The 58141-nt window shown below is 34.8% G+C and overlaps 4 protein-coding genes across 7 annotated transcripts; 3 read left to right on the forward strand and 1 right to left on the reverse strand.

Annotated features, from left to right (window-relative positions):
• The first annotated feature begins 6773 nt into the window (after positions 1-6773).
• LOC128180175 (uncharacterized) lies at positions 6774-27227 on the forward strand. 3 transcript variants are annotated; one of them, XR_008243200.1, is made up of 7 exons: positions 6774-6918; positions 12015-12204; positions 20125-20281; positions 20705-21919; positions 22338-22516; positions 23490-24907; positions 24987-27227. XR_008243200.1 is itself a non-coding variant. In XM_052848067.1 (6 exons), the coding sequence occupies exons 2-6, from the start codon at positions 12064-12066 to the stop codon at positions 23865-23867; spliced, it is 2070 nt and encodes a 689-aa protein (XP_052704027.1). In that variant the 5' UTR covers positions 6774-6918; positions 12015-12063; the 3' UTR covers positions 23868-27227. The 3 variants fall into 3 exon arrangements, 2 of the variants coding, with proteins under 2 accessions (XP_052704027.1, XP_052704039.1); XM_052848067.1 differs by having other exon boundaries at positions 23490-27227; XM_052848079.1 differs by lacking the exons at positions 6774-6918; positions 12015-12204 and adding an exon at positions 17987-18048 and having other exon boundaries at positions 23490-27227.
• A 5757-nt stretch (positions 27228-32984) lies between these two features.
• Positions 32985-38713, forward strand: LOC128174260 (uncharacterized). 2 transcript variants are annotated; one of them, XM_052839855.1, is made up of 10 exons: positions 32985-33119; positions 33676-34320; positions 34479-34559; positions 34926-35093; positions 35230-35311; positions 35681-35886; positions 35993-36160; positions 36376-36512; positions 36607-36946; positions 38007-38713. In XM_052839855.1, exons 1-10 carry the CDS (start codon positions 33077-33079, stop codon positions 38102-38104), a joined length of 1968 nt encoding a protein of 655 aa, XP_052695815.1. In that variant the 5' UTR covers positions 32985-33076; the 3' UTR covers positions 38105-38713. The 2 variants fall into 2 exon arrangements, with proteins under 2 accessions (XP_052695815.1, XP_052695820.1); XM_052839860.1 differs by having other exon boundaries at positions 34491-34559.
• A 2384-nt stretch (positions 38714-41097) lies between these two features.
• On the forward strand, positions 41098-43067 carry LOC128174472 (transmembrane protein 18-like). Its single transcript, XM_052840024.1, has 5 exons — positions 41098-41262; positions 41598-41715; positions 42114-42168; positions 42318-42411; positions 42755-43067. The coding sequence occupies exons 1-5, from the start codon at positions 41191-41193 to the stop codon at positions 42857-42859; spliced, it is 444 nt and encodes a 147-aa protein (XP_052695984.1). The 5' UTR covers positions 41098-41190; the 3' UTR covers positions 42860-43067.
• A 775-nt stretch (positions 43068-43842) lies between these two features.
• LOC128174494 (gamma-tubulin complex component 6-like) lies at positions 43843-56826 on the reverse strand. The gene is made up of 30 exons (XM_052840041.1): positions 56276-56826; positions 55610-55740; positions 55140-55276; positions 54740-54831; positions 54528-54576; positions 54148-54269; positions 53791-53970; positions 53203-53407; positions 52350-52636; positions 52185-52251; positions 51982-52091; positions 51749-51840; positions 51351-51487; positions 50894-51036; positions 50601-50692; positions 50210-50298; positions 49763-49878; positions 49340-49502; positions 48776-48945; positions 47879-48657; positions 47510-47602; positions 47011-47170; positions 46724-46865; positions 46113-46269; positions 45938-45975; positions 45555-45687; positions 45310-45364; positions 44943-45104; positions 44365-44564; positions 43843-44173 (listed from the first exon to the last, which is right to left on the reverse strand). Exons 1-30 carry the CDS (start codon positions 56476-56478, stop codon positions 44082-44084), a joined length of 4596 nt encoding a protein of 1531 aa, XP_052696001.1. The 5' UTR covers positions 56479-56826; the 3' UTR covers positions 43843-44081.
• Positions 56827-58141: the final 1315 nt, after the last annotated feature.

Consider the following 58141-nt stretch of genomic DNA (forward strand, 5'->3'; position numbering starts at 1 on the left):
TCCATGCATTTAAAATCTACCTTGAATCAGAGCTGTGTGTATGTGTACCATTACGTAAGTTCTCCCTCGCCCGCGGCCGAGAAAATCGGTCACCATGCTCGCGGCTGGACTACCTAGCGGTCAGCGGTTATCTAATACACGAGAGCTGTGTCTCTCATATACATGTATGAGTTTATTTAGCTGCAAACTCAAGAATTGGTTTCGTTTTGATTACACATAATTTTTTATGGATTAAACGATTGGGTGTCAATTAAGAAATCGTTCAGTTAATTAATAAAGGCAATGTCATTCTCAATTTAAAGCAATAATAGACACAGATCAATTGTGGGTTTTAAGTTTAAAATAAATAACTTCTATTTGATAGAGTATGGTCATTATACTGCAAACTTTTCAAATCTTCCTGGGTTCTGAGCTGTGCCTGTCTGTGCGTTGTACATGTACCTTTACGTAATATATCCTTCGCCCACGGCCGATGAGATCAGCCACGGCTGCACTACCTAGCGGTAATTAAGCGGTTATTTAATAGACAAGATTCTCACATCGCGACGCACACTTACATGCATATGTACGTGTTTGAGTTAATATAGCCGTAAAAACGGGAGCTCCATCTTGTATTTATTCAATTGAACATTTGAGTGTAAATGAATATTAATGGGCGATATTACTCCAAATCGTACACATCGTAAGACATAAATTAATGGTTAGTTAAATTTGTTTATGTAAAATATTTTAAAAACTGTACATATAATGTTTTAAATCACCCCCCCCCCCCCCCCCACACACACACACACAAATAGTAAAGCTTTAAATGGTGATCATCCCTCGCACATGGCTGAGGAGAACCGGCGCGAGTGGACAAGTAATCCGCGGTCGGTTTGTGTTCTTCTACATGTACCTTATCACGCGTTCATGTTTCATGTTTCATATTTTGCACGGACACAACTATATTTTATTATGTTTTCAACTAGTATATTCGTTTAAGATGAAAAGATAAATTCATTAAACTTGTACAGTTGATTAAGCATTGATTTATAGATAGCGTACAAGGTAGTTTAAAAATCAAATTATAATCAAAGTTCCATGTAACATGTTTGCGGTATGTGCTAGCACGATAAAAAAATGTCCTGAATTGAGGCATTCGATGATTTTTTTATAAAAATTTTCACATGAATTTTAAACAACTTTAGATTAGATTCTATCGGTCACATATTAATCACTTCTGTAGTTTTTCTACATGGTCGTTCGTTTCTTTGTAGAAGCGAACTCATTGCTGCCCCCCCCCCCCCTCCCGTCCCGCTGACAGGAGCTCGCGCTGGATTTTTTTAATTGTCAAGAATTATCGAAAATCATTTTTGGTGGCTTCTTTTCATGTGTAACATTTTGTTTCACTTTCCCAACCGTTTGTTTTTTCGGTCAGTCTGTGTAAATTCAATCGCCACGTGCGACCGAGAATCTTGTGTCGCTTCAGCGCACACAGCTCTGAACATATATAGCCCCAGGTCATCAATCGTTATATAATTGAGTAACAGTTGAAATTGTGCTTTTACATAAAATAATAAATAATAAAATCATCCAGAAAAAAAGTTACCGTAACTCAATAGTCAATACCAAAAATAAAATCCGTATGATTGCAAACTGAAATCGGTTTTTCAGTATTGGGCGGGATTTGATTTTTCTGCTAACATTAGTATTTTTATTGGTTTCAGAGATTACGATGTAAAAACACAAACAGTAAATACACCTGATATTATTTACATTGATAATGTTGAAAAATATCTAAAATTAAATTAGTCACATTCGTAAGATAAAATGTTCTACGAACAACCGATTATTGTTTTCCTATGTCGTATCATTCGTAAATAAGTATTTTCTGTACATATATATACATGTACCTCAGAAAAAAAATCAAATGATTACACGAAAAGGAAAGTTGTAATTAGTATTTCGGATTTTTTTCTGAAAGTAATTTCACATTGTATTGAAAAGAACAAGAAAAATAAAAATGATTTAATTTTTTGACTCAATATTCGTATATATTACCGGCGCTTCGTACATGTGTAACGGCGTACAGTGTATAGATTATTATAATCTGTTCGAATTAAATACCATGCGTATAGATTCCCATAATAATTACCAGTAATTGCATGACTGTGTACATTGTAGGCAAATCCCTGTGTGTTAATTACTTCTAAGACTCTTTGTTTTCCGTTAACAGTGGTTTAAATAATTTTCAGATAATTAATAAAAAATTTGTAATTTAAATTGTATGCTTCATCAAATACTTCTTCCAATTACATTGAAGTCATTAATTTTCCATTGACTATTGACAAAAAAAAAGACGCTTGACCATCCAATGAAAACAAATACACAGGTTCAGCCAGGTGCAGGAGACACCCGATGTCCGAGGTTATGTGTGCTGCTTGTACAAAGTCGAATGGTCTCAGTAAGAGTTATCGATGTAAATAAATAAAAAAATATATATGCTTATCAAAACATGATCGTTTAAGTTACAGCGAAGTACATTGAAGCGTTTATAGGGGTTTACTCCAGAATGTTTTGACTGACCTTTGTTCAATCAGATCGTAGCTGGGCGGAGTTAAGACATTGCCGCTCGTGACTTGAATGAGAGAAAGAAAAGAGAGAGAGTGAATTGAGTAAATTATAAGTGGTGCCGATAAAGGAATAATCATTAGTTAGAAACTTGCAAACAAATTAATTAATTCTGTATATAAAAATTACATGAATATCCTATATTGTATAACTTTAGAGCGTTTTAAAGAACGATTGTGAAAATTCCTTCGGCCGCGCGACGTCGACAACATGATCATGGATAAGAATGACGTAGCTTATATCCAACTAAATTTCCTAGCATGGAGTCCGAGAATACGGACATTAAATATTTTAAAATGCGAACGAATGATCACTTATGAACATGATGAATTTAGATGTAGTGTAAAGGAAAGGCAACGAAAGCGGATGCTTAGTGGAAAAGTAAAACGTCTAAGGTAAAGAATGTTTCACACTGAGTAACCATGAAGAAAGTTTTTATACAAAGTAAATTTACAACCTATGTTTAATTCCAGAAAGATTCGTCAAACTTTGATTTGATTATTAACGGTTACACTTGTAATAAAAACAGTTTTTTAAATATTCGTACCGTCTTCGATGTTTGACATTACCTTATCCTATTACTGATCTATATATAGACATCGTTGTTCCTTGGTTAAAGAATTTCAAAACACTCCAAAGTTTCATAAATTTATAAGATATACTATACTATGTCCCGAGTTTTTTCTTTCACCACTTTTTGTTTGATATTTCAATAATAGTAAATACCTTAGTGCTCAAACTACGTTCATCCACTTACATGTATATGAAAAATGTCCAGATTATGTGTTGAAACGCCCCCCTCTACCGCTTCAGGTTTCAATACACATCCCAATATTGAAAGTCTACGGGGATTTTGCATTGCATCAGCCATTAATAAGCCCAGCCGGATGATAACGTTAAAAAATTGCGCGAGGTATCCCGATTACTTCCGAATGAAGAAAAGATGTAAACATTTCCCATTATAAATATCCGTAAGAAAATTGTTTTCGTTCCTGTGAAATTTTATGAGTGAAAATTGTTCAATAAAGATATCTTGGATATATTCCCTTTCATCAATTTCAGTTGTGTTTCTTTTACAGGTATGTGTATTTTTATTAAAAATCATCAAAAATTGATGGAAGCAATAACTTGGGACATACTATAGACCGTGATTTGTCAATTTATACGATAACTATTGTTGATAGATAGTTCACTCATCTGCGTCATCTATAATTTACTCCATTAACCAGTTAACCTTCTCTCTCTCTCTCTCTCTCTCTCTCTCTCTCTCTCTCTCTCTCTCTCTCTCTAATTAAGTCACGACCAGTATTGTCTCAACTCCGCCTTCTACAATCTGATTGGACAAAAGTCAGTCAAAACACTACATAACAACTTTTCTGGAGGAAATGCCTATTAAAAGCTTCATCATTTCTTGTAGATTTTTTTTCATGAAAATACCACATGTATACAAAAGAGTTTTGCCAATCACAAACAGTTTAAAGTAATGTAAAACACGGGCGCCATTTTGAAACAATTAAATTGTCAGAGAGTTCCGAATGAAATCTGATGAATGTTTCACGCGGTTCTCGCACACTTTGCCCGAAACAGTAAACGGTTTACACGAAACGCTTCACAATCACACGAAACGCTAAACGGTCTACACGAAACGTTTCTCGCACGTAAGTCGCACGTTTTTGGTGTAGTAGTACGTTTCAGGGTCTGTAAATTTTGTCATCACGCAACAATTCTAAACTTGCACATAGTTTTAAAAAATTTAGAAATATTTTTAAATAAAGAAGTTATCTTAAAGAAAAGGTTACGTGTTTTGTAGGCGGGTTCGGTTTTTAAATCAAATTGCTGATGTACTGACGGGAGTTGATTTTATCGAATATTATTTATTTTAAAATCAACGATATGCTAGTTTGCTTAGCAAGTAGTTTATAATCTGCATTTGAATTATGCACATTTTTATAATATGATTTCTCTGACTTTTCCGATAAGAATTTCGAGAAAGCCTCTAATGAATCATGTTGTGTTATATTTTGAAATAGAATTGATTTCATCAAACTGTGTTTTGGTATTCCAAATATTTCAAAAATTTAATGGATCCAACCAATAATGAACTCTAGTCTCGTTCAACTAGATGCTCTAAATATAGACTGACTCTCTACTTGCCGGAGATGTAAGGAGACAGCCGATAGTTGAACGAAACTATATATTGAACTCTGGCGTAGGAATACACACGACTACAAAAAACTTCTAATTGTTCTTACCATAAAAAATCTGACTATTTCCAAGGTATTTATAAATAAGTTTCCTTTAAAAAATGCTTCAGCGTATATAACATCGAATTTATCGATTATTTTCAAGAACGAAGTCTTGTCAGCGGCGATGATTTGTGCTTAGGTGCAAACACAGTTTCAGTTTCGGTTTGCTAGAGTAACTGCATAGGAGAGATGATTAAAATCAACTCCCCAAAAACACAATTCCTGACATGAATCATGAGTACATGTAACAATGCTTGCTACCCTCTGAAAATTTAACTCGCCATTAAACATCTCATTTTTTTTAAAAATGTTTGAAACGATTGCATAAACTGTGTTCGACAGATAGTTTTCCTAAAAAAAATTCTTTCTTTTTCAAAACACGTTTTATATACAGGCTTTCAATCACAACACATTTTTATAACAAAAGCAGAACTGAAAGTTTAGTCATTATAATTTATTGACACCATATCACATACATTTTCAACTCGCAGCAACAACGGAAGACCTACTCGTGGCTTTGCCACGAGCTCTGCTCTAGTTTAATTCATATTTACTAGTTCAGTACTAGTTATTTCGATTTATAGAGAGGTAGGGAATATTTTCGTTGTATATATAGTAGTTGTAACTAGTAGCGGAGATATTTATTCGTATTTAATTATCGAGAGCCTTAAAGTTTTATTTTGGTCGGGGGATTTTACGTATAGGATATATATACTGGATATAAGTACCAGTTAATTTTGTGTCGGTGGTTGTACCTATTTTGCCATCGTCCCAAGAGTTGAGACTTGTCCCATTTTCTTTTTGATTGGCATTGTTATTCGTGTCATGTTATTTATGGTTGAATAAATTATAAAAGTTTACTTCGTTTTGTTCAGGCTCAACACAAGGCAAGCGTTCCGAGCGTTACACTTAGAAATATATTAATAGAATCATTCATTATTACGAGTGTGGGATAGTGAAATTCCACCGAGGGGACAAGATTCACTGTCTAGGGCGAGGCTTTGCCGAGTCCTAGACCGTGAATCTTGGCCCCGAGGTGGAATTTCACTATCCCACACGAGTATATAATGAATGATTATTTTTCTCGCATTATATTAGCTTAAAAAATGATGTTTGACAACTTTCTGTTATGACGTTCGAAAGATTAGTTTCGGTTTATCCCTCCGCATGCTTCAAATAGTGCAAGTTAAATGAAAGTATACGACAGTTTTTTTTAATTAAAATATGAAAAATTATAAATAATTATGAAACACAATTACTTAATGGATAATCTCAATGCACTTTTTTGCATTTCCCTACAGCAGACAACGTTTGTTTACATTTTAAAACAGCGTAGTAATACACAGTGTAAGACAGAAAAATCTCACACTGCTGTCTCACACCGGTGATAATGCGAGAAAATAATATCTCTCTCTCTCTCTCTCTCTCTCTCTCTCTCTCTCTCTCAAAAATTCTTTGACGTTCGTTGATAACTATAAATAACAATAAGTTGACAATAATGCAAGGTACGTGTAATTTTGCTGCTCACGCCCGGGACATAGCACCGTAAAAATATTAGCTTATTTCATAACCCCGTCGTTATTTTTACCGTTTACTAAATTCACATGATATGAGATCATGAAAGATATCTGACTGTATTTTCACCTTCTTGTCGTTCGTGTAGGAAACAAAATAATAAACTTCCCTGTTAGTTTAAACGTGTTGTTAGCAGATGTGGCTAGAGACCTTGCACTTTAACTTAATTAGTTATGATATTAATTTACAGATCGGGCTCTCATCTGTATAAAAAGAAAGAATTTAATTTCATAATATTTTAAACATGATTTCTGGGTTATTTTTATACTAGTAGGCAGAGGCAGTGTAAGCTGTATTATTTGACATATTTCTAAATATCATCGGGATCGGCGTGTTACTATGTAATTGTACACCCTTGCGCACCATACTTCAAGAAAATGGCTGCTTTGCGAAATAAAAAAACAACTGGGTTACTGTTATGTGATGCTTTTGCGAGATAGAAACAACAAACGACAATGTTAGGATGTGGTTATACTTCAAATAATATGTACGTATACAACTTTTTTTGGATGAGTAAATAAAAACTAATTAAATTTTAGAGAAACATTGGTGAATATTTATAAATATTTATGATTATATCAACACTGGTCATTAAAGCATACGAACTGGATCTAATGACATTAGCATCATGATGTCATACCACTTTAAATTGAATGTTTGTCCCAATTGCTCTACAGAAGAACTGATATATTATTATAGACATACATGTATGTTTTTATTTAGGGAAGTATGTCATGAAATTTTCACTACTACAACTGCTATATATTGCATTTATAGAAGCTTCTGTGCTAACTTTTGGACATTATATGATGCGAATAGTCCCCTTCTTTGTTTCAGTATTACTGAATCAAATTGAGACAAGAAGCTTAAAGACCGAGGAAATAAGCACCACCTTCAAATTTACCTGGTCAGTGTACCCAACAGTCCCATGTCAATCAACTAAATTTAGGTCCCAGAATGGATGTTAGAAAATGATTGACATTCATCTACTCATCCTATGTGTACCCTGTCTAGCGCTCGCAACAATTGTGCAATTAACTTTTAATTGTCATTTGATGCATATCGTAATAAAACACAGTGTCTATTAGCACTATAATCAGAAGAAACAACTGCCGACAAATATTAGATTTTCTACTCCTGAAAATTGAAAGATACAAATTGAATATACAAAATGCGCTGATCACCTAGTTATCAAATTCACATGAAAACATCTTTTTATTAATAAAAATGTTTATTAGTAAATAATTGAGAGTAATTAAATAACATCAAATCTTGTGTCAACGATTTTAAGGTATCACATTCCTTTTTGAGAAGTTACTTCATGAGCCGATACTGGAAGAGAAACAAGCAGAGACAACTCTGGTACATGTATATGTGCAGTAGGGAGAATTGTTGTGCACATTAGCAGGTGATTGGGGAAGTTATACAAAAGTTTATTTCATAAATTTGCATTTATTTAGTTATTGCATAATACATCGTAATAAATACTTTGTCAATCCCTTCTGATACTTGTTTAGATAAAAGATCTATTTTGCCCACGTCATACCCGCGGTTATTTGACATGCTTTTAAAATAAATCAGTTCAATGATCAACAAATTGCGTTTTCCTTGTAGATACGTCATTAAAGATCATAAAAAATAGTTAATTAAAACAAAAGTCTTTAATTGCTGAAAAACTAGCTTAGGCAGCCAATCAGTGATTCGCAGATTCGACCAAATGAAAAGTTTGTTGTCAGGAGACGGGTTCACATGTACCAGGTTTTGTTTTTGTTTGCCACAGTTGCAAAGTTGAATGTGACTCAATTGAAAAAGACACATCTAACCGAATCGATATTAAGTACCAGCCCTACACATTTTCATGGCATGGAGAAGAACCCAAATCATAATGTTGAAAAATTGTTAGAGGGGTCCTAAAATTTATTAATTGAAAATTAAAAAATGATGTCAGATTTCCCCATTATATTGTATATCTTTTTTGTTCATGTCAATTTCTCTCATTAGGTTGAAAGGGCATGGTCATGATTTTGGACAAATTTCATTTTTCTATTTTTAGTGTTTGTAATGCTTTAGAAATGCATTTCTAATGATCAACCAAAATTTGATGGTCAGTCGTAGATTTATAAGATACAGAACTTTCACTGGTGTATTGAACCAATGTAAACAAAAATAGGACATGAGCCTCCTGTGTGTTCTAATTTGTTTTAAGCATAAATACCGTAAATAGCTCCTAGCATTCATCACTTTTAATTTAAGTCTAAAACTGTAATTTCTCTTCATCATTCAAAACATAAAAGAAAACATACCGGTAATGTGAAGCTTTGTTTTCTTGACAAAGAATTGAAAGTTCTGTATCTCGCTTATAACAAGACGACTGGCACTCAAAATTTTGTTGACAATTACAAATGCTTTACTGAAGCATTTTAAACATTAAGAACAGAATCAAAGTACTGTCGGGAGTTGATTTTATTGATTATTATCAATTTTAAAACCAACAATATGTTATGCAAATTTTTATAATTTGAATTCTCGAACTTTTCCGACAAGAATTTCGAGAAAACCCCATATGAATCATGTTGTGTAATATTTAAAGATAAAATTAATTCCATCGAAGTAAACATGAGGAAAAGCTCCAGGCGGATTCGAACTCATGATCTGCGGTTCAGAAGCCCATTACTTTAGCCACTGAGCTACTATGCTATACAACCCAATCGAACGATATAAACAGTTTAACAAAACATTTAAATCGCCATCTTGTGACATAGTGCCTTAATAAGTACAAGTCTAGGTGTAGTGAGGTACCTTAATCTTGTGGATTATCAGGGCTGCTCAGTCAAACATATGTAATTTTGGCAAGACACAGTCAAACACCTGACTTTATCGCAGGTAAGTTCAGGTGGGGGTGGAACCTTATAACCCCCAAGGGAAACACACTCACTTGAGTATACATATCTATAAAAACGGGATGTTAAAATGCTCTCAACATGCTTTCCCAGTGTTCTTGAAATTATTGTCTTTAAAAGATATAAATGAGGTTGGTAGATCTAATGTATATGTAAAAGGGAACCAAGGAAATAAGATGGCTTGTGAAAGAAGGGGAGACCACATGGTCAAATTTTTTATATGCTGATGGTGACAAAAGATTCAAAATACTTTTTACATGCAGATATGTTCAAAGAAAACAGTAAGATGTACCATAATGTTCAATTGTTGTTCAGTCAGTACTTTTGTTTATAGATAACTCCACCCCTGCCAAACAATTGGCGAATCGTTAATTCAATTGTGATGAGGAGGCAGTCCTGTTTATATTTGGTGCAGCTGTCAAATTGAACATGAAGCAATCAGCAAGTCTCACAAAAAATGGATTTGATGATATCCCCCCCCCCCCCCCCCCCCCCCCCCCCCCCCCCGGATTAGGATTTCCATGATTTTGGGAATTACTTTTTTCTCAATATTTCTGAGGATTAGTCTAGCCCCCCCACTTTCAATTTGCTTCCGACGCCAGTGTCCAGTTTCTGTGGTGCTAATTAAGTGATTAATCATTGACTGTGACAATGTAGTTAAAGTATGTGTCTTGTCTAAGGAACACATCACAAGACATCAAGTGTCCACATCAATGATTGAACCAGCATCCTTTGGGTTATTGGCCTACACCAATGACCACTGAGCGTTGTGGTACACTGGGTACTAACTACTCACATTATATTGGACTGTTTAGATCCTTGCAAACTCTAAGGTTGAGGGGGTTTTTACTTGTTGAGAATTTATTACAAAATACTGCCAATTGCCTGTATTTGATCTAAACTGTAATGTCAAGTTTTTAAAGAAATATGTTTTATGATACGGTAATATAAAGTATAGTGTACAGTTCATTTGTGCAGTAATTTTATTATCATATTTTTCTTGTTCAGTGGCAATTCTTAAGACCTACAACCATCTTTGTTTCCATTAAAATCTTGTGAATCAATTTATTCCAGCAGACATATATATATGTCACTCATTCGGGAATTGTTACTGATTTCTATAGGATCGTCTCAAAATTAAATTTCACTCAGTATTTACTATTAACATCGTACCATACGTTTTTCTACAAGAAAATAAGTCTAAGATCACATCCATCATTCCGCAAATACTTTTGGCACCACTGTAGGAATTAATTTTTTTTAAAATAAAAAATCTGTTCTCAAGAAACAGTGTGTCACGCTGTGTGTCTTTAACAGGATCCATTGTTGAATTTACTGTACATAGATTTGAATGAATTAATGAATGCAAGATATAAGGTGGTGAAGTATTTCTTTTCTATTGATTTTATTTGCTAGTACGTATTATGTATATTTTCTAGAGTGACTTGATAATAAATGCAAATTTTATGGATATTTAATTTTTAAAGATAAATATATCAACACATAGGGATATACAGGTGTATAAATATTTTTACCACATTTTTTCTGAATGTCTTGTGTTTACTTACAATAACCAAGACTCCTAATGGACCCCTTCATGATAACTGCGGTACTGCTCTCTTGCAGGACAAATTGATATACTTGGCTAAAGTTTTAGTAGGTAGACCATTGAATGACGTAACTGAAACAATTGCTGTTACGTCATATTTCACGAAACTATGTCATTTTGCCATGCAAAAGAGCAGTACCACAGTTACTGTGAAGGGTTTAATGTGGTGTGAATATAACTGGTTTGTGTTTCTGAATTTGCTATGATTTTTAGTTTACTTCAAAATTCTGTGAGTCCTCTTCACTTTCTTTGAATTTCATAGGATCAAATTCTGGAAGGTTAGAAATATGTCGAACATCTTTAAATTCAAAACTTACTGCGTAAACAAGTCAAAGATCACAAGGAGGCAATGACCTAGATAAAAACGATATTTTTATAGTAACTGTCTGTGCCATTAGCTGACATGGTTTTTAAAACAAAAGCAAATGACTGATGTACAAACAAATAGCTGTAGTTCACTCTTTTTCTGTGTTGGTCGATGCTGGGGTTTAATAAGCTTATCATATTAAAATAGATGACTTGCTAACAGGATTTTGCATTTGTAACTGTTAATGGATATATTATATATATATAGTAGTGTCATGTATTTCAAGTTACTTTTCTTCAGTGTGTGATAAAATGTTTCTCACTTAGGAGCTTTGTAGTTTTAAGTAGAATTACTGGATCTTTGTGTTGTTTTTTTGTACGTTGCCTCAATCCGTGGCCAAAGTTGATGCCATCATTTTTTATGAAATTTTCTTTGGACTGGTATGAGCATTTTTGAAATTATTTACCCTCAAGGGCAGTTGAAAGATTGCTATGTTATATCCGATATCTTGGAAGGGGATTTTCTTTGAGATTTAAAATTTAATCAAAAAAAGTTTTATATTCATAATTACTGCTGTTTGAATTTAGGATATTTTTAATTTTTTAAGCCTTTATATTTTGTTAAAATTTTATACCAACATGTCATTTTACTTTTAGAAAGTTAAAAAAAATATTTTTTAATTTTTTTTAAGTGATTAAAAATAAAAGGAAAAAACTTTTCTTAATGGCAACAATTTTTGAATTCATAAAACACGACCTGTTTTTCAGCACGCTGATGGATTATTGGAGTTATTGAGTCTTTAAAGAGCAAGAAAAGATGAAGGAGATTCCATTCCGTTTTGTGGGGTACAAAGTATGGACAGAATTGGCAAACAAGTTGGATCCAGACACTGGACTCATTGGGAATAACTGGAGAATGCTGGCAGAGAAACTAGGGTATTCCACGGAAGTTATACTGGTAAGTCAAATATAAGTCAAAGAGGAACTAGGGTATTCCACTGAAGGTATACTGGTAAGTCAAATATAAGTCAAAGAGGAACTAGGGTATTCCACTGAAGGTATACTGGTAAGTCAAAGAGAAACTAGAGTACTCGATAGAAGTTTTACTGGTAAGTCAAAGAGAAACTAGGATACTCGATAGAAGTTATACTGGTAAGTCAAAGAGAAACTAGGGTATTCAATAGAAGTTATACTCATTACTGGTAAGTCAAAGAGGAACTAGGGTATTCCATGGAAGTCTTACTGGTAAGTGAAAGAGGAACTAAGGTATTCCACGGAAGTAATACTGGTAAGTCAAAGAGGAATTAGGGTAATTGATATAAGTTATACTGGTAAGTCAGGTCATTATAAAAGGTGTAGTTTATATAGGTGATTTCAAGTGATATTAGTAAAAATTTTGTTTGTAAGTGTTATCTAGTGGACATTAATACCATAAAGTCTCAAGTATAATGTGCACCCATGTTTGATATGCACCCCCTCAAGTTGGGTGTAAAATGCTGAAAAAATCGGTGTTTCAATGATAATGCGCATCCAAAAAATGAAGATATTTTCAATCAATATTATAGTAAAATGTCTTTGATATGCATGTGTTAATAATGTATTCAAACTGCTTTAAAACAATAATGTTTGCAGATCTAAACTTAAACAACATAAAAAAAATCTGATTGATTAATTATAGTCCAATTCTTTTATTGTTGTCAAATAAACATTGTGAAGAAACATCTTTATTTTGATAATCATCATTATCAAGTCATACAAATGATCGATCTATTTTTCACAGTGTCTGTGTAAAGCAATGACGTTTAAACTGCATAACTGGATGTAAAGTAAACAAATGCAAGTTAATTAAAATCATAATAATTGCAAGTGCTCGTGCATTTGAGAACCCACAGTGAATTCTGACATGAGACAGGTGCACGCTTCTTGTTAAACATACATTGACCACACGCCGAATCAACAGGTGGCCAGCCAAAATTTGATCAAAAGTTGGGGGTGGGTGTATTGCATTGGAACAAAATTTCACCCCATTTTTTCAGGCCGTGATTCTGGATACCACAGGATTATGACTGCCGATATTGTGTGTTATACAAATTGTATGAGACAGTGTAAACTAAAGTTACTTTGTCATACCTTATTCTTCATTTTTAACCAGGTTTTCCGAAGGAAAAATCCGGTTATTAAAATGGTGAAAATGGCGGGCGGGCGGGTGGGCGGCTGCCAAAAGGGTACCCTCATTGTACAGATAACTCCTCCTACAGTTTTCAAGATAGGAAGTTGTTCTTTTGCAGATCAATTGTACATATATCAGAGGTGTGCATATTGCTAGGATTTTGATGTCCAATAATTTATGAAAAAAATACCAGCTTTTGAACTTAGTCATTTTCTGGCAAAATATTGCATATAGGGTACCCTCATTGTACGGATAACTCCTCCTACAGTTTTCAAGATAGGAAGTTGTTCTTTTGCAGATCAACTGTACATATATCAGAGGTGTGCATATTGCTAGGATTTTGATTTCTGATAATTAATGAAAAAAATACCAGCTTTTGAACTTAGTCATTTTTGGCAAAATATTGCATATAGGGTACCCTCATTGTACGGATAACTCCTCCTACAGTTTTCAAGATAGGAAGTTGTTCTTTTGCAGATCAATTGTACATATATCAGAGGTGTGCACATTGATAGGATTTTGATTTCCGGTAATTTATGAAAAAATACCAGCTTTTGAACTTAGTCATTTTTTGGCAAAATATTGCATATAGGGTACACCATTTCACTGGATATGGGTTTACTTGGATTATGGATACTGTTCACATAAAAGAAAACCCGGTTTGCTGTCACATTGACAGCTTTTCACTTGTCTGTCCATGTATTGAAATATTTATCCCCTCTAACACTATTCCTTGCATCAAACGGGTTATCGCCATGGTATCCATCATTATGTAAGTGCAATGAAGTGGGCATTTTAGAAAGGTTTTGTTGGTAAATGCTATCAAGTGCTGTCAAGTAGGCATGGGAGAAAGTTTTTGTTGTTAAGTGCTGTGAAGTAAGCATTAGAAAATGTTTAGTTTATAATTGCCATGAAGAGCTTTCAGCTGGGCATCAGAGAAAGGTTATGATGGTAAATGCTGTTAAGTGGGCATAAGAAAAATGTTTTGTTTGGAATGCTGTTAAGTGTCATCAAGTGGTCGTTAGAGAAAGGTTTTGTAAGTAAGGGCTATGAAGTGGACATTAGAGAAAGGCTTAGTTGGTAAGTGCCATGAAGTGGGCATTAGTAAAAGGCTTAGTTGGTAAGTGCTATCAAGTGGGCATTAGAAAAAGGTATTGTTTGAAAGTGCTATGAAGTAAAGAGTTTTGTTGGTTAGTGCTATCAAGTGGGCGTTAGTTAAAGGTTTTGTTAGTAAGTGTTATGAAGTGGGCATTAGAGGGATGTTTTGTTTTTAAGCGCTATATAGTGGACATTAGTAAAACGTTTTGTTGGTAAGTGCTTATTAAAGAAAGGTATTGTTAGTAAGTGCTATGAATTAAAAAGTTTTCTTGGTTAGTGCTATCAAGCAGGAAAGGGGTAGTTGTAATCAGTAATTGTAATCTGCTATAATCAATTACAGGTTGCTGAGTAATCATGAGTAAACAGTCATCATCCATTTTTCTGATTACGAGTAATCGTAATTAAATCAATTGTTCTTTTAAAAAAGCATGTAATCATGATTAATTTTTTACATTTTTCTTATGTTTACAAAAAAATGAGAATGCATAAAATCATAATTCATTGGAGTTATTAACTGAATAAGCATTATTCTTAAATATGGTTTTAGTAAGAAATGGGTATCATCATGATCGATGTAATGTTTGTTTTAGCAGCTAACATAATACAGGTGTGTTTTAAGTTGGCTTTTGTTATAGCATTGAATGATTTATTTTTGACATCGTGGTGTCAATAACTGCCGTCAGGTGAGCAGATAAATTGAATAACGCGCATGAGCGCGTTATGATAATTTGTCTGCTCGTCTAACGGCAGTTATTGACACCACGACGTCAAAAATAAATCATTTAATGCTTATATTTACATTCCCTTACCAATGATATCAATTATTTACTTAAATAAATCGATATAAATTGCAGATCAACATTCATAAAAAATATTTTTTTTCACCGATAACAAAGAAATCATTGTTTGAGAACTACTTATGTAAATGACATGTAAATTCTTACGCAGTGATTAGGTGTTGCATTTAGAGGCATTTAAAGATCACATATTTTAAAGGAAAAACACAGTAGAATGTAAATATACTGTTATAGCAACAGTAAAGCATGCCTGGTTAACCATTTTGTTAACTGTAGTAAAAACATACACCAATTTGTTGTCCAATTTTCAACACATGTCTTCACAGTCAATTATGTTTTAACAGTTTTCTACTTAATCTATTTTATAAAAAATTTTACTTATTTGATGAATACATTAAAATCCTTGCTTCTTAGAACAAATACAGTGATAATTGTGGAACTCAAAGAGATGGCTAGATGAAAAAATCTCAAATAGCAATGGACACACTCGCACAAACATCATCAAAATGTTAATGATGATGAAATGTAATGAAAAAGCTTGCAAAAGTTGATCCTTTGATATCAATTTGATAATCCTGTCAAAAATGCATTGTTTCTTTCATTAAATTATTTAATTAACAAAACAAGAGAAAAACTCCAACCAACATGTAATCTAAAGTAATCAGAGGAAATGTGATTACAAAAATGAAAAGGAATCTAATGTAATCCATTATTCTAAAATTGGATGTAATCAGTTTGTAATCCATTACTTTTGAAAGTAATAAACCCATCCCTGCTATCAAGTGGGCATTAATAAAAAGTTGTGTTAGTATTAAGTGCTCTGAAGTAAAAAGTTTGTTGGTTAGTGCTATGAAGTGGGCATTAGTAAAAGGTTTTGTGGGTAAATTCTATGAAATGGGCATTAAAGCGAGGATTTATTGGTAAGTGCTATGAAGTGGGCATTAGTAAAAGGTTTTGTTAGTAAGTGCTATGAAGTGGGTATTAGAGAAAGGTTTAGTTGGTAAATGCTATGAAGTGGGCATTAGAGACAAGTTTTGTTGGTAAATGCTCTGAAGTGGGCATTAGAGAAAGGATTTGCTTGTATATGATATGAAGTAGGTACTAGGGAAAAGTTCTGTGATGTAAAAAGGTTTTGTTTGTAAGTGCCATGAAGTGAAATCAAGTGGGCATTAAAGTAAAATTAAATTGTTGGAAAGTGCTATCAAGTGGGTATTAGAGGGAAGTAAATGTCAATGTAGGTAAAAACTGAAAATGTATTTTTGGCTTTAATGATTTCTCTGATTTATAATAAAAAATGTTTAGCTCACCTGTGTTGCGGTTTTATAACTGCGGTATCTTTTCACACACTTTACATGCAAACAATATTCGGAATGTAAATATATATTATTATACTTTCATGTTAAATACTGAAATCTGATTGGTTTAGACGCAGTTGATAATCCGTTCTATTACCCTCAGCGTAAGCAACACACCTAGCAATGGGTAGCACAACAAATTGTTACATGTGCGTAAATTATGCGCGTACGGTTCACCGTTGAATTCACGTCATTTCTATATAAAAGCAGTAAAAAATTCTCTAAAAATAAGACATTCAGTATAATAAAATAAATAGTGCCTGTTTGGAAGGATAACAGTTAACATTGACACCCCTCGAAAACCATTGTCAACCTCCTCTTCGCGTCGGTTCACAATGGTTTCCTTAGGGTGTCAATTTCAACTGTTACCCTCTCAAACAGGCACTATTTATATAATGGTAGAGTCATTAAAATGAAATGAGCCAAGTATTAGCAGTATATGTGACACATTATGCAACATAATTTGGATTAACATTTTACTGGGTTGGATTTAAAATTTGAAGTGAATTAATCAAAAACATGTTGATTGAAGTTAATTTATCCAAATCATGTTGATTTTCATCTTTTAAGAGAAATTTTGCTGAGACTGCCATGTACTTATTTACCGCTATGGAATCAGTACATCATGTTAGGGCCACACAGAAATTTTTTTTTACTGGTCGTTTGAGCTGTCAATTAGAGATTAGTTTTCTGGTCAATTGAAAATATAAATTCTAAAAGTCGTACTGAACCAATCTGTCCTGGGTATAAGTAGGAAAAGATTTAGAAACAACTTGATTACCATATACTTAAAGAGCAGGTGCTATTGACAATGCTCTTGATAAAGCACTAATTCAGATCCCTGACTTTAGGTCCCAGATCATTCGACTTTCAATAATTTCCATCAGTATATTGTAATTCTGAGAATTGTTGAAGGCACTAGGAGAAGAAGTTACAAATCATAAACCCTATATTTCAGTGTTATAAAAGATGTAGAAAATACCAAATAAAAGAAATATGATGCATTAATATCATGGTTTGATAAGTGATCTGATAACCTGCTGGGGGGATATCTAATCTGACTTGAGTGAATGTGATGGTTTGGAGAGATATGTTGACAATAAGTTTGTGTGTGAATGCCTACAAGGAAGTTACAAGGCAAGGTGAGAGGCAGTCTCTGATTGGCCGTCTATTTCTTGTTGGTCCAGTGATGGCTCGCGTTGTTTTGTTCGGGGACTCTAAGTGAGGTGTGGACACCAGCGTATTACAGACTGTGGACCATTTTTACACTTTGAACAAATTTGTAATGAGTGCATTCCATCAAATTTATAAAATTACTACAAATGGGGAAATTGTTACTCTGGTCAATCAGGCATGGAATTTTAGCATGGGGAGTTTGACAGGTATGAATTTTTATTTTGTGTTCTGTATGACTTTATTTGTTATTTATTTATTTTTTTTAGATGAGATTGGGGATATTTTTTATTTTTCCAGGAAGCAATGTAGTTGCATATCAATACTGTTAGTAAACATCTGCTGGGGTTTATTGTTCGTTTATAAAAATACGACTCTGCTTATCTAAGGATTATACAAAAAATTTTTGTTTTTTCTTCTGATTTAAACTTACAAATTCCGGTTGTCATTTTTGAAGAAAAACATTGTGTTTATTTAATACCAGGATATCAGATGTTTTTGTGAAACTTTGCAGGTACATGTTTATCAAAGTGTTCATGTTAAAAGCCTTAGTTTTCCAAGAATTGAGGTATATAGCCACTTAAGTAGAAACAGCAACTATTGAAAAAATATTTAAAACCAACCTCATAGTTGATTCTGGGAACTTTTTCATCACAGATAAATCTAAGATACTAGGGTTTTTCTTTATAATTCAAATATATTACTTGAAAAACATTAAAGAAATACATTTAAATGAATTATTTACCCAAAATATATTTAAAATACAAGATATTTAATTCAAACCAATTGTTAATAAACTTTAGGTGCTATAGAGAATGACATCATTACAAAGAATAACATTATACCCTATGATGCATTGTTTCCGTCTGTTTAACTTACCACAAAGGTAATCTACAACTAAATACAGTGACTTTGTGACAATGCACAATCTGTTGGTTTCTCCCTATCCAGCTAATTACATATAGAAGAGTAGAATGAACTGCTTAATTATTCCCACAGTAATTTAACTGAATAATTTGATCATTGTTTACCTTTCCTCGGAAACATTGTTTTGCAATAAACTTTGTTAAAACATAAAGGGTTACATAAGTTCATTATAATGTAAAACTTAATTCAAGAAATGCAGGTTTCTGCAATGCCTGGGGCATGCATACGATGGATGCATTGATGTTTTGTGTTTTATGATGGCTTAAGGATGCACAAGAGGCGTGAATCAAGCAATGGTTCTAAGCCCTCGGGACCCAAGTTCTTAGTGATCTTGTATGGCCCCGTTGAGTGTACCGGTTTTGGTGTGAAAGAAGACATCCTTGGTGTTACTTATGTGTGTTTGTTGTGATACAAATTTAATTAAAGGTTTACATCATTGTCAATAGGTAAGGTACTGTATAATTGTATTTGAATCTTATTTCTGTGGCCATTACAGTTCTTCGGCAATATGATTGTAATGTAATGGTTAAGAAAAACTGGGAGAATGATACAGTGTACTCGCCTTTTTCCGGCTTTTTGCTGGTTATTTGTTACAATCTGTCACCAATGTGGCTTTGCATATATCTTGAAATTTATTTAATGCATGTTATGTCACAAATGATGTGTCAACCAGCGATTTAGCATAGTCGTAGTACAAAGGTGAGGGCAGTATATTGGATTTTGTTTTATGATTTAGTAATATCTCTAGGTATATTATCACAGTGTAGAAAAATGTACAGAGCATTTACATGATTGTAGATATTCAATTCTTACAGAAATTTCAGTTGGTAAAACAATCTGGGTGATTTAGATAGAATCGCTATTGTTACTGTATATATGATATAATTGTAAATATTCATTTGACCTCTGTACGTGTATTGATGATGGATGTATGATACTAGCTCCTTGTTTGCCTGTCTACCACAGATTTATAGCAGTATAGATATATACATGTTCTGGTACTGAGGTTTATCAGTTTCATCATAAAGACCATAGGACAGTTGTTATAATTGTATATATGAAGTGAAAGAATTTGTACAACATCCAGTTGACCTTTTGGTCTCCGCTTTGCAAACTTTGCAACTAAAAAAAATAGGTTTCTTAAAGAATCATCATCTGAATACTGAGAATTGTATTGGGAATCTGTGTCTTGCTTAATTATCATCGCTGATATTGGGTTTTATGAACAAGACTTGTTTGAACCATTGTTGTTATGTTCATTGCTGGTACATATATTTTAATTTTATTTAGAACAATTGTCCATATTGTGATTGTTGTGCTCTGTTGTCTATATGATGATTTTTACGTTCTGTTTTCAGTGCCTGGAGTCTAAGAAGACCTCCCATGGCCGTAACACACTGACTCTGTTTGAGGAGTATATCAAGAGTCGAGACTCCTCCGTGAACGCCGTGATGAAAGCGCTGGAGAGCATGGAACGCAAGGACGCACTGGAGGTTCTACAGAACTCCATTCCTGGTAAAGAGTGATAGGTCTTAATACTTAGCTTCCTTCTTCCTCTTTCTACCTGTGTATAATGTTCTGTGAATTGAAATATATAAGGAAGTATTGAAATTAAAAATGGCTTTAGTGAAAGAAAGGTCATTTTAAAGGTCTTTTGAATTCTGGGTAGGAAAATCTACTGGACAGAATCTTTGTGTTTTAAATGACAGTCTTTGTGTTTCAATAAATGAGTCTTAGTATTTAACTGTATCTGATGAATAGCTGCAAATGCTCTATTCCTTACAGATTTAGATTGGATAATGCTCAACTTTTTCACTTAGAAAAATCCAACTTTTACACTACGTGTTGTAAAACATTCACTTTTCCTTTTGTAAAGTTTCCAAAGAAAACCATTCATCTCTTCCTCTAATGTTGAGTTTGCTTTGTCTGTTATTTCAGAGATTCAGAGGCGGTACGATGCTGAGATGAAGTTGAGCCTAAAGATGGAGCCCCAGGAGCACTCGGAGTGCCCGCCTTGTTATTCTTCCTATACCAGGGATTCCATACCACATTCTCACCACTCCAGCTTTGGCCATTTTGGTGTACCTTATCCCCACATGAACCCCCATATGAATATTGTAGGACCTTCTCATTCCAATGCTTACAGCAATCTGGAGCATGACATGCCCAAGAAAATTAATACCTCAACAGCTTTCTCAAAGCGTGTCACTAAAGGGGTTTTACGCATGAGGGATTACAATCATTCAGCAAATCACACACATATGTCCACCAATGTTCGTGGAGGAAGCATGGCTGTTCAAGTGGACAGACGCGATAATTACACCAGCGACGAGATCGAGATGGGTGAGTTATCGAGCCATCTCCGAGATGACCCGGCACCAATGGCTGCCGTTCTTCTCCGGAAACAATACATGAACCCCCTGAATCATGTTCAAAGGAACATGATGAATTCACAAGACATGTCCGTTGCCAGTGAGGAAGTAGTGGGGACCAGTCCTGGCTTTCAAGAGCCTATGGCTCCAAAGCATGGCTCCCTGAAAAGACAGAACTCTGTGGAGTCCAATGCAAGGCAGCCAATGAATGAAATGCAGGCTAAGAAATTGGATTCAAACAAAAAGCTTGCACTGAACATCCCTATCTCATACAACAGAACTGCCATGCAGTCAATGAAACCCCAAGATGCCTTCATTAGCCCAAGTCCCAGTCAGACCCCAACCTCTTCCTCTTCCCAGAATCCATTAGAAAAGCTCCAGCAGATCACTGGCTCCAACTCTTACATGCCGGACGAGAAGTACCAAAGCATGATAGAAGAGAAGAACCGCGAGGAGATGCTGTACAATGGGAACAGATTTGGATCGGAGGAGTTGTTTAAGAAAAGCCCAATGTCCTCTTGTCAATACGAGGCTGAGATGAAGAAAGGGGTCATGGGACAGCCAGGTGGAGAGTGGTTTAACTTTAAACCAGGCGTTAGGGGGCACCACCAGGTGGCCAACCATCTAAGGCTGATGAAGGACCAGGGCCCAAGAACCTTCCCCCTGAGGTCCAAGTCCCTAACCATGTGTGAAGGGGGCGAGAGTGATTCTCAGGACCACACCAATCTGTCCAAGTCACAATCCATGCCTCATGACATGAAACCAGCCGAGTACAGGAAAGGTGAGTCAGTGAGGGTGCTGATTCAGTAGGGTCTGGTCACTCAATGAACTGGTCACTCAGTTCACTGATTAAGTGAAGGATTGGATGAAAGATTGAATGAGAGTTAAGTTTAGAATGGTTATGAGCCGTATGAGTTATGTAAATGGCAAATCAGCTTTTAGTTTTGTTTTAGATAGAAATAATAAATAGAGTATTAAAATTATCAAAATGATTGTTAGTCGACACATAAACATAGTAATTTGTTGGGGGAGGGGGGGGCAATAACAGAGTTTGCTGTTTAAAAATGAGCCCATATGCCACATTTTTGATGTTCAATTAACTCTGTGTTTAAAGAGTTATCTCTCTTTTTATTTTACAAAGAACATGTCATAAACTTTCTTTAAATCATTTGCTGAAAACAAGTGTTTTTTCTTTCCAGCATTTCGGCACATTAAGGTTTTTGTGACGTACTCTGCAGAATCAAAGCGTCACATACAGAAGGTGCTGAATCTCTGCCGCTGTATTGAGAAGAATGGGTTTACTTGTTGTATGGACATGTATGACCGCCGAATGCCAACAGAAGACAAGTTAGGCTGGGTCAAGGAGAGGTTTGATGAGGTGAGAATTCACAAAGGAGAAAGTCAGTTTTTTTATGTCAGAATAAGTTGTATTCTTTTTGCTCAATTCTTTGCATATGCATGAGTGTTAGTTCTAAATGAAAGTGCTCTTTTGTGTCAATTTTTGGGAGTTGATTTTTAATCAACTCTCCTATGCAGTCACGCGGACAAACCGAAAGTGAAACAGTGTTTGGACCTCAGCACAAATCATTGCTCCTGAAAAGACTTAGTTCTTGAAAATAATTGATGAATTCGATGTAATGTATGGTAAAGCATTGTTTTTCAAGGAAACGTATTTACAAATACCTTTAAAATAGTCAGATTTTAAATGGTACGAACAATTTAAATATTTTTTGTAATCGTATGTATTCCTACGCCAGAGTTCAATATAGTCTCGTTCAACTCGACGCTCGGCTGTCTCCGTAAACCCTTGTCGGAGATTTACGGTGTCAGCCGAGCGTTTGGTTGAACGAGACTAGAGTTCAATATTGCTTGGATCCATACAATTTTCGAGAAATATTTCTACCACTGATACATAGTTTGATTGAATTAATTTTATCTTTAAATATTATTTAACATGATTCATATGGAGGTTTCTCGACATTCTAGTCACAAAAATTTAAAAATTCATATTATAAAAATATGCGTAATTCAAATTAGAAACAACGTATATATGTACTTGTCATGCAAAATGACATATCATTGATTTTAAAATAAATAAACATTGACAAAATCAACTCCCGCCAGTTCTTCAGTACTTTGATTGAGAACATGATGTGGGATGTACTGGACTACTAAAATAATTTATGTTTATTTATTAAGTTTTATTTGTTTAACAAGAAATATACAGTGCAATTTTTTAGCATATTAATTTTAAAAAACTGGATGAAAAATGAAAGATTTTATCTAATAGAATCATTTTTTTATCTGATTGACAAGCCAGTATATGGGTCCGAAATTTCCCTTTTTTGCAGGCTGACTTTATTCTGATCTGTGTGTCAGAGACGTACATAAATGAGACAGAGAGAGGTCAATCAGAGGTCACTGAGTCGACCAGCGACAAACAGCTACACACCGACTACATCTACCAGCTGATGGTGATGGAGTATAATCAGATCGGACGGAACCGCCGCTTTATCCCCGTCATGCTGGACGGCACCACAGAGGAACATATCCCTTCCTGGTTACAGAACACTCTTGTCTACAAGTGGCCCCTACATTTCCGTGACCTTCTGTGGTTCCTGACCAAACCGGAGACAAGGATCAAAGCAAAGACTCTGACAGAGCAGAAGTCCTCGGAGGAGGAAGAGGAAATGGTGCCCGATTCACCCCCAGCTGCTGCAGCAACATAAAGAGGATTTTATGTGTGCTGCTACAGCAACCTTGGATAATTTTCATTGCTGGCTGCTAGCTGCTAGTTTCATCGTGGGCTGTTGCAGCAACACTAGAAAAGTGTCACCGCTATCTGCCTCAACAACAAATCAGTGCTGGCTGCAGCGACAATGTGAAAACAAATACATATACATGTTGCCTCTCAAGACTTGCTGAATGCCAGCTATTACAGCAACATAGAGAAAAGCAAGGCTTCTTAAACTGGCTTATATTGATGATAAAAAAGATTACGGGATGAAAGAAAGCTTGTGAAATTTCAAATGGAAAAAGAAACACTATAATATTTTATAAGGTTGCTATAAGGTTATATTTATGTACAAAAGAAAATGAAATAGCTCTCCTTACTTTGGATTTCAGCTCAAAAAATGAGTAATCTGACATCGGGCCCCTGATTGTTATGGCGGCTGATACACAGCCATATTTGTTTCTGATGTCTCGTAGGTCAAGGTCACCTGTCTGTTGTTTGTTGTGTCCCTTTACTGTGTATCTTGGTAAATGATCTCGGATCTCTATCAGGTTGACTAAGACTAGAAGTGAGCGACTGTTATTGTGCCATAGAATCTTACTAAACAATCAAAATCATGCACTTAGTGCTTTGTACATAGGTTTGGCTTCACTGGTTCAGGTAGCAAGCAATTCATCTCCTATTCTTCTTCTAGAGATTTTGCAACATTTAAATGAAACGAGATATTGTAGTAATTTGCTATTATAACAGAACTGTAAAGTTTTTAATTGCCATTTTTAACTTGCAATAGAGTTACAGAACCGATATGTTTTTGATATTAAAGTTTGGTAATGAAATAAGCTTTGATAATAGGTGCTTTGAGACATATTTAATTGAATCATTGTCAGCCTGTCTGCATTCTCTCCCACTGCAATCGTTTTGATTCGTTTATTAGATAAGTATATTATATAGAGAACATATTAGAATATTATCACCATATTTTGGTTTTACAGGGTTAATTAAGAAATGAACTCAATGTCTACCCTAGTTATACGAGTATAACCTGGGTTAGGACAATTAACGCTTTATAATCCGCTAAGCGGATTATAAATAAGTGTAAATTGCTCCAATTCAGGTATAACTTGGGTAGATATTGAGTTCATTCCTTGTAATTTAATTTTCTGTACAAATTAATTCCGTTTCACTTTTAAAAATGATATTAATCTGTTAAAAATTCAAATGTAACGTCAAGCGGATTAGTACGTTTTTGACGTTGGTACATTGTGATGTGTAAACCAGGTTATACAAATTTAACTAAATTTTTCTATCCAATCAAATGCCACGTTACAACCAGAATTAAATTATTGATTGGTATTCTAGAGATTCCTTTGTACTGGGATGTTTGAAAAATCAAAAGCTAATTAATGAGGATTTAAACTATGAGTTAATTATGTTACGGTCACAAATAACTCAACAAAATACATCTGAGTATATGCTTAAGATATTGTATTGATCGAAGAAATCTTGGGAGAATGATATGAAATAGTGTTTTTTATCTTTAATTGTTAAATAGCACATGTAGTAAGATAAGACTGGATAAAGCATATTATTGTGATATCGGTTATGTAGGTGTAAGCATGTATGGTGCGTTAAGATTATTTACGTGTTAAACATTGTGTTTTTATGTATTTATGAAGATTTATGTTAATAGTGTAATGAGCCATCATACAAGGGAGAAGTGCTTCATACTAATATATATTGCAAAGACATCATGGTGGATTTCTTTGAAGAGAACAAAGTTTATATTTAAGTTATGGCGTGTATTTCATACAGATGTTACTGGCATGTTACGTGATTTTTATAAGCGATGGCGTAAAACTATTAATGTGTTTATGTTAGATAGATTTATGTATCTATCAAGTCATTTATATATGTACTTGGAATCATTCTTGTTATTTTATCTTTTTATTTTGAGAGGGGGTGGGTGGGGATGATCGGATCTTTTATTATTGGAAGAAAACCAAGGAGTGTCACTGATCTGCATTAAAATCTGTTTTGATATCACAATGTTTATAAAATATTGTTATCCAAAGAATGGTCTGACTTTAAGAAATGTTGCTGTGTACTTAAGTACATCAACAAAATATTGTAAAAAAATCATTTTAATGCAGTATAATCATCTTTTTCTTCTGTTTCAACTGTTTTCATGTTAATGACACATTTTAAGCATGTTTATCAGTATTTGTTTGATTTCATTCCAGTTTGCTGCATATTATATACTTTTTAAACATATTATGTATATGATTAAACGTGCATTCCATTTTTATTATTCTAGATTCCAGATTATGGCATCATTTATCATTTTTAAGTATAAAAAAATTTTTACTCGGCATTCCACCGAAAGCGGCGGGCATTCCCTTGTTTTTGTGTTTGATCATTTTTCATGCATTCCAATTTTTAAAATCAATTGTTTTATTAGAAATTCATGTTATTGATTCATTCAAAATATTTTTTTTCTGTTTTAATTTTTGTCTTTTTTATGTAATTGTAACATTTCACATCACAGAACTTGTTTAAGTTCCTGAATTTGGCCATGCTTGAAGTGGATGTTGCCTTGTCCTTTGGTTTGATGGGCTTGTGCAATATAAGGAAGATATTCGGGAAAAAGAAATATGGTGATAAAATAAACATGGATGGATGGAGGACTAGGAGAATATAAAATTTATAAGATTTATAGTAGCTTTGTGAATGGATTGAGCTATATTTTATTGTACAACAATCCAAATCCAAAGACCTAGGCTTTACATTATCATTTCTATTAAGTCTGTGATTTCTAATGACTTTCAGATGTTTGTCTCCATATTGTAAATCTTAAATGATAGTGATGTCACAGAGGGAGGATGTACACTTGTATTGCCATGCCTTTACATCCTTGCTGAAATTGATATCACTGAGCAGGAAGGATTATTGCCCTGCCTTGTACATCCTTGATAACATTGACATTACTTCTGGTAGAATATATTGCCCTGCATAGTATATTCTTGCTGACAGTGATATCACTGTGAGGGTATTTGCCCTGTCTTGTACACCCTTGCTAACAGTGACATTACTTCAGGTAGAATGTATTGCCCTGCTTTGTACATCCTTACAAACAGTAATATCACTGGAAGGATATTGCATTGTCAGGGTTTGATGGAGTTTGTCTTTATGTCGTTTTACCCTGGAGTTGATACATCTGTTACATTATTTTTCTCATGTTGGTCATAATGTGTAGAATTCAAGCATTCATTACATGGGTATTTTTGGCTCCTTCTTTGATTTTATTCATTGTTATATATAAAATATATGTAATAAAATTGTATTTTAATTCTAAAAACTTGTGTGCTTTATTATTAAGTACAGTTTGTTTTCAAAGAAATTCTCAGAAGATGCACTGGAAGAAAGCAGTTAAACTGTTCTTGATTTTTCTAATATTGACATTGGATTGCCTATTTCCCATTTTGCAGTTTACTCAGAATATTAAACTTCATACAATATAAGGATGGTAACAAACTAAGTCATCTTTTAACTTTTAACCATAGCCTTTCTTGTGGCTATGACTTCATTATTCCCTATGTTGTGTTTACTTCAGTTTCATAGATATTGTTCAAGATATCTTTACCAAACACTATATACTGACACAAATTGGTAAGGAAAGTTTTTAGAAAATTGATTCTGTCAATCATTATAAATATAAATACTGTCAACTCGGATCATGTGAAAGACGAATTTTTGTTTTCAGTTTGCAGTCAAAATCCACCAAAAGGCGGAACATTATTCCTTAGGTTATATTGTTGGTGAACAGGTCACAAAGATTTATTTCCGCATTTACCATTTGTATAAAAATTAAAGTAGAATAACACATCATAATAAAATTGCTGACCTCTGATCGAAACGACATTTCGTTTCATTAACCGGGTTTTCAATAGGAAAAACCATGTTATTGAAATGATGTAAATGGTGGGCGGGTAAGGGTACCCTTGTTGTACGGATTACTCCTCCTACAGTTTTCAAGATTAGAAATTGTTGTTTTGTGGATCAATTGTACTTATATCAGGTGAGCATATTGCTAGGATTTTGATTCCTGATTATTTATGAAAAAAATACCAGATGTTGAACTTAGGAATTTTTTCGCAGAATATTGCCCCTATTGTACGGATAACTCCTCCTACACTTTTCAAGATAGGAAGTTGTTGTTTTGTGGATCAGTTGTACATATATCAGATGTGTGCATATTTCTTGGATTTTGATTTCTGAAAATTTATTTTTAAAATACCAGCTGTTGAATTTAGTCATTTTCTCGCAGACTTTCTTGCAAATTTTACAGGCTTTTAAAAAAAGGTAAAACATGAGAAAATTGCTTTGATTGACAAAAACACATTAAACAAACAATGAAGTTTATTATACTTTCATGTTAAATACTGAAACTGATTGGTTAAGACGCAGTTGGTAATCCGTTCTATTACCCTCAGCGTTAGCAACACACTTGGCAACGGGTAACACAACGAATTGTTACATGCGCGTAAATTATGCACGTGCGGTTCGCCGTAAAATTCACTTCATTTCTATATAAAACTAAAATTTTCTTAAAAATTAAGACATTAAATATAATAAAATTAATAGTGCCTGTTTGGGAGGGTAACTGTTGAAATTGACACCCCAAGACAACCATTGTCAACCGACGCGAAGCGAAGGTTGACAATGGTTTTCGAGGGTGTCAATTTCAACAGTTACCCTCCCAAACAGGCACTATCTATATATTATTATACTTTCATGTTAAATACTGAAATCTGATTGGTTTAGACACAGTTGATAGTATATAAATAGTGCCTGTTTGGGAGGGTAACAGTTGAAATTGACACCCCGAGAAAACCATTGTCAACCGACGCGAAGCGGAGGTTGACAATGGTTTTCGAGGGGGTGTCAATTTCAACTGTTATCCTCCCAAACAGGCACTATTTATTTTGTTATACTGAATGTCTTTTTAAAATTTTTAAGAAAATTTTACTGCTTTTATATAGGAATAATTTAATTATGGTTGTAACGCGGCATTTGATTGGATAGAAAAATTTAGTTAAATTTGTATAACCTGGTTTGCACGTCACAAGACACGTCACAATGCACCAACGTACCAATTCACTTGACGTTACGTTTGAATTTTGAACAGATTTATATCATTTTTAAAAGTAAAACGGACTCAATTTGTACAGCAAATTCCAGAAAATTAAATTATAAGAAATGAACTCAATGTATACCCAAGTTATACTCGTATAACCTGGGTTGGAGCAATTTACGCTTTTTTATAATCCGCTTCGCGGATTATAAAGCGTAAATTGCCCCAACCCAGGTTATACGAGTATAACTTGGGTAGACATTGAGTTCATTTCTTAAATAACGTGAATTCTACAGCGAACCGTACGCGCATAATTTTCGCGCATGTAACATTTTTTAATGTTACCCGTTGCCAAGTGCGTTGCTAACGCTGAGGGTAATAGTTAATATTATTAACTGCGTCTTAACCAATCAGATTTCAGTATTTAACATGAAAGTATAACAATCCGTTCTATTACCCTCAGCGTTAGCAACACACTTAGCAACGGGTAACACAATAAATTGTTACATGCGCGTAAATTATGCGCGTACGGTTCGCCGTGAAATTCAATTCATTTCTATATAAAAACATTAAAAAACATCTCTAAAATTAAGACATTCAGTATAATAAAATAAATAGTGCCTGTTGGGGAGAACGCTTCGCGTCGGTTGACAATGGTTTCCTCGGGGTGTCAATTTCAACTGTTACCCTCCCCAACAGGCACTATTTATATAATAACATCTTAAAATTTGCAAACATTGGAATCTACCATTTGGTTGATAATAAGACTAAAATTAAATGAAATGTGAAAATTTTGTCGGTCATACAATATAGGAAAAAATAAAGTAATTCTTTTAAAATGATGGACATAAAGTTTGTTCTTCATTTAAAGTAAACAGAATTAGAGAACAGAAAATATTTGACACATTTACATAGTAACCAACATAACATAACACAACATGTTACTCAACAAAATTTTATTTTGAGCCTTAAAAAGAAAACAGCTGGATTTTTCTTTTAATGGAACATAAAAAAGACATGACTATAAATGCACCGGTGTTTTCGAATATACATGTATTATTGTCATTTAATTCATTTGGAGAAAAATGTACGTGTTACACCACTGATTATTATATTTTACCACTGACATAAAATTAATAAATAAGAGATAAGTGTGTTAAATTTTGTAAAAAAAAAAAAAAAAAAAAAAAAAAGAAAAAAAAAAAAAAAAAAAAAGAAAAAGAAAAAAAAGTAATTTCTATTTTGGATTGCATTTAAAACATGATAAATTTGCCCTTGGATAAAAGTTTTCGAGCCTCATTCTTTCATAATATAAAGATAGACACACTGTTACACCACTTATAGTCAGTTACTCCACCGACAGAAAAAATGGCATGTAGACGTTTGTCACATAAATTCACTCATTCTTTGATGTCATATTTTTTTTTACTATCGGCAGCCACACACTTTCGTCCACCTTGTACCGATTTCCAACTTTCGTTAGCTCATCAGTCTCTCAAACATCATCAATACTTTACCAGCCCATATTAATCATACATTTTGGACAATAGAATTTCTTCAATTTTCTCCCAAATCAACGCATACAACGGTCGTACCCTTCCTCTTCGTCTGTAATATTTTTTTTGTTGAAGCTCAGCTAGCATTTGTTACCTTTAAACATTTGAAAGATTTTATTATAACATAAAAGAGAATGTGAAATGTCAGTGGAATAGCATATCTTATAGGACAATATAAGTCGTTATTAAAAAATTGATTTTTTTTATAAAAAGTAAAATGTAGATAATCTCATTTCTTTATTCAAATAAATTTATTTTTTATGACTTTATAACTGCAGCATACAAGATGTCAATGGTGTAACAAATAATGTCAATGGTGTAATACTTCTCATTTTCTAGATTTGCAATCAAATAGCCAAGCTTTCTTTATTATGGAAGTGTCTAACTTGTAAAATTGATAAATAACAATTTCTCAAAATGCTTAAAATATAAGTGAAATGGAAGAAAAAGTATAATGATTAAATAATGTCATGTGGTGTAACAATTTTGTCGGTGGTGTAACTACAATTTTTGGTTACACCACTGACCGTTGTACCACCGATGTATCTAGAGTATGACCCAAGAGATCAGAAACTACACAAAGCCACATAGCCTATGTTATAAGGTGATAAACATTGATTATTTGTGTGAAAAACTTTTTTGTTCTTTCATAATAGAAAACCTTAAATAGCACGTTAACCCACTGACACAGTTTGCATTGTATTTTTCTAAGCATATATACTAACATTTTCTGTCATATTTTCACTCACAATGTTGTCATCACTGATACATTTATCTTTTTAGCAGCAGTGAATGGTATCACTATGATATGGGGAATTCCAACTATGGTACATTATCATTTATATAACTTCATGTATTTTAAGAAATTTTTAGATAATTTTCCTTGGTTTAGTTTAAACAATATTTTTTTTTCAAAATGAAATAGGCTCGGACAGTATGTATTGCCTATTTGGTCCTCGCCTTACAAACAAGGTCACAATAACATTGTGTAATTAGATTAATAATACAAGTATGGTGCATGAAAATAAATGATGTTCAAACAGAAGAAGCATAGACAACAAAAATTAAAAAACACAAAAAAGAGAAAATTATGAAAAAAAAAAACCTTAAAGAAGTAATAAAATAAATAAAAAGACAGATAAATTGCCTTGTCACACCAATGTCAATATTCGAACATATATCTGATCAAATTCATTGTTTTAAAAAGAGACTTGTTAAGTAGCATAGCAGAAATTAAAATACAATGTTGTTTTGAATATTAACGGTGATTTTTGGAGTAAAACATCAATATTATTGAAGATATTGTAGATTAAACACGTTGGCAAAATTTGCTGACAACATAAATTCACTGATATCTCATAACAAATATTTTTTTAGTAAAATTGTCAGTTTATTTGTTCAACAATAAAGTTTCAGGTTTCTAAAATTCAATGGTACTGTAATTTTCCCCCTAAACATTTTTTTTTCCAACTTAAATTGACACTGACGCAAAGATTGCATATTATGATAATGACTCATATATACGAATCGATGGTACTCCATTTCTCTGGATTGGTAGTGTAATATCAGTTCGGGGTTGACATTGCATGATTATGGATACTGTTCTAACAAAAGAAAGCCCGGTTTGCTGACGGATTGACAGCTTTTCGCTTGTTTAAAGGCTTTTATTGACGACAACAGATAACTTACGTGTACACAAATAGCCGAGTGGATAATGTGTCGGGCTTGTGTTCCGTACACCCCGAGTTCGAATCCCGCATGGGCTTTTTCTTGTTATTGAATTTTTTATAGATATTTATTTTTATCTCCAAACTGCGGGGTTTTTTCCCGCTTATTTGACATATGTACAGTTTATTTATCATTATATCTTTCAAAATCAAATAATTACTGTTAATTTGAGTGACTTTTTCCAGGTGTGTTATTCCACCTTAAAAGTCAGAGGTTTATTCTGAGCACTGTGTGCATTGAGGTCGCGTCATGATTCATTGGGTGTGAATCTCATTAGTTTGATTCAGGTCGTTGTATCTCCCTATATCATCAGTGACCCTGCTAATGCAATTGTTTACTTCGCCTGCTGATTTACTGAGTCATCTAATGAATGGTAAATCACTGCCATCATGGCTCGCAAGAAAAACTTTTTAGTTAAAATTGAAAATGGAAAGATTGGAAATTCATTCGATTTTTAAAAGTTCTGAGAATAAAATATGTTCAAAGCAAAATATTTTTTCTAAGCTAAAAATTAATATCTTTAAGTTCAATTATTCCGGCAACTCGGGGCGGAGGTAGGGGTTGAATCTCAGCTAGCCGGTATGGTTTAAGAAACACCCCCCCCCCCCACCCCCATACACACACTCCTGTTAAGCTTTTTTGCAGTTTGCATAATTTGTCGAGACGCGGATGACTGCTATTATTTATTTCGATCCATTAAATGTAGCGGAAATCATTGATTACAGCGATATCAAATAGTTGTTTTGTTTAAATTCCTGACATTATGAGTAGAGTGCACTTGGAAATAAAATGCTAATTATTCTACTGATATTTTCTGCGATCCAATTAACAGGTAGGCAATCGTTATTATTTTTTTTTTTTATGCTAAAAATTAGCAGATTTGAATCTTAAGTTCATGGCGAATATTGTAAAATTTGCTCTTTTTTACAGATGATAAAGAGTTAATGTTTAAATAGAGAAACATATTATCTATACCTTTTTTTGTGAATTTCGTACCAACATTTGTAAAAATGGATCAATGCCATCTAAAAAGAGAAAGAAGTTCGCGAATTGAGTCCACAATATTCGATGACTTTTTTAAATGATATGAAGCAATTTTCAAATGATATGGATGTAGGTGAAATATTTTAATTACAATTTTGTCTGTACGAATTTTTGAAATTACAAGATTATATTTACATTTTCCAGTGTCTTTGCCTGTGATAACACTACGTATCGATTTTGTACTATATAATACATAATACAAATGACACCAGATGACTTTGTAAATGGTATGAAACAATCAAATGATATGGATATTGGTCACATATTTTATTTACAATCTTGTCTGTACGAATCTTTGAAATTACAAGATTTTAGAGAGTTTTCTGACATTGTACACTTGGTAGATTCCTGGTGTCGGCCTACCGAGAGAGCGGACGTCGTGTTTATATTTGAGGAGTCCTACAGTATGGGCGAGATGGTATTCCCCAGTGAGTGGGACTATCAAAAAAGCTTCCTGGCCAAAATAGTGGACCAGATGTACATAGACCCGAACAATGGCATCCGTGTAGGGGGCGTGACCTACAATAACGAGTCAACCGTCCGGTTTTACCTAGATACCCACACTACGAAATCCGACATCATTGATGCCATTCTAAATATTGGCACAACCCGGAGAGAGAGTGTCTATGAGAACGACACCGATCTCGTGTACAAGGGGCTGGAGACGGCCTATGACTCCGTGTTCTTGTCCAGCAGGGGGGACAGGGCGGACGCCCCCAACTATTACATATACACTACGGATTATATATTCCCTGATGATGACCCCTACACCACGGGGCTCAACATCCGGTTCTCAGGGGACAGCTACATCTGGGCTCTGGGGGTGAAGTCTGCCGTTACCCAGTCCGCTCTGGTCCAGTCGGTGGGTTCGGACGGGAGGTACTACACAGGCTCCAGCTTCCGAACCCTCAACACCGTAGACCACGCCAAGGAATTCTGGGAATTATTCCGAGGGTGCCCCTTGATAGACCCTTCCACTGGAATATACTGTGAGTTTCTAAAAGACTACTAGTATAAATTAAAGAAGTTTGATTAACCGAGAAACGTACAGTTACTGTTTTATTTGCATTTGTAATATTTTCACCTTGGTACAGTGAGTTTTCCTGGCAAGATTACTCTGCAGATCCAACACGTTGGTCTGTTTCAGATTGTTTTTCAGTTCCTCTTCTTTACTTTGAGGACCCAGCTCTAGCAACATCTAGCACCGAGACTTGCGAACAGGATGAAGGTATGTCTCTCCTTAAAGTCACAACAACGTTGTAAACCCCCCCCCCCCACACACACACACACTCCCACACACACGAGCAGAAAGTTCCTCTTTGTTTTCTTATTGATATTAATCAATTAAGAAATGTTCTGTCCTTTATATTGTTTCATTCCTCAACATCATCAGTAAAGAAAATATTTGTGGTCGATCTTGTTAAAATATATCAGTTATTAGATTTACCCTACCCCCCCCCCCCCAATGCTTTCCAAATCACTTATTGTTTTGTGGCTATTTAAAATATTTTTGATAAATCCAAAGTTCAACCACCAGTTCAAAAGCATCTCTATAAAGTTTCCTGACAGTAGATGTTTGTATTTCTTTTACTAGAAATGATGTTCTTGCTGCAGGATTCTATGTTTGAGATCGACTGTTGTGGGATCATCACGGCCTGGGAGTTCTATCCCTGTGCCCCGGGGGTGGTCCAGTTCATGGTCTGGTCCCTCGTATCTGGGTCAACGTATGTGCTGAAGGCTATACAGGAAGTGCATGTGACAGGTAGGTGACTAAACAAGGGAGGATAGGGGACGATGCCAAGTCTTAATTGCTGAATTACTCACCCTGTGATACTTATGTAACAACTTTTTATTTTCAACTGTAACCGAATGCTGAGTTAACTTGTGTTTTGTTTCAGTTGCAGACCTTGGAACCTCTGTAAACTACACGATTCCGGAGGAAAATCGCATTGCTATCGTAGCGGGGGACAGAATTGGATGGTATGTGGGTCGGTGTAGAATATTTCTGAGAAATATCAGCCCTTTTTAAATGAAATTTCGTGTAATAAAGACTTCATATATTAATTGTTCAGTGAAAGACTGGATTGAGGGTTATGGCTAACGAGTTCCACTAATGTTCATGACAGAAAAAATAAGTAATGCGGTATCTTGCTTGCATGGTGTTTGATGCAATAATGGTTCTTTTCGCCACCTCTCCTACAAGTCAAAGATCTTAAGTTCTGACATTTTTTCTACAGGATCGCCAATCCTTGCAATTGACTTGAAAATGATGGTTGGCTGTAAAGTACGATTGCCATTTTTGTTAGAGCAATGCACGTACGGTACCTAGTTAATTTTTTTTTTTTACAGGAGAACCAAAACAAAGAACATAATATCTTATCAATCATGTGACTACCAGAAAGATAGGTACTGTCCCCAAAACACTTACCGCGCCAAGTTCACGGACGAACCATCCGAATACATGCAGTTTGATTGGTCGGAACATTTAGTTAATTCCTCCCACGTAGAAAAATTACCAAATCGAGGTTACACTCTCAAGGTGTATGCAAACAACAGTGAGTGTACCGAATTGACTCCAACAAATTCATCAGTTGTAAAAGTATGCCTACATTGTACAAAGTAGCATTTGTGTTTCACTGTCTCACCATTTCTATTTTTCAGACACTCAAGTATCGTTTGATGAATCGTATTATTTGACGTCAGCAGCTGATCATTGGCCAATAGGAACGCGCTTTACGTCATTTGAAATTTTAGGACAGGATTACAAGGAAAATGTGACGTTTTCATGGATCATGGAGAGTCCCTACATATACCTGAACGAGTCCTACAGTAAGAACAATTCAGTACCTTACGGAGAACCTTAGGGAGCTCTGTATTTGTCGTAAAATGTTCCTTATAAATCATTTTCCACAAATAAGCAAGTGGCAAAACCATACAATTCTTTCAGATTATAAGACACATTTAGAAATTCAATATTTCTGATGTCAATTAATTTGCCATTGTTTGCAAGTTTGGTTTTAATTAAACAAGAACCTGTCTTACAGGGAGTATACAAGTCGGGAGGGCGCTGCAGCGAGCAGGGAGACCCTATGGAATGTTGGGATATATAGCCCAGTTACAGGTGGTAGACACATGCAGGCACACTTCCACCGCAACCTTCAGTGTCGAGACTTTCAACAGGGTAGGTGACGAAGAACTATTGGTACATGTATATGCATGTTAACTTACCTATGTGTACACGATTGATAGAAATCTGTCAATTCCAAACATTTCAGCCCCCAGTCATTACCAATTTGCCAAAGGAGATGTCTGTGTTAGAAACACAGAAAGGGGATGAGTTCTTGTATAAAGTGGACGTGCATGACCCCAGTGTGCCCCCTGACCCCGTGTGCTGCACCCTGCTGGAGAACGCGCGACCTAAAACTGTGAACTTTGAACTCAGACATAATGGGTCCGACTACTTATTATACACGTTTAATGAATCCGTATTTTCCTATCATAATATCAACTCCTACATGTTAACTGTGTGTTGTGAGGATGGATTTGGAACAGTGCAGGGAATAATAAAAATTGACGTCAAACAGGTGAAAGCAAAAATATACTACAAACCACCGCGTAAGTTTATCACCTGAGTGTGTTGTTTGTCCAGTCTAGTGATTTATGCTGTCTGTTCGATCCTGGTTCCAATGCATGTTATGTTTTGTCTCCTCGATGCTTTTGACTGTAATGACTTCATTAACCTGTGTCTGATTTCTGTTGGGTTTTTTCAGGCTTTTCGTGTTTAGTTTTTGTATTTTGTTTTTATCTAGCCTGTTTATGAAGTGTACTACATTTATGGCTCTGTTGTTGTTTTTTTCTATTCTGTTTGTCGCATTTTTCTTCTGTGTTTTCTATTTTATGACGTGTGTTGTTTTGTTCCACCCAAACAAACACATATCAAAATCCCTTAAAAATCATATCAAACTCACAATTTCATGCTTTTTCTCTATGATTTAGACATGATTCATTATAAAGTTAAGGCTATTGTTGCTCAGGTGAGCGATGTGGCCCCAGGGCCTCTTGTTGTATTTTCTAGCCTGTTCATGAAGTGTACTGCATTTACGGCTCTGTTATTGTTTCTGTGTTGTTTTTTCTATTTGTCGCATTTATGTTCTGTGTTTCTATTTTATGTCGTGTGTTGTTTTGTTCCAGTTGGTATACTAGTAGATCTTGTTTCTTATACGTTTCGTCTCTTCCAACATGGTTCTGACATTTCTAATTGTTTTGTTCTTTCCAGCCTATCTGTTTTTGATATGTGATGTCTTTGTGTTGTTTTTTAGTCTGGTTTTGATTTTTCTGATTGGTGTTGTCTTTTCTAGCCTTTATTATTCTGAATTGTCTTGCATTTCTTTCATCCTGTTTCTAAATTGTGTTGTCCATCCGAACTTTTTCAGACCGGGACCTACAGACTTGCAGCTAGTCTTTTCCAGTCTGTTTCTGATGAGTGTTGTCTTTCTGTTACATTAAAGTTTTAAAATTCAGAGAATTTAAAACTATCTATAACAATTTAAATTGTTATAGAAAGTTTAAAATTCTCTGAATTTTAAAACTTTAATGTAACATTTCCCCAGACTTTTTCTGATCTATGTTATCTTTTACAACCTGTTTGTGATTTGTGACTGTTTATCTTTTTTAGCTTGGTTCGTCATCGCAATGGTGGCCAGCCTAATCCCTATCTCGGTCCTGGTGACGTCAGCTTGTGTTCTTCTTGTACAGACATTCTTCTTTGACTAGGGATTTGTCTGGCGGGGGTGGTGTTACGTGTATGTACCTTCTATGACGTCATCACCACCCACAACAAGAACTGTCTCTCGTCAGTGATTGGGGGGGGGGGGGTGTATTTCCCTATTTTATCTGTATACCATTGGTTGCAATTTCATAGATGTCAAAATGTTCTATTTATTTATAACATATAATTATATGTTTTTCAAGGTTCAAGGTTATATGTTCTCATGTTATGTACAAATGTAGATGTCTTTTTATTTTTATACTGAAAGCTGATGTTCCAAGATTTAGCTGTGAAATCTCTATACATGCCAAAGACAATTGTTTCTGTTGTGAAAAAAAACCCTATCATTTTTATTCTACCTTTGGTGTAATTGGTGTATTACACGAAAATGTGTCTTTGACGTATATTTGTTAATTCATTTGCCGCTACACGTATGTTTGTTGAATATTCCCAATCTAGTTCAATCACTATCATCATTTCAATGTTTATATCAAAAAGACATTTACCCTAACTCCTCTATCATCAACAATTTTACTGTTCAGGCGCCGATTGGATGTCATTTACGCTATGTTACGATTACATATACTGCAATATAATATACTAAAATAAAATATTTCAACAAAACAGAGTTTTGATACTTATTATTTTAAATGTTTTAATACTTATAAACTTCTGGAAATAATTGTACACACAATCTGAACAGTTTTTCAAACTTGTGCAATCTTGATCATGGTCAACATGTAAATATGTGATAAATATTTATAATGAATATTTTGCTTATTTTTCTAGTAGTTCTAAAGTGACTAAGTTCAAAAATGTGAACAATGAGTGCAGTATTTTAATTGACTAAGCAAACCTCGTGGTTCCGTGTGTTTGATGAAGAAAACAGATAGCATGGACCATGGGCTGTTTATGTCTACGTGAATCACTCGGGGGTCGCCGTGTGTCACTATCATCACAGAGTGATAAAATGCCAGCACTTTGTCCGCGTTTAATTGATCGGTAATCCATAGATCTATTCTGAGCGTCGATAGATGGACTACCTGTAAATACACGTCCACGTATGAACACACCCGTAAATATACTCGTCAGTTGTCAGATCTGGACAATCAGGGAGGAGATACGTGCATGTCGTATTGGACAGTCACATTAGTTGTCGCAATAGTTTAGGTGTATGTTTTTTGTAAGCCTTTTTCTGTTGTCCGAAAAATATGACAAATATTGGGACGTGATGTCATTTACTTTGGATTGAAGTTGTTGAAATAATGATAAAATTAATTAAATATTAATTGCGTAATTTTAAAGCGCACCAATGATTGTCAGTCCTATATAGTTGATATACATGTGTATTTGCTTGATTTGAAATATGGAATTAGATACTTAAGGGCTGAATGGATATGGACATCAGTAATCTTTAGAACACAAGAGGCCCATGGGCCACGTTGCTCACCTGAACAAAATAGCCATAATACGATCAGCTTTATGGAGTCATATAAAAATATCTGGAAAGTTTCAGCTTTTTGTGTACCTTGATTTCTGAGGAGATTTTTAAAGATTTTCTTTTATGCATTTCTGTGTAAAAATTCGACTCCTTCCATTGTGACCCACCCTGTCCCCAGGAATAATGATTTGAACAAACTACGATATATCCTAACTGATAATGCTTCCACACCAGTTTCAGCTTTTCTGGTCTAATTTTTGCGAGAAGGTTTTTAAAGATTTTTCTATAAAAAAATTTGACCCCCCCCCCCCCCCCTCATTGTAGCTTTACCCTACACTTAAGGATCATGAATTGAACAAACTTGAATCTACCCTACCTGAGGTTGCTTCAACACAATTTTCCGCCTTTCTCGTCATATGGTTTTTTAGATGAAGAATTTCCAAAAAAAAAATTAATTATCTTCCCTTTAAAGAGAGCGAGGCCCTTCAATTAAACAAACTTGTATCTCCTTCACTCAATGATGCTTAGTGCCAAATTTGGATGAAATTGGCTCAGTGGTTCTGAGAAGAAGTCAAAAGTGTAATTAAAAAAGTTTCCATCAGACGTACGGGCGGACAGACAGGCGGACGCCGCACAAAAAGTGATCAGAAAAAAACCTCTCTTGAGCTTTTAGCTCAGGTGAGCTAAAATCTCTTAATAAAGTAATAATATAATATATTTGATTCAATTCTAGTGTGACAACATTTTGGTTTTTTTTCTTTACAAAAATCTATCAATCAATCTACCAGTCAAATAAATCTAGTGGATCAACGGGGTAGTGCAACTTATTATTTCAACTATACAAACTTTACAAATATAGTTTTAAAATCATAAAACTTTCACAATAAACGAAGGAAAGCAAAGTTCTGCTTTTGGACATGTATACAAATGATGGCATTCTTTGTTCAAATTTTAGAATAGGAGTACATACATGTACATAAACAGTTGAATGCAAAGTTTTGGCAAACTACATGTAGATCGATCGAAAATTGATCCCTAAGAAGTTTGGGGTCCTTTGAGAGGAGGTGCGGGTTCTGATTTATAAAAAAAATGCCTTAAAAAGTTACTAATTTTTGTTTCAATCCCAATATTCAATTCATAAGTCATTCCAGAGCGGGGCGGCTATTGTCTCTATATTATACTTTCCGGGTATTTTCCTATCAGTTTTTTTTTTTTCGGGAATAACAGCTAGGTAAACACGCACTTTGAATATGGTAAATGCATCATTATTTGTCTCTTTAAGGGTTGATTTTTGTCCTTTTCTCCACGGGGGCTCGGTTGTCAGATACTTAATTAGTAGTGCATATTTGTTCTTAAAACATTTTAATTGGTAATCTTATTTATGTATTTCTGTATAAAACATCTACAAAAAATACACCTTTTTAGCATAATTGAAACATGGTTTCGTTTAGTAAATTTTGTACTGCAATACATAGAAATACATAGATTACCAACTTCAAAGTCTCTGTGTTTTTCTCTTCATCATCCTGTCTTCAATGGATCGGGTTCGGTATACAAATAATAATGAAAGTGAAAATAGCTCCTAAGACGTCGACGTGGGTAACACAAAACTAATGCGTAAATGTTATGTAGAAACTAAATATCTTAACAATGGCAAGTACAGGACCCGAGAGTCCAATCAGGACTGATGAGATAAACGATTTCTTCACCTACATCGCCTCGGTAAGGACTCAAATGACAAAGTTTGGACACAGCAGGGACTTGCTAATGATTAATTAATGTTGATAAAACATCTTTTAAGTCTGGGATTCGGAAGGAGCGTAACGTATAAAGTATTAAAAGGACATTGTACAATAAAAATGAAGACAATCGCTTGCAAATAGCATGAATGCTTATGTAACATATCAAATTTATCATGAGAGATTGTGAAACTCTCAGCTAGTGTGACTGAATCTTGACAGTGAGGCAGCAAAGTTTAGTTAATTATAGCTTAGTACCCCGTTATACAAATATGGTACCTAGGGTTTATTATGTGGAATCGTATTTTCCTCTTACAGATTGATTGGACAGAGAAATGGCTAATTGCCTTGGTTATGTTCCATTTTACTTGTTTCTTCTTGATTATTGTGACACGTAAAAGTGGATTACTTCAGGCCATCATATTTATTACTTTGCGTAAGTACTCATACATGTACTACCCTACATAAGTATATACCATAAAAAGTTTATTGATCAGTTTAGTGCATCATTAGTTCATATATTTTCTTAATTTGAGTATTTAAGGCACGCATACTATAAAAACTTTTTGGACTAGTTTTGTGCATCATTAATTCATATATTTTATTAATTTGAGTAATTTATGAACTCGTACTATAAAAACTTCATTGACCAGTTTTGTGCATCATCAATACATATATTTTCTGAATGTGAGTAATTTAGAAACCAATGAATAGTTCTACAGTAAAAATTTCTTTTAAAAACTATTACAACAATCCATCCCTTTAAAATAACACATTGGCTATACTTGTATCTTCAAATAAGTTTTTTCCTTTACCTCATCGTATCTTTTTCAGTTTTGTCCGTGTATTTTGCTGAAAACTTAAATGAAATGGCAGCTAAACATTGGCAGTAAGTGCGATTCATTAATATTACAAAAATCAAAAAGTTTTTTGCATAAGGGTACATCTCTTCTCTTTTAAAAATCAATATGATACTAATTACAATACAATTATAATGGTACATTTATTACTATCAAGAGTACATGCATGTATTTTTAGGGTGTTTACCAAGGAGCAGTATTTTGACAGTGATGGTTTGTTCTTTTCAACTGTATATTCCACTCCAGTGCTCTTCAACTGCTTATTGTTGTTGGTAAGAGTTCTCTCCCCTCCTGTACTGATATATACATATAGTATGGAACCATTTTATATGGGTCAACATTTGTAAATTTTGGGGGAGTAAATATTGCCCAAATGTACATCCCCATTAGTATTGACATGCTTTACAAATATTCAGGGAAAATTACAATCCTGGGAATTACATTCCTGTAAATTTTGAATATTAAAACCCGAAAAATTGTTCCTCTTGAATTTGGCCGAATCAATTCTGTTTCAACAACACCTATGGAATAGTTTTTGTGCAAAGATAATTTTTTACATGTCTTGCTATTAATGCTGTCGGTCCAAATTATTCAAGATGTATTTTTGTCTTCTAGTTTATCTGGATGTCTAATTTGGGAGCAGCTGTTTCTGAAATGAGGCAAATGAAAATGAATGCCAGAAAAAAGGCAGAGGAAAGAAAGGAGAAGAAAGAAAACTAATAATAAATCAACCAAATACATATAACACAAAAAGATACTCATTTTTGCATGCTACCCATGGATTAAATATTAACTGCCTTTTTCGCTTAGTGGTATAGAAGCTACATTGTAAATAAGGAGGCAATCTCAGGTAATAGGTCCTACAACCTCTTGGTTTGTGCCATAATAACCTTGTAGTGGAGTGCAATAAAATTTTAACGTCTTGAAATTGTTGTTGTCATTCAAAAACAATGTTTTGTTTGTAAGCATGTGAATGCAATCACTACCAAGGTAATATTTTTTTTTGAAAAATGAGCGCCCCTGTCAGCAGGAGCCCCATAAGTTTGTTCCATGTCTTATTTCTCAAGTCTGGAATACATTTTTCTCCCCCTGGCCCTATCTGGCTCAAAATCACCCACAGGGTGCCTTAATGAAGAGGCTGTACAGTGACCCTGAATCAGTTTTAGATATTATATGCTGAGGTAAAGAAACATCTCTGTAAAATCTTTGTTTGGAGCAGATTTCCTCTACCCTTGTCTCTGTCTGGCTCAGAGAGTGCCTGGAAATAAGAATTTTAAGTGACTTTGAATAAAGGTATCAGATCCTTGGACAATGATGCAGCAGGCTGGTACAAACACATTAAGGAGGCTAGCATTCCAAAAGAGTACCAGTTACCAGTTCAAAACCAATGTGCGAGGCGTCAATCATAATTGGATTGATTATTTGATCGTGGAGCGCATGGCTCAGTGGTCATGGGCGTTAGACCAGTAACTGAAAGGTCTTTGGTTCAAACTCCACTGTGGTCTCATGTTGTGCACTAAGACAAGGCACTTTATCTACCTTGTCTCAGTCCAACCAGCTGAAAATGGGTACTGGCTTATGCTGGAAGTTAACCTGTGATGGACTGGTGTCCCATCCTGGGGAGTCAATGACTCTCATCCGCTTAGCACCACGGAAACTGGAGATAAGCACCTGCATTAGGTGCCTTATGGCACGGAGAAGGATTTTAATTTATTTGTTTATTTATATTAATTGAACAATCATATTTACATAAATGTTGTGCATTTACAACTGTATAATCTATAATTGATTAAACAAATATAGTGTAATGGTCACTGAAGTTACTTAGTAGACATTTCTAACTGTCTCGATCTGTAATAGACACTGAAATTACTTAGTAGACATTTCTAACTGTCTCTATAATAGTCGTTTAATAGTCACTGAAGTTACTTAGTAGACATTTCTAGCTGTCTCTGTAATAGTCGTTGAAGTTCAGACGTAATAGGAAGTCTTGAAGATGGGACTGGTAGCCACGCTTCACCAGTTTACTAATCACTGAAAAATTAAAAAGGGTAAAAATAAAAAGGGACATTTGCTTCCATTTATTATAGAGATTATAAAAAATGTTGATGTCCAGAAAAAGGATTACTTATGTTGAAAATTAGAATATTTTAAAATTACAGACACATTTCCATGTAAAGATCTTGCATAAATTCTAGATACATGTAATTCTTTAAAAATCCTACCTTTAAAAAGGAATACCGAGTACTGTTTAAAGTTTTGGAAGCACTTAAGCATTTGGTTGAAGTTTGCGTGAGACATTTCTCCAGTGGTTTTATCCCGCGTCCAATCAGCAGCCACTAAGAGAGTACGGAACTGGAGGATCAGTCCAAACATGTCCCGGATTATCTTCATCACCTTGGCGGCTTTTGTGTTCAACAGACATCTACAAAATCAGCAAAAAGTATTATCATTACATTTAGCATATATCCGGATTTTTTGCATGTTACAAAGTTTGCGAAAATGGGGAAAATATGTTAAATATTTAATTTGTGTCAGTCAATTTTTGGCCATTTTAAATGTTTCTTATAGAAAATACATGTAATACAGGATATAATCTCTGCATATTCAATATTTTGTGATTTGAAAGAGATCGTGAAAAAAGGCAAAAATTAGATAATGGCAAAAATTACTGCATATACGGTAAATCAGGAATAAGTGCACATGAATATTAATTTGCAACCAAGAGATTTAAACTTTGAAACAACTTTTTGGTGATAAAAAGGCAATAAATTGTATGTTAGATACAGAAAATCCTCCAGACCTGAATATGGCACGGTTTAGGTAGTCATCATGAATTTTAATCAAGTCGTCCAGATTGTTTAAGTCTGTCTTCAGGGAAGCTTTAAACTCGTTCCAGGTCACAAAAATAACTTGATGTGCAATGTAGCTTTGCATCACTCGAACAAAATGCTGCATCTCTTGTCTACAAAGATTTAAAAAAATACTTTTCAATCTCACAAATTTTTCAAGTTGCAACTTTTAAGGTGAATCTGAAACAGATAAATTTGAATATTTATCAAAATCATGAAAATGTTTTATTAACTTTAAATCAGTTAATTGAAACTCATGACTAAAGACAGGTAATAACATCTTAAAATTCCAAATTCAAAGCACAGATCGCTACAAACCTGTAGAGCTGCAACCGTCTGAACTGAGAGGCATTTCCAGCTTTGTGAAGGAGAGCTGAAATATCAAGGTCACATAAAATTGATGACTCTTATGTTAATGTGGTTACTTATAAAAACATGTAATAACAAACCCCCTCCCCCTTCAAAACATTATCATCTTCATGCTTTGAAACACACAAGTTTTTGGAAAGTATGCAGTGAATGTACCTAAAGTAGTTTACTACCTATAGTATGGTTGTACTGACCTGCTCGCTTCAGTCGGTGCCACACGTCCTTCAGGACCCAGACGGTCTGCTTCTGTAGCAACATGAAGGAGAAGATCTGGTTGTATTTGTTGATGGACTCCTCTGTAATCACTGTGTTCACTGGCCAGGCAACCTGATACACACACAGAAAACACATGGTTTACATAAATATCATGAAAGAGTACATAGAGAAATTTTGATATATTCCTTCCATTTCCCACTTCACTTTAAATGTATAGCTGTTGCATGTTAACAGTACATGAACACCACCAAAAGGTGTTAGATTTAAAATAAGAAAAAAGGCCAACTACTGGTATATTAATGTCACATATCTGAACAAAAGGTAAAACCCAGACTTTATGACAAAATATAACAATACTTACTAGGTATCGAAGTTCCAAACAGTCAAGAATGGATCGACCTAATAAAACAATAAAAATACAATGACTAAGATATTTTAATACTGTATCTCATTACCAACTTCCTCTCTCAAAGACTACCTGCAGTAATGAATCTTTCTGTACAATGTTTCATGTGATGAGACCACCCCCATCCTACCTGCTGGCGGGGTCAGCCCCGGAGGGTACTTGAAGGCAAAGCTGAGGTTCTCAGCCAGTTTCTCATCTGTCTGAATAGAGGACTTGAGGGCTTTGGAGAGGGCACCATTAAGGAAGAGTGGGGTCAACATCTCCCGGGCGCTCAGACTGATGGATATCTGATATCATAGAGATATTGATACAGTGGGATGTTAAAAATTAGGTTATAAAATACTGTAAATTCCTAATTAAACACAAAGAATTATTATCAGCGTAAAATTGCAAGAGGCACTTTTCGCAGATTTAAAAATCTCGCTATTATTTTTCGGACAGATGTAAACTATTTGGATTTGAGATAAAAATTTGGCGTTCGCGATTTTATATTCTTGCTATTTGATGCAAAACCATTGATTTGTAGAGTTAAGTACTTGCGTTAAATAAGGAATCTACAGTTGGCTTAATGTATTGGCAAGACATTTAATTCACAAGGTTTTCATGAACCATAAAATTGTTTCTTGCTGTGAACAAGTCCTTTAATGACTTGTATTTGTTTTATGAATATAAACATGCTTGATCGCAAAATTACTTGCCCAATTACTTAAGAACCAGTGTGTCACTTTCCATTAAACTCACCTTTTCAAACAACATATCGCTGAGTATCTGAGCAAAGTCACCGTTTTCCATTAGGAGGTAACGCCTGAGAGTCTTCAGGTGATCCATCAGGCGTAGTTCCACAAAGAAGTAGTTCAACAAAGTCTCATTCACCAGAGAGATCCTGCAATAAATTCACAGAGTCAGATGGTTTGCTGTGCAGAAATGATGAACAACTCTGAATACAGACCTCAAATATCGGCAAAAATGTTTTTCACCATCAAGTGTAAAATTATATAGAATATGATAACATTACATAGAGAACTTACTGCGAGACAAGTGGCTCCACCACAGACCTCTCCATGATTTCTGTCAGGGGGAGGTAATCATACACACCCACATCTGTCATTTGAGATATCCCATAATCCCCCAGTCCCCCATAAACCATTCCTGATGACATTGTTAGTAAATCAACACAGGGAGGCTGACCTATTGGAAAAAAGTATAATGTTCTTACCTAACTTATCTAAATGTATCAAACATGATGATTTTTTCCCATATTTTTGCAATGTTTAACATTATAATTTTTCCCTTTCACATGTGCATGGTTAAAGCATCAATGTAATATTTAAGCATTCTACAACCATACGTGTATTTGTCATCAAACATATAAAAGTTTTTTCTGGCTCACAAGAAATATATGCAAAATGTTGGCCTCTAGTCATCGGTTTTATTCATTGCTAAATAGCCAAAATATAAGTGTACTACCCTACAGCTTTACAACAATATGGTTTAGTATGAATCAAGTACATGAAATGAAGTTCTTACAGCACATATCAAAGTTTTCCTCGTAAGGTACAGGTGTATATTTGATGGAAGATGTCCACTGAATTGGGGGAATATCTGGCTGATCTTCTGCTACTGTTTAAAGAAAAAAAGAAACTGTTGAGTATGATAACTCTTAACAAAGTCAACAATACTGAACAATTTTATCTACCATTTACAGGCTCAATGTCCATTTTGACAACAATCTATTACGTCTGTTGAAAAACTTTTCATTTTAGTAAACTTTAATGTGAGTGGTTAATGTACTGTATTTTCAGGTTCAAAGTTTAACCCCTTTCTAACATTAAAAGTACAAAGATCTGGCGATCAAAACTGGCTTCTGCCCTGTGATTACACTGTGAGGATTCTGACCTTTGTTTATTCTTGGTCCATACAGCAATGCCTGTACTGTGGAGTCGGATGAGTGGCCGTGGATGTTTTGCTGCTTGAACTTCTCCAGTCGGAGCTGATCCACATCCACCCACTCGGACTCCCTAGTGGAGGACATCGTCTTGGAGAACTTGATCCCGGACCGCACGACCCCACTGCTGGCCTCCGATTCCCGCGTGGCCGACATGTGCTTACTCATCCGGATCCTGGGCTTGATTCCGTAGTCCTTGTAGTCGGACTCCAGGGAGGCGAAGATCTCCTCCGGTCTCTTCAGTCGGGGGATGTTGATCTGGAATTCCTGCTTGGACAGCTGACTGACATGACCGTAGAGGCTGGCCAGCTTCACCCGCCACACCTTCTCCTCGGTCTCTCTCGATACTCCTGACCCCTCTTGAACTTTACGTTTGGGGAAGCTGTCCTCCTTGGTAGCTGTTGATTCCTTGGAGGAGAACATGTCTTTGTTAGACTTCATATGAGGTTTGTATTCTTTGGCTACAGTCTCTGTGGTTGCACTCATCTGGGTGGATAGCTTCACTCCTAACTTTGCCTTTTCTTCAGGCTCCGATTCTTTAGTAGCGTGGCGGTCCGACATCATGTGGATGTGTGGTCTGGTAGGCTCACTGACTGTAGTTTCTTCGGACGGATGATGTTCATGGAAGACATGGATGGCTGGTTTAGCTGGGAGTTCCTCACTTTCTAGATTCACTTTTCTTCCTCTCTGCAGCTCAGACCCAGTGTCTTCCAATTTTTCTGCCTTAATGCTGTTAAAATGAGAAAATCAATATTATGTAATACATGCCATGAATAGACATATTGCATGTCAAACTGCAAACTATTGGTTTAAAACACCAAATTTTGTTTCATTGACCTTGACCTGACCTTGATAATCTCCTTGCCGCCCAGGCTGGGAGATCCACTTCCTCCGGTTCTTCGACAGCAGGAATGATGGGGGCGGGCTTTGCTATCACTCTCCTCGCCCACATTGGTAAGTCCGATTCTTCTTTCTCTGATCTACCGACCTCCCACAATGCTCGGTCTATCTTTCTGCCCTGTTGTTATAGAATTAATAATGACAACGTTTCCTATTAACTAATTTCTATGACATTGTTTTCAACAAGCTATACAATGATATAATGGAAATTTTTTTCCAGAAACTCTACAACTGTACCTGTAATTTTTTTCTACATGTGTGTTAGAATATTATTTCACTTTATCTGTTATATTGACTACTTTCATAGTAAAGTTTCAACAATAGTTATGAAATTCTAAAAAAAATTTACTTTCATCAATTTCCTTTAAGATTTTTTTTTACTTTCATCAATTTCCTTTAAGAATTTTTTCTTTTAGTCTACAATAGAACTTGATTAACCATATCAATATAATTCAGTTCTGCAATCTTCTTATAAGTGTATTCTACGGTAGTAAAGGGGGAGGGTGTCTTACCTCTGGGTTGGCCTCCATTTCATCCCTCCATGCCTGCTCATCCTCTGACAGGAAGTCTTGTCTTGCTTGATCGAGCATCCCCCGTCGGATCTTCCACATGGCTCTCTCTTCTCTCAAGGTCGCCTCCTTTGTCAAGTTGGCATAGTAGTTGATGATCTCAGCTCTATGGAACAATAACTCTTCATTAGGAAAACTATAAACCTTTAGCTGGAGTTTCACGTTATAAAACTCTTCAAGGAAGACTCACACAAGGACTTTATTTTTTGAGCTGTAAAAATTCACTTTCATGATTTATCTGTGCTTTTTTGTGCTACAAAGCATAGTACTACATGTATTGATTAATTATTATTCTTGGGGTTACTTATCTGATAATACTTATATCATATATATAAACTGGTCGAATTCAGGGGCTTCAACCATTACCTGGCCTCATCTTCCAGTTCTTTCTCTTTCTCTGTCATCTCTCTCTCCTGAATCATCAACATCTCCATCCTCTCTTTGTCTGTGTTCTTTTCTTCCTCCACAGCATTGGATCGTCTCTGTAACAAACATCAACGATTTACACACACAGATACTAGTGAGTCGTACAAACCAGGGCTGCGTTTTACAAAACAACTTATGACTTGCGACCAAATTTATAAATTAACGCTCATTAATAATAAGCAACCAATTGTTTTAACTTGATACTAATAAAACATACTTACAATAACTGAAATTTTTTATACAAATTGTTTTGTATACATTTTGTATGTTAGGGATCATTCTATAAACTGAAAAATTTACGACTTTTGTAAAACGCAGCCCAGAAACATTGCCTCAGTTCAAAGCATGACAGAAATGGTTGGTATAAATGACATGCACGCTTTTTACCATGAGATCCATTTCCATTTGTTTCTTTAAAATGGTAAACTGCTCTCTTTTCTTGGCATCAGTTAGTGTTCGGTTTTTCATTATTGCTTCTGTGAAATATGACAAATTAAACATGTACAGTAAGTTAAACCTATAATGTTCTAGCAGCTCGAGGAATTGTTTGTGTTTGTGTTGAGCAAAGAAAAGAAACAAATATAAAATATTGATGTAGAAATTCCAACTTGCAAACATGCCATCCATAACATCTATCCAAACTGAAAATTTAGTTTCAAAAATTAAAATAATTCTCTTCTTGTCTACTAATATACTTGAAATATTTGACAGCATTAAAAATTACATCCTCATGAACAAAAAACTTTGTGTATGAGTAGATAAACCTCCAGACACCGACCCTGTATTCGCTCCACTTCCTGTATGGCCGCTGCTTTGGCTCTCCTCATCAGATCGCGCTTCCTCTCCTTTGCCTGCTCTTCCTGTGCTTCTCTGTAAATACAGTAATTCCAAAACTCAATGAGTACATGTCGAATACACCCTAGAATAAAAACTCAAAACAACTTAACATTCACTTTCGGAAAGCACTGAAACAATGAAATTTTAGGACAAGAGTTCAATAAATACCAAACAAGCACTTGGCCATGTATTACATACTGCTGTACAGTAACTTTACAGGTGTGGTGGGCTTACCTGGACAAGGTGTGTTGTCTGGCAATCTGCTTCATCTTACTGATGTACATCTGACACTGGGTCATCGTGTGACGCAGCTCATCCTCCGAAAATGTGAGAGAGATTCGAGGTATATCCATCTCCTTCACTCGACACAGAAAATGCTGCAAAATGCAAATCACAATGTGTCACATATTTTAATTGAATCTGAATACAGGAGTGTCACCCCCATTTATGAACAGGTATTTACAGTAGAAACAGGTTGACCAGCACAAAAGAATGTTAAACCAATTTATTTTCTTTGAATTAAAAACCATTAATACTAGAAATTGGCAATATATAATACCTAGGTATAAAAAACCCCAACCTTTGTACCCTAAAAAATGACCATGGCATTTTCCAAAGAACTAAATATTTCATAGTTTTGTTGATTTCCTTGACTTTTATATATCCAAGAAAGATAACTCTTGATACATACACCCGGTGAGCAGGCCCTGAGAAGGTTAAGGGACTTTCCACAGATAAAAATATCACTGGCTAAATTATGGAGGAATCCCGGAACAAACTCCACATCGTTGTCCGTCATCGTATAGCTGTGACTCCAGTAGTGCTTGTCTGAAACAGTCAAGTTTTACAATAAATGATAATCATATGAGAATCATGGAAGAAGGGTTTCTAATAAAAAAAAAAAAAAAGATCTATGTTGTGTCAGGAACAAACTAACTGAAACAAAGCACAGCTTCTTGTGTTCTAAACATAAAAAGCTCAAATATATTTCCTAAAATAAATTACCAATAATAGAGAATTTTAAGAAAGATATGATTCCAGAAGAGTTGTGACAAAATAAAATAAGTGAGCATTAGCTGAAGATCTTACCTCTGAATCGTAGATAGTCATCATTGACTGTGATCATAAACTCCCCGTAAATGTCGTTAAGAACTCCATGATAAACCCACTCCTTCACAAACCTAGTCAGCACAAAACTCTCATAAAACAGAAACTTATTGACAGACTTGTCTACTTTATCATATAAAATAGTTCTCTTCTCATTGAAAATGAAATATAAAAAAATGTTTGTTTTAACATAAAGACTGATTCAGTCATCTTACAAGTTGTAGGGACCACAGGAAGTCTGTAGGATTGAGAGCATCATGGGATAGTTGTCTGTGTTTATGGACTCGGTCGTCTCTTGGTACAAATAACTCAACAATTCCACGCCCTGTCACAAATCACAATATCAACCCCTGTAAGACACAGCTCAAGTAATTACCACTCAGAACTTATTATACAGCATTTCACTAGGATTATTTACCTTTGGAAATTGTTCCAGTTGATGCATTCCAACAGGTTGCTCACAGCGACACAGGGTGGACAAATATCTAAACAAAAAGGATCATAAGAAAAACATGTAATTTAGAATGAAGAAAGATTAGGGGAGTTCAATAGCTATCTACGGTACACATGAAATAAAGCTTACTTTATTTGACTGAAGAGGTTGTGACATAGGAACTTCAGATGGAGTATGCTGAGGCTGCCACTGATAGAGAGGACCACAGCTGTGTAGTGGTGTAGCACGCGGTTCAGGGCCACCAGGAACGCCTGGAATATCAGCCCACCGTTATACAGAGAACAGGAGGCACAGAAAGCCCGCAAACGACAGTATCGTGTTCCACAGTCGATAAAGTCATAGACCAGATTCTGGAATGCCTCTGGTGTAAGTCCATGAAGTTCACACCCATCTCCAAGACGAAAAGTTTGTAGCTCCTGAAAACAACCACATAATTGTTGAGTAATCAAAACCTCCAATAACTTAATAATTTTTACGGTCAAGTTAAGAAGGAACATTTAAATTTATTGTTATTGCCTAAGAGACAACCCCTCCAACCCATTTTTAATGTCTTACTTCCAGGTATCTGTTTGGATATCAGATTTACATGTATCTGATTACCAGATATTGACTGATTTGACAAATCTACTACTGTATACAGGGAAATATTTGCCCGACTTTATCTTCCCCCCGATTAGCTTGTTGTCAGTAGGGCTTGAGCCTTACAAACTTCAATGTCTCAAATTATCTCTTTAAACACAACTGTATCTGGGCCAATTCAAGACAGGGCGAAACTGTTTGCAAGTGTAGAAGGCAAAAATTACATGGGGCGAAAATAACCCTGTATACAGTATTACAGTATTTCAAGGTGAATGGTCTCTATTTGAACTCATTACTTGAAGTTTTAGTTTCCATTTTTTGGGGGTCTAGGATGGTTGCTTAAATGGGGGATTTTCAAAGCTTGACCAAGGTGTGAGGGGATACCAATACAATTAGTACATACCTTGTTGATGACAAATAGGTGTGAGGGGATGCCAATCATAAGGTGTAGGAGGTCCTGTGTGACCTGCCCCGGGGTGAACCTCCTAATGGGCGGTGGCTGGAGATCGGGGGAAAACACACACAGTTCCCGACGCTTCATGTGGCACCACTCCTGGACCCCACGCGGTCCTAGCTCTGTCATGTAGGGCCTCTCAGTGGGACCGCGCCTAATAACAAAATAATGTTTACAAATTTTTTTCATCAATTAACCTTTACATTAATAGGGTTTCATTAGTATTTTTGGACATCAATTTTTTGAATTTAGTGAAATCACAGTTTCAAGTACCGGTATATGTAAATTTTTGGCCAATGATCCTGCCAGTAAAGTTTTGTATCAGATATAACACTTCAATGAACATTTTATTCATGGGTCAACCTAACAACAACCTCCATGAAAACTGTTATTCAACACATAATGAAAATCCAGAGTATCTGCTATCATTACTTTTCTATTTAACAAATTCGTTTATCTTAAAATAAAAAATATTTTTCTAGATATGTAACTCATTGAACCACATCAATCGAATAAAATTAGACAGTGTCAATTTACCTTCCCCGCTTGTCCCAGGTGAAGAACTGACTTTGTGATACGTTCAGACACTCATCCCAGTGAGCGGTACTCGGTCGTAGCTGGACATTAGATATAAAACCGCTGGATGTCACTGAGATATCAAGAGTGTCTGGTAATGGCTGTCTCTCTCTTCGTCGTGGAATGTGTATCTCAAATATTCTAAAAACACAATCAGTACAAATAAAATATATCTACATGTATATCACTACTGATGTATGAAAACCTACATTCAAATGACATCAAATGAAAATCTGAGGAATCAGTTTGGGTTGCTTCCTTACACTAAGTTACTTTTTGTTGGTAAATTCATGTAAATATGTCTTCAAATCAACTGACCCACTTTCAGGAAAATCTGGCAATTCTAGTTTGTCATTCAAAGCAATTGGCTTTGGTTGAGCCAATCCCCCAAATAGTGAGCCCTTGGATGAAATGTCCATATCATCAGATAGAGAACTATCCTAGAACACAAATATAGCCAAGTAAAATACTGTCTGCATCTAGTTTTTCAAATAAGAATTTGAATGAGAATTTAAATAAGAATTTGAATGAGAATTTAAATAAGAATTTGAGAGAGAGAGAGAGAGAGAGAGAGAGAGAGAGAGAGAGAGAGAGAGAGAGAGAGAGAGAGAGAGAGAGAGAGAGAGAGAGAGAGAGAGGAGAGAGAGAGAGAGAGAGAGAGAGAGAGAGAGAGAGAGTGTGTGTGTTAAAAAAAATACCATTGATAAATATCCCAGGTCTGTTAGTGGTTCTCCTTCAAACAAACTCCTAAAATAAAAGATTTATCACATAAATAATTTTAAAAACAACTAGCAGAGAAGTGGATTAATTTGCCAACAAATCATCCATATTTTTAACAAAGTGCAAAAACAAATCATCAACTGGCAAAGATTTGCAATAGAAAGAGGGAGAGGGGATAGAGAATCCCTACCTTGGATAATGCATGTAGTGGGGGGAGTCAGGCCTGTAGGTCACAGTGTCTCGGTACAGCGACGGACCTTGAGGCAGAACATGGCTGTCATTCTGTTCATTAGAATAAGAATAATCACTTCTTATGGTTCTCATTATTCACTGTTCTCTTTTCAGATTAAGAAACTTTCATGGCTTGCATTATCTATTTTTACTTTCATTATGGGATTTAAAAAAGGAAAGTTATTTCCTAATGCTGCTGTCGTTGCAATGATGATAATACAAAAACTCGCACTTCAAACTCTTCACATTAGGCACACACCTTGAGAATGAATTATTTGACCAGCTTCTGAACATAATTGGTTGATGAAGCATTTTTTTCCTTTCATAAACTGTATATAACTGAACACAATATGCATCACCTTTTTGTTGTACACAACAACTGGGAGATACTGATCCCCATGTCCAATGGTCTGTGTGGGCCGCTTCATGGAAGTGTCAGCAAGCAGAAGTAAAATTGTCAAAATGGAGTCCATGTCCGATAAGTCTATGTCTTTATCTATGGAGAGATTGACACATATATCACAAAACTTCTAGGTATATGTGGACTGAAAATCTCATAATAAAAATACACACAGTCATTTACCAAAAAAAAACACTCTAGGTGTTGATAGATTAAAAAGTTATCATAAAATTACACATACATAGCCTCATGTAATAACAAAGTCAAATAAAAACAACAATGTAGTGCAGATTATCGAGTACCAGTAGTTTCCTTCTTTCACATCATTAATTGCACTTTAAATAATTTACTGATTGTAGCAATAATGGAGATGCCAGTGAAGACTTTTCATACTGAAATGAAAGAAAAGGTAGAAAAAAAAAAGCGAACCATTCTTAAGGCTACTGAACAATTCCTCCAATCTGTCAGCTTTGTCGAACTGTCGTTCTCTGCGTAGATCATGTATGTACTCATACAGCCACAGTTCAGGAGTCATGGAATGAAACATGTCAAGTCTTTTACTGGAATTAATAAGGACATTTTTTATTCTCTGCATATCAAATCTCTTCATTAATCCAGCTGTAAAATTTCCAAGCAGAAGAAAGAATTCTTTGTATTTTGAAAAAAATACATTTCATCTACAGTATTTTGCCATATTATCCTTTATACCAATGGTTAAAGTTTTACACTTCAGTAATTACAGAAACAAAATGAATTAAAAAACACATATTTCAGCAATGCCACTTTTAACTTTACATATCAACATTTGCAAATAAGTTTCCTTATATGAACCTATAGAATAGCGTGAACATAAAATCTCGCAATTTTAACAATTCTGAACTGTTTGTCTTTTTCAAACGTAAATATAAGTAATAAACAGCAATGTTAAAAAGTTCACTGGGATATGAACTTGGTTGGTATGTGATCAAATTTTCTGAGAAGCACTTCTGGCTTCACAGAATTTGATCATGTGACCAACCAAGTTCATATCCCGATGAACTTTTTAAATTGATGTTTATTTCTTAAATAAACAGACATTATTAGTAGTGTTCTTACTCGTTCTTGAGATCTCCCAGATGATACTCAAACAGAACATCATAGAGAGCTCTGACAGCCTTACGCTGGACGTTGGACCTGGAGGTCTTTGGTCTGTGTACTGATAATTTGTGATCGTCCCTAGCACAGTGGAGAGTACACAGGTGTTTAAACAACTCTGTGATGCTGTTTCCACACGATTCTGCGGTGCCTGTCCACGCCATACTGATTCTTTCAAGAATGATGCTTACATTTTTGTTTTACTAATTCCTTGCAAATTTCAACAATATAGTTCATAATATCGTCTTCCTGTATGAGCTGATTTATGTGACCATTGCAAAGAATTGATCTGCTCGGTCTTGTCATAATTTCAAATAAAACTCATCAAACTTTACATTCATTACATAATCCTTAGGAAAGAATATTTAAGACACCCATACAGAACTATTAATTAGTTCCAACAAAACAATGGAAATGATCCATAATAATTATTAAAATATTGCTGTGAATAACTTTTTTCCGTTCGAGTTAAAGTTTGTTTACCGCTGAAATATACAATTTTCCGAATACCGATCCCGAATCAAGCTGTTTTTCCAAACCCGAACTGACACTTGCTTCAACGGTCCTCCTCTATGCATGTGAGGTTTCAGCGGAGTTTCGAAGCATTAACCTACATATATACTTATAGTATAATAAACAGTTCCTATTAAACACTTTCTTTTATGTTATACGAAGACACAAACTGGGATATGGAAATAAGCTATGTAAAATTATACATGTAACGTTATATGTACCGGCTTTTTAAGGACGTTGGGTCCTGCGACTTAAAGTTTTTTTTCCAAAAATTCAGAACAAAATTTTTGGGTCTATATGCTTGTTTCGATGCTACGGTTAATAAATTTGACCTTTCTGTACTGGAAGTGCAAATTGCACTTGAATCACTTTTCCCTCTATAATTTTTTTATCGGAATGAACCATGGCATCAGCTACAAATTTTTACAATTCAAAATAAATAAAATTTGAAACAACACAAAGATTTTGACCTTTTTGCATTGACATAACGCTATTTTTAGCCATTGACGATTCAACATGCAAAATACATTATTTAAAAGTCTCAAACTTTTTCTCAAATTATAATAGACATGTCAAATTTAGAAAATTAAACCAAAAGTATGGGTCTATGATGTAAAATTTGAGGTATGGCAAGAAATAAGCTAATTTTAAGCAAAAATTGAAGTTCAATTTTCTTGGTTTTGGGTTTTTTTTTTGTTTTTGTTTTTTGTTTTTTTTTAATGAATAATCAGTTTAATATGCCAATATACATGTATGTCGATACAAACATTGAAATATTGTTAAAATATGTGTTTTGAAACAACTCGAAGATATCTGAAAATTTGGTATTCACGGGAAATAAGGAAGGTAAAATTATGGTACTTTAAAACAAAATATTTATTTTCTTCTTAAAAAACCTTCCGCCTCAAAATATAGTCCCTTACTAAACTCGGTAGATATGTAGTTTACCCTTAATTATTTTATTCAATATAGTTTATTAGGCATTGTAAAATATGAATTAACAAGTACAATTAATATATGATGCATAATTTTCAGACTAGAAGTGACTAAAAATGGATGCCCAAAATCAAATCCTGAACGAACCTCTTTAAATATTCATACAATAGGAGAAATGAACAATTATAGTTGGCTAACTTGTAAATAGATTTTGCTTACCACGAAACACTGATTGCATTTCTGTTACCAACAACGTGTTGCTGATGTGAAATGGCCAGAGAATATTGTAAAAACAGTTGGACCAGTTTGTACAGAAATGGAACGGCCAAGTAACTGAAGTATTTTGTTGTACTGACTTCTTTCACGAAAACTATCGGG

This window comes from Crassostrea angulata, chromosome 1, assembly GCF_025612915.1.
Source record: "Crassostrea angulata isolate pt1a10 chromosome 1, ASM2561291v2, whole genome shotgun sequence".
NCBI classification, from domain to species: domain Eukaryota; kingdom Metazoa; phylum Mollusca; class Bivalvia; order Ostreida; family Ostreidae; genus Magallana; species Magallana angulata.

Excerpts from the sequence above, each read along its gene's own strand:
- LOC128174260 (XM_052839855.1), top strand. The coding sequence starts at position 33,077 with ATGCTAATTATTCTACTGATATTTTCTGCGATCCAATTAACAG. Across the intron at positions 34,321-34,478 it reads CCCTTCCACTGGAATATACT|ATTGTTTTTCAGTTCCTCTT; the intron begins GTGAGTTTCTAA and ends GGTCTGTTTCAG. Across the intron at positions 36,947-38,006 it reads AATATACTACAAACCACCGC|CTTGGTTCGTCATCGCAATG; the intron begins GTAAGTTTATCA and ends TATCTTTTTTAG.
- LOC128174472 (XM_052840024.1), top strand. The coding sequence starts at position 41,191 with ATGGCAAGTACAGGACCCGAGAGTCCAATCAGGACTGATGAGATAAAC. Across the intron at positions 41,263-41,597 it reads TCTTCACCTACATCGCCTCG|ATTGATTGGACAGAGAAATG; the intron begins GTAAGGACTCAA and ends TTCCTCTTACAG. Across the intron at positions 41,716-42,113 it reads CATCATATTTATTACTTTGC|TTTTGTCCGTGTATTTTGCT; the intron begins GTAAGTACTCAT and ends TATCTTTTTCAG.
- LOC128174494 (XM_052840041.1), bottom strand. The coding sequence starts at position 56,478 with ATGGCGTGGACAGGCACCGCAGAATCGTGTGGAAACAGCATCACAGAG. Across the intron at positions 53,408-53,790 it reads ACCTGGGACAAGCGGGGAAG|GCGCGGTCCCACTGAGAGGC; the intron begins GTAAATTGACAC and ends TTTTGTTATTAG. Across the intron at positions 52,252-52,349 it reads AACCTCTTCAGTCAAATAAA|ATATTTGTCCACCCTGTGTC; the intron begins GTAAGCTTTATT and ends CTTTTTGTTTAG.
- LOC128180175 (XM_052848067.1), top strand. The coding sequence starts at position 12,064 with ATGAAGGAGATTCCATTCCGTTTTGTGGGGTACAAAGTATGGACAGAA. Across the intron at positions 20,282-20,704 it reads TCTACAGAACTCCATTCCTG|AGATTCAGAGGCGGTACGAT; the intron begins GTAAAGAGTGAT and ends CTGTTATTTCAG. Across the intron at positions 21,920-22,337 it reads ACCAGCCGAGTACAGGAAAG|CATTTCGGCACATTAAGGTT; the intron begins GTGAGTCAGTGA and ends TTTTCTTTCCAG.